General features: G+C 33.0%; 3 protein-coding genes and 1 long non-coding RNA gene across 4 annotated transcripts; 1 reads left to right on the top strand and 3 right to left on the bottom strand.

The window, feature by feature from the left end:
• Positions 1 to 15,797: 15,797 nt before the first annotated feature.
• On the bottom strand, positions 15,798 to 20,265 carry LOC134728081 (uncharacterized). Its single transcript, XR_010108762.1, has 2 exons — positions 16,919 to 20,265; positions 15,798 to 16,223 (listed from the first exon to the last, which is right to left on the bottom strand). It is a non-coding gene; the product is annotated as an uncharacterized LOC134728081 (long non-coding RNA).
• A 2,560-nt stretch (positions 20,266 to 22,825) lies between these two features.
• On the bottom strand, positions 22,826 to 28,966 carry LOC134681506 (uncharacterized). The gene has a single exon (XM_063541144.1). The coding sequence runs from the start codon at positions 28,964 to 28,966 to the stop codon at positions 22,826 to 22,828; it is 6,141 nt and encodes a 2,046-aa protein (XP_063397214.1).
• Positions 28,967 to 32,010: 3,044 nt separating this feature from the next.
• Positions 32,011 to 55,425, bottom strand: LOC134728080 (zinc finger CCHC domain-containing protein 8-like). Its single transcript, XM_063592480.1, has 15 exons — positions 55,041 to 55,425; positions 52,169 to 52,211; positions 51,420 to 51,482; positions 48,282 to 48,372; positions 44,567 to 44,647; positions 43,972 to 44,075; positions 40,965 to 41,033; positions 40,124 to 40,270; positions 39,371 to 39,430; positions 38,113 to 38,261; positions 37,591 to 37,653; positions 36,679 to 36,749; positions 35,262 to 35,339; positions 34,830 to 34,917; positions 32,011 to 34,187 (listed from the first exon to the last, which is right to left on the bottom strand). Exons 1-15 carry the CDS (start codon positions 55,360 to 55,362, stop codon positions 33,334 to 33,336), a joined length of 2,283 nt encoding a protein of 760 aa, XP_063448550.1. The 5' UTR covers positions 55,363 to 55,425; the 3' UTR covers positions 32,011 to 33,333.
• Positions 55,426 to 56,413: 988 nt separating this feature from the next.
• Positions 56,414 to 66,643, top strand: LOC134681575 (uncharacterized). Its single transcript, XM_063541223.1, has 4 exons — positions 56,414 to 56,600; positions 62,986 to 63,112; positions 63,985 to 64,106; positions 64,518 to 66,643. The coding sequence occupies exons 1-4, from the start codon at positions 56,448 to 56,450 to the stop codon at positions 65,796 to 65,798; spliced, it is 1,683 nt and encodes a 560-aa protein (XP_063397293.1). The 5' UTR covers positions 56,414 to 56,447; the 3' UTR covers positions 65,799 to 66,643.
• Positions 66,644 to 72,089: the final 5,446 nt, after the last annotated feature.

The following is a 72,089-nucleotide window of genomic DNA, read 5'->3' as shown; positions in this document are numbered from 1 at the left end:
CAGATGAAAACCCGATTAACGACGTAAGACGTGGTGCTCTCGGCACTGCCTCAAAGTTCAGATAAATTACTTAAATGCCACCACATTTAACCGACCTATACCAACGTTCAATCGACTCATTTTAACCTATTTCATTCAAACCATAAAAATGAAATCGATTAAGGACAATTCCAATAGCATGCTACATATTGATCAAAATTTTGATTTTCACTATTTGTTTTTGTATACTGAGCCATATTTGCAAATGTATGCGTAATAGAAAGAACTGCTTTATTTATATTTTAAAAATTAATTGATAACAAATTCAAGAACATGAAGACCATTTTTAAAGAATCATTACTTTAATTTCCGAAATTATATAGAATTATATAGAATACAGACAATTTTGATATTTATTAAGTTTTTCGCGCCATCTTGAAATTGGCAGCCGTATTTGATTTTTCTTGGTGGTTCATAGCTAAAATCAAAAGATTTACAACCAGAACAACTGTGCAAGGACTTATCATTTCCTCATCAAGTGAGTCATCTTCGCTAGCCAAGGGTTACGATCCACTCCCGCTCTCTTCACCCTTGGCGGATTGAGCCAACATTTGTGATAACAATGTTGCGCCATCTATCGGAAGATAAAAACCACGCCAATTCCGAATACATTAGTCTTGACCAATGGTAGCACTTGAACTCTTCAGCTTGGAGGTAAAAACACGGTAGCGTCTAGATGCTACACACTTGGTAAAGCCGGAAATGAAAGCATACGTCAACATTCATGCATTTGTGCATGAAACATACACAGGAACTTCAATTTGTTGATTAAAAACATTCAAGTTTTCACTAAATATAGTCGTATGTTTAGGGATGTAAAGGCTTGTTGCACAAAAAACACGTGGCAATTGTTTACAAACACTTTCTACATTTACACGTGATCATGTTACAGGCGCATTTTGATTGGATGCAGCGAGTTTTGACTGCAACCAATAAAAATCCTTACCTTGTGTCTCCGAAATTTTATCTCAATCCGCCAAGGGTGAAGAGAGCGGGAGTGGATCGTAACCCTTGGCTAGCGAAGATGCAAGTGAGTAATTCTACTCTATATCTGCACCAATCAACCGTACATATTTTTTGGTATACATACTGTTATACCACGTTTAACCCCGCCACATTATTTATGTATGTGCCAGTCAGGAGCCTGTAATTAAGTGGTTGTCGTTTGTTTATGTGTTACGTATTTGATTTTCGTTCATCTTTTTATATAAATAAGGCCGTTAGTTTTCTCGTTTGAATTGTTTTACATTGTCTTATCGGGGCCTTTTATAGCTGACTATGCAGTATGGGCTTTTTCATTGTTGAAGGCCGTACGGTGACCTGTAGATGTTAATATCTGTGTCATTTTGGTCTCTTGTGGACAGTTGTCTCATTGGCAATCATACCACATCTTCTTTTTTATAGTTAGTTGTCAGATGAATTTTATGCAATGAGAACCTTAATTCTGTTACAAGATTATCCATAAGGCTGCATATCAATGACAGTATCAATGACATCGTCATTGTCAAAGGTAATTTAGTAAACAAAACTTCTGAGGAACAATGGCAAGAAAAAAAATATTGACGTTTTCATTTGTTGGCATATAGAAACTTAAGCCGACTTCAATTGTAGTAAACGAACATAAATAATGTGTGATATTTTAATCACTTGGTGATGCTCGTATATAATTTTTCTTTTGTTAACATTATTTTTCTCCAAAAGACATAATAAATTGAAATCAAAACCTTCTCTCCATCTTTTAAAATTAAGCTTTAAAACTTTATTGGGTATTTCAGATAACGTGTTTTTATAATGAAGAAGAAATAAGGGGAGAATAAAATGACGGTTTTTGACTAGAAAAATATTATCGAAAGGAATCATTCTTAAACAGATACATATTTCGAAAGGAAATTTAACATCAATTCATCTTAGCAAAACGCAAAATGCAATTGTGATTAACCAAATTGATTTGAACTCTCTTACCGGAATCTGATATCAAACTTTCAATTTGTGGTTTTTATAAAATCTTATAAGCTGAAGTATTGTCCTCTAAATTAGCTTCTAGTCGTTTCCATGGAGTTTCATGCGCATTTCATACAAGGAAGAGGTTTAGCTAGCTTTAAAATCAGGTTTAATCCACCATGCGCTACATAAAAAAAATACCTGTATGAAGTCAGGAATATGACAGTTGTTATCCATTCGTTTAAGCTTTTGATTTTGCTAATTGATTAGGGGTTGTATCTACTACCCTTTCGAGGCACTTGTGATTCCTCCGGTTAATGGTGGAGTTCGTTTTTCTCACACTTCAGTTTTGTATTTCGTGTTGTATATAATGTTGTTTGTCTATTGTTCTATTTTGCTTTCTGTAATGGCGTTGTCAGTTTATTTGTCATGTTTGACTGTCCTTTTGATATCTTTCTTATCTTTGTTAATTATGTACGAAGATGTTATCCGGATTAGACATTTTTGTAAATGAAATACGTCAGTAGTTCAATACATAACGTGGTATGAGTGCCAGTGAGATAACCCTCCATCCAATTAACAATTTATCAAAAAAAAAACATTATAGCTCAAGGTACGGTCTTCAACACGGGGCCTAGGCTCACACCGAACAGGAATCTATAAACGGCCCCAAAAATTACTAGCGTAAATCAATTCAAACAAGGAAAACAACGGCCTTATCTATATAAATAAAATCATAATGATTAAGTGTTAGGAGTGTATAAAACGTTACGGATCTCTTGTCTGAATAGTTCGCTTTGGTGAATCTTTCTTTATTCTATATCTTATTCACTTTAAGATTATACTTTCTCTTTGTTCGGGTACATTTTCAGTTCATATGATGAAAAATTATAAAAGTTTGGTATGAATAGGTAATTTTATTTTCTGCTCTTCTTGACGTTTAATATTTGTTAATATTAACTTTAGACATTGCTCTTATAATAAGTATAACATGACAACAGTATCGTGTCAAACAATAAGTTTACGTGTTAATCTTGTGGCAAAGTAATGAACTTGTATATGGTGCAAAGTGGAGAACGATCTTAACATTCATGGTACACCCATACTCTAGCATATTTTCCTTACAACAAAAACACTATCACTCGGCATGTGAAATACCACAATATAAAAGAAGTGTTCGTATCACCGTATTTTGGTATCGTTATCTATATCAACTGTTGATATACAGATTTAAAGCACAAGAACGATTTGACAAAGCTTTCTGGTGTAAATTCTAGAACAGCATACCTGTAATCTACAGAATGAACAAAGCTTTAAATGTGACTTACCGAATTAGACTATTTACCGGATTTGTTATCGTATAAGCAACACGACGGGTGCCACATGTGGAGCAGGATCTGCTTTCCCTTCCGGAGCACGTGAGATCACCCATTTTTTGGTGGGGTTCGTGTTTTTTATTCTTTAGTTTTCTATGTTGTGTCATGTGTACCATTGCTTGTTTGTCCTTTTCATTTTTAGCCATGGCTTTGTCAGTTTATTTTCAATTTATGAGTTGACTGTCCCTCTGGTATCTTTCGTCCCTCTTTTTAAAACGTTTTAGAAGACTTGAAAACTTATCTGTTTAGAATTGTCTAGCATGATGTTTTTAATCTATAAAAAATTCAAGACTTGAAAAATGTTTTCATTCAAGTATAAGTTTATCCTTTTTTTAAATCACATATGAACGGCTTACTGGTTTATTTAATTTTTGAAAAATAAACAGTTTTTACTAAATTTGTGTACGATATTTAAGTTTGATCATTGATATGATTATTTTTTTTTATTGTGTTTAGCGAGTAAAATAGTTTTTTTTATTAAGATTACACGCTATATAAATACTGTATCATGATAGAATAATAAGAAGAAAAGCCAAAAATTGTCATCAATCAACTGTTGACACAGAGATATGTCTCGCCTGTCCACATAACATTTAAAAAAGAATATCTAATGGACAGTAGTATCACTTATTTATTCAAAATCGCTTGACCATGATCGCATGATGAGGACCTAAATAAGTCTCGACATACTGAATGAACTGATAGTAATGCAACTTTATCTAAAATATTATCGATCTGTCACAAGTTGTTCTTCTCAAAACGACTGAACAGGAAACTTATCATGGAATTGCAAATCAATTCAAAGTCACTGTACTATGACCAAAATGTAAATGTACCAATGCAGCAGGGCCTCAAAATAGTCGTCAAACAGATATATTAATGTAACTTTAACATAATATCAATGATCTATCACAAGTAGAAGCTATCAATCTAATTTTTACGCAGAAAACTGAACATTGAAAATAGTTAGTCAATTCAAAGTTGATGGGCCTTTGTTTTAGGCCAGGTACTCGAAAGAGTCGTCAAAATGATATGTACTGATAGTAATGCAACTTTGTAGGAAAATGGCCATTGTTATATTATAGTTCGTTTCTGTGTGTGTTACATTTTGATGTTTTGTTTCTGTTGTGTCGAAGTTCTCCTCTTTTTATTTGATGTGTTTCCCTCAGTTTTTGTTTGTTACCCAGATTTGTTTTATTCTCAATCGATTTATGAATTTCGAACAGCGGCATACTACTGTTGCCTTAACTTAAGACATTGCCTTATAATAATTTTAAATGACAACAGCATTAGGTGACAAATAATAAGTGTACTTGTTAATCTTGTGGCAAAGTATTTAACGTGTATTTGGTGCAAAGTGGAGAACGATCCTGACAAACATGGTAAATCCATACTCTAGTACGTTTTCTTGCAACAAAATCACTATCACTCGGCATGTGAAATACAACCATATAATATGAGTTTTCGTATCACCCTCATTGTTTCTATTGTGTTATCTTTATCCATATAAACTGTTCATGTACAGATGTATAGCCATACCCAAAGACGATTTGACAAAGTATCAACATTCTTGAACAGAATATCAGTAATCTACAGAATGAACAAAGTTTTACACTTTATAGAAGAATGTGAAAAAAAATATCTGTTTAGAATTGTCTAGCATGATTTTTTTAATCTATGAAAAATCTAAGGCTTTAACAACATTTTCATATAAGCATTATTTTATCATTTTTTTTAATCACATATAAGCGGCTTACTGATTTATTTAATTTTTGAAAAATAAACAGCTTTTACAAAATTTTTGTCCAATATTTAAGTTTGTTCATTGATAAGATTGTTTTTTTTATTGTGTTTAGCGAGTAAAATAATTTTATTAGATTACACGCTTTATAAATGCTGTATCATGATTTAATAAGAAGAAAGGCCAAACATTGTCATTAATCATCTGTTGACACAGAGATATGTCACACATGTCCACATAACATTTCGAAAAAGAATATCTAATGGACAGTAGTATCGCTTATTTATTCAAAATCGCTTGACCATGATTGTGTGATGAGGACCTAGATAAGTCTCGACATACTTAAATGAACTGATAGTAATGCAACTTTACTTAAAATATTGTCGATCTGTCACAAGTTGTTCTTCTCAAAACGACTAAAGCAGGAAACTTATCGTGGAATTGCAAATCAATTCAAAGTCAATTTACTATGACCAAGGCAGCAGGGCCTCAAAATAGTCGTAAAACAGATATATTAATGCAACTTCATACATAATATCAATGATCTACCACAAGAAGAAGCTATCAATCTAATTTTTACGCAGAAAACTGAACATTGAAAATTGTTAGTCAATTCAAAGTTGATGGACCTTTGTTTTAGGCCAGGTCCTCGAAGTAGTCGTCAAAATGATATGTACTAATAGTAGTGCAACTTTATAGGAAAATTACCATTGTTATATAATTGTTCGTTTCTGTGTGTGTTACATTTTAATGTTTTGGTTCTGTTGTGTCGAAGTTTTCCTTTCTTTATTTTATGTGTTTCCCTCACTTTTTGTTTGTTACCAAGATTTGTTTTATTCTCAATAGATTTATGAATTTCGAACAGCGGCATACTACTGTTGCCTTTATTTATATCAAATATCAATAATCATAGTATTTCCTATACAACTAGCGTAAACAGAAAACTTAACAATTGTTGACGAAATCGCTGTCGCCATCACTTGAAAAACAATCTCTATGTTTCGCTTTCCGCCTATATAACAAACTTTATTTATTCATATTGTATTTTTACTTGTGTAGTATCCACTTTGTTCAAATACTTATGGAATGACTATAGTATATGTTCTCTCTTAAACGAAAAAGCACCATAAATGTGGTGCACACTGAATAAGCTTCGTTATTTAAAAGTGGGCACGACATGTTTATGGCTACTTCGAATACACAGACAAACTATCAATTCTTCTAATCTTATTTTAAACAAGAATGTGTCCCAAGAGCACGGATGCCCCACTCGCACTATCATTTTCTATTTTCAGTGGACCGTGGAATTGGGATGAAAACTCTAATTTGGTTTTAAAATTGAAAAGATCATATCATAGGAAACATGTGTACTTAGTTTCAAGTTGATTGGACTTCAACTTCATCAAAAACTACCTTGACCAAAAACTTCAACCTGAAGCGGGAGGAACGAACGGACGGACAAACAGACGAACGAATGAAGAGACGGACGAACGGACCCATAGACCAGAAAACATTCTGCCCCTCTACCATCGTAGGTGGGGCATGAAAACAAAAACGTGAAGAACCTCACGGTCACATATCATAAAGATGTCTATGGGCTGGAAGACAAATCGGAGTTAACCCCAGATTTTGGAAATGTACATTTTAGACAGTTGCAGTGCTAATAATACTCTTTTTAAAATCCTGTGTTCAATCCATTCAAGTTGAATTGCAACTGTGTTGTTTGCTGATGAATACATTTCATACTGAACACGACTAGTGGCACTAATTTAAACAAGTTCTATTCGTATAGTGGTAACGTGTTAGTCACACTGCATTGTATTGTTGGTGTACATGTGGGATTTTATGTAACATTTTTTTTATTTGTAATTCGGCTAAACTGTAGAACGGTCAATATAACATATTAAACTTTAGTCATTTGCAGTTTGTCATAAGTAATTATTACGAGTGCGGTTCCTAAACTGCGTTACACATTTCATTCTCATAATAAAGTTCAATGTGGACAGCAATACTGCCAATGATCCGACTCCTTTGTATTCGTCGGTGGTGTCAATGATAATGATATGTGTCTTAAAACAATATCATTTATATTTATGACAAAGAAATTATCACTTAAAATAATCTTGTAAACAGCTTGTAATTATATCAACGAATTACAAACTTGGCTGCGTGACAATAAAGATACCCCGATATAATCTTACAACTGATTACTCACAACGGGTAATAGAAATACATAAGGTCTATTAAATCTTATATTTAAAATAGAAACTATATCGTCATGGCTCATTTGAATTCAATAGATATGATCGGGTATCCAGAATATTAAATAGATTATGACAAAGGAAATTGGCAGGTTTAAATTTAGTTTATTATGACGGCGGTTATAAGTAGCACGACCTTGTCAAGGTCATGTAAGTTTTCAGATAAGTGTTCTATTTAATAACTTAATCATTTGGCTTTGTATATCAGTATACATTACGGAAGTCAATCTGAGAGGATCATAACTGCACTTAACTAAAAGAAAAACAAACAAAATGGCGTCCAAAACAAAGTTAACCCAGTTCAGACGTCGGTATCTTTCTGAATCTGAAATATCTGTGATACAGTCTCCAATACCGTGTCGACTTGGAGAAGTGTACAGAAACATTGCAGATACATATTTCAATGAACCAACCAGGGAAAACTTACCGCACCATAAATCCCTGGAACTTGTGTTTAGTGGAAGTGGACGAAACATAATGAAGATGTTATACATGTTCTATGTACTCAAAGAATACACGTGAAATCACAATAAATTGTAAGTATGGTACAAAATAAATATATAAATAAAATGTCCTTAACTGAAAGTAATGTACGAGTAAAACTGACAACGCATGATACTAGTATCTGCTAACCTAGCAAACGTCTGCAAAACCATCACCCTGAAGTTGGGCAAACTATAAAACATTAATCATGTTAATTCTTTCGGGAATAAAAAGTGATGTTGTAACCCTTTATTTCGTTTGTTTATTTCTTTAATTTTAAGCATGAACTTTGGTCACACTATAACACTATACAGACACCAAGCTTTTGATATATCGGACAATGAGTTGGTCGAATGAACGCGTCTAGTAACACTTTCATACTGAGGTCAAAATATCTGTTCAAACTTTTCCTTTTTATTTTTATATTACATATTTTAAAAAGGTACATTGAACTATACAACAATGATATTTTTATTCTATTTCAGAGTTGCGAATACTAATCCTAAAAGACTCTCTAGGACATCCCTTACAGAAGACGTTCCGAGGAAATGGATATCTCGTGTTAGAAACAAAATTTATTCAGCAGTGAATAGCAATTATTACGAGAGATGTGTTAATTCACCTTGGAGTTCGGTGTTTTAAACTATGACGAAAATTACTAAAATGGTGTGACATTGTCAAGACTCAGTTGGAATACCGTGTGAAGCAATTGACGAATTTATTAACTCTTAATTTAAAAAAAGAAATTTTATAATCTCAAATAAATTAGAATATTGCATTGTGTATTTTCCTTCGTTAATCCATTTCAAAGATATAACATTCAGTCATGACTGAGTGTTTTATATGTCAATTGGGTAATTCCTGAAATTTATGCATCAAACACAGCTGATATAATGTCAAGTTTGTGATAACAGGTTTTATTCCAAGCCTTATTTTAAGCTCGATTGGAAGGTAAGTATCCATAAATAGTTTCTGATATTCAATTTTCTTTATTCAATTTCCCTTTTCGAGTGTATTGTATAAGGACAAACATAATGTCCTGTACCAAGTCAGGGATATGGCAGTTGTTATAAAACAATATATATGTGTATGTTGGCGTTTTTGTTTGTTGCACTGTTGTTTTCCTCATTTAGTTGATGTGTTTCCAGTGGTTTTAAATTGTAACCCGGATTTGTTTTCTCAGTACCAATTTATGATTTTTGAAAAGCGGTATACTAGACGCAAAACGGTAAGCATAGAGCAGCACCTATTCTGTCATATGTAAAAAGTAAAACAACTAAAATACTGACCTGGTATAAAAACTATCCTTTTTATTAAACCTGACCTGGTTTTTTTTCTACTAGGTGGATGGGTAAAAGTATCCTTTTAATTAAACCGGACCTGAAGCCCTTTCTACTAGATGGATGGGTAAAAGTATCCTTTTAATTAAACCGGACCTGGAGCCCTTTCTACTAGGTGGATGGGTAAAAGTATCTTTTTAATTAAACCGGACCTGGAGCCCTTTCTACTAGGTGGATGGGTAAAACTATCCTTTTGTTTAAACCTGACCTGGAGTCTTTTCTACTAGGTGGATGGGTAAAACTATCCTTTTGATTAAACCTTGCCTGGAGCCCTTTTCTACTAGGTTGATGGGAAAAACTACTGTTTTGATTAAACATAACCTGCAGCCTTTTCTACTAGGTGCATGGTTAAACATACGTTTTGATTAAGCATGACCTGGAGCCATTTCTAATGGTTGGATGAAACCCACAAGAAATGGCATTCTACTTTTAATTATCGCGAACAGCTATAAATAGTGGTAGAAATATGAAAGTGTGATATTGATATTAGGAAATTCAATAGCTTCGAGCTACCTAGGTCAAACTGATAATTATGTATAGGTCATTTTTTGTCATCAGGCTTCCCATGTTTCTTTATATAAATAGTGCAGACGATTTGGTGTCCCGATATCTTTGTAACCCGACTTCGAATCCAGGCGAGCGAAGAACAAAAACAATTGCGAAAGCATATTTACATATCTAACATTGTTAGGCTGTTATTTAAACATAGACATATAAATATTTGACTTCAGAATGTTTGGTTGAAGTGTTTCTAAACTAGAGGCTCTAAAGAGCCTGTGTCGCTCACCTTGGTCTATGTGAATATTCAACCAAGGACACGGATGGATTCATGACAAAATGGCGTTTTGATGATGGTGATATGTTTGTAGATCTTACTTTACTGAACATTCTTGCTGCTTACAATTATCTCTATCTTGGACCAGTTTTTTTTCAGTGGAAATATTAGCAAATAAAGAAAATAAAGGCGATAACTCCTTAGAGGGTCAATTGAATATTTTGGTCATGTTGATTTATTTTTAGGACTTACTTTGCTGTAAATTATTGCAGTTTATAGTTTATCTCTATCTAATGATATTAAAGATAATAACAAAAAACCAATTCAGGGGCAGCAACCTAACAACCAGTTGTACAATTCATGTGAAAATATTGGAGCAGATAGATATGGACCTGATTAACCAATTCACCCCCTGTCAGATTTGCTCTAAATGCTTTGGTATTTGAGTTATAAGCCCAAAAACTGCATTTTACCCCTGTTCTATTTTTAGCCATGGCGGCCATCTTGGTTGGTTGGCCGGGTCACTGGACACAATTTTAATCTAGATACCCCAATGATGATTGTGGCCAAGTTTTGTATAATTTGGCCAAGCAGTTTCTGAGAAGAAGATTTTTGTAAAAGATAACTAAGATTTACGAAAAATGGTTAAAAATTGACTATAAAGGGCAATAACCATTTTAGGCCTGTTTCCTTATTGTAAATCTTACTTTGCTGAACATGTTTGCTGTTTATAGCTTATCCCTATCTATAATAATATTCAAGATAATGACCAAAAACGGCAAACTTTCCTTAAAATTACCAATTCAGGGGCAGCAACCTAACAACAGGTTGTCCGATTCATCTTCACCTGATAAACAATTTTACCCCGTCAGATTTGCTCTAAATGCTTTGGTTTTTGAGTTATAAGCCAAAAACCGCATTTACCCCTATGTTCTATTTTAAGCCATGGTGGCCATGTTGGTTGGTTGGCCGGGTCACCGGAAACAATTTTGAAACTAGATACCCCAATGATGATTGTGGCCAAGTTTGGTTAAATTTGGCTCAGTAGTTTCAGAGGAGAAGATTTTTGTAAAAGTTAACGACGACGGACGACGACGGACGACGGACGACGGACGCCAAGTGATGAGAAAAGCTCACTTGGCCCTTCGGGCCAGGTGAGCTAAAAAGGTAAATGAACCAAGACGCTTCGGACGTATATAATCAATCCAACGTTCATTTCTTTGTAAAAGCTTTGTCATCATCATTATTTCACAAATACTGGTTGTTTGGTAATACATAAATATGTACCAAAATCCGATTAAATAAACGTAAGTGCGAGTATTAAAAATGTGTGTTCCTTATTTAAATTTATAATTATATTTCATGCACAATAGTTATGAAGTCATGCATGCTGCATCTATTATTAGTGTACTATAATAGCTGATATTTGTGCACCCATATGAAGCAAATGAACCAACATTTGGTGCATTTAATACAAAGAAACATTGGCACGTCATCAAACTCCATTTAACAGGAAAGGTCTTTGTATATATTATATTTTAGGTAACATTAGAGAATTACCTCATTGTATTAAAAGGACGGAACAACCAACAAGAAACAAGGAGGACAATTTCAAACGACTAAAAAGTTAAAAAGTAAAAAAGCAATGGAAATTATAAAACTGTTAATTTTACGTTTTAAATGTTATCCAAGCACCTTTAACACGTTCAATGAATATTATGTTCATACTTTTCAGAACCTATTGTGGTCACAAGCAGCTAGTTGTTTTGAACTTTTGCCCTTAAAATATGAAAAGAGATATGAAGTGATCGTCAATAATGAAGCAAACACAATCGACAAAAGGTATCTAAATATAATGCAAAGCTCTAATTTGAGTCCAGACACAATCATATGCCTGATATTTTATTTTTCATTTCATAACCGTGTTCAAGAACCAAGAACTTAAACAGTCTGTGGTGGATCCAGAACTTTTCATTAGGAGGCCTGCTCACTGACCTTACGGGGGTCCGCTCCTGTCATGCTTCGGTGATTCCCTTTATAATCAACCAAATTTTTCCCACGAAAAAAGGGCCGAGCCCCCGGGCACACACCCTCTGAATCCGCCTATGATATACTAATTTGCAGGTATTAAACGTATGAAAATAATCAGAATTAAAGAAACCCATAACCTAACAGAAAATCGATAAATATAAACCAAGTAAACTTTTACAATGTGCGTAATGTATCCACGAACTATTTTAACGGATGAAGTTGATTGTATGGTTGCTAAAAGCACTTAGGATCCCGATATACTATAATGATTTTTTGCAAATTGAAATAACATAAGCAGTGTAATAATATAAGACGTATAGGACAGAGTGAGCAGTTAACGCGGTTTAAATGATATATATAGTCTCATAAACTAACTCGCGCAAACAGTGTACAAAATTTAGTATCTATGGTGGTCTTATGACGGATTTACGAATGATATACCACTTTTTTTTATATAGTTTGATTATTCCATGAACATGTAGTCATAAACTAAAAAAGGTTTCTAAATATATGAACCAAAATTTAAATGAAAAAACTTTCATCATATTTATATAAATATTACCTTGATTTATCTATACTTTTAAAGTTTATAAAGGGTCATTGAACTATTCTACATACAGGCAATAATGGCATGATACACTTGATAAGAAGTGCATGTGTATTTAGGTCATGTTTATAAACAAACTCAACGTGACTTTCTACTAACCTGGTGATTTAGTGAACTACGCATTTGTTTACATGTTATGTTATGTTATTAATATCACGTGATTCCCAAGTTGAAAAGTTTTTTGTTATAAATTTAAATGTTGATTGACAAGAATGTTTTAAGAGTTTATGTAAATTTAGGTAGCTGAATGTAATAAACCTTTTAATGAAAGAACACAGGGACGGATCCAGTCATTTTTAAAAGGGGGTCCCAACCAATGACAAAAGGGGGGTCTAACTATATGTCGCATTCAAATGCATTGATCGTCCAAAACAAAAAGGTGATGTTCCAACCCCCGGAACACTCCCCCTGAATCCGCAACTGCTCAACATCCAAGGATAACGAAATAAATAAATCAAATGAGTCATAAAGGAGTCAACAACTCAAAGACAAAAAGGCGTCATTTGGTATATGTGTTTGGAAAATTTTGATATTGTTCAACGAAATATTAATTAATCAATCATTATAACTAATATGATCAATACTAAATATAAAACTGTTCGGTTTTGAAGTCAGGTTATCAAATCACGAAATGTGTTAAAGGGGGCATTAGCTACAATTTACAATAAAAAGAACGAATCTTTTTGATCCAAGTATTGATAATATCCATTATAAGAACTTAGTTTGGCACCAAATTGTTGAATAAAGATGCATGGAAAACGTCTATAGTCCAACGATACAAATGAAGACAAATAAATAAAGGCATCAGAAGTATACTGCTATTCAAAATTAATTAATCGATAGAGAAAAACAAAATCCGGGTTACACACTAAAACTGAGGGAAACGACATAACAGAGACACAAAAACGAAATGTTACACACACAGAAACGAACTATAATGTAACAATTCCCATTTTCCTGACTTGGTGCAGGGCATTTTATGAAATCAAAGCGCGAAAGCGCTGTAAAGGCAGTTAATTACAGGTTGTGTGTATTTCTAGTCCAGTTATATCATTATCTTCCATAGAACAGAGGTGGTTTGTAGAATTTAAGATTTAGAGTTCTTTTGTACCTTAGTTCACCTATACATGTATCTATAGTCTACTGTTTACAGTATATTTTCTGTGCCTCGCCATGAAATGCATTTTTAGCCATGGCCTTGTCAGTTTGCTTTAAATTTATGAGTTTGACTGTCCCTTTAGTGTCTTTCGTCCCTATTCTTTAGACATATAAGAACTTTTCCTTTTCAATATAAATAGACTATTTTTAATTATTGATTGTATACGCATATTCTATGACTCCCATAAAAAAATAGTTCACAAAGATTGACTAGTCTCTGTACTGTCATACTGTGTGTATAGCAAGAACATCAAGTAACATAATGGTAAATGTACATAGTAACATGTCAACTTTTTTGATGACCATACCTGCCAACTGTCAGTATTTGCAGAGTATTTCCCCCATCGAGCTCGAGGCTCGCAAATGGAAATTTTGTAAGAGCAATTTTGTCGACTATTTAAAGAAAACAATTAATTCAACAATGGCTATAAGCTTGTTAATGCAAGAAGAAGCCAAAAACCACATTAGAATATATTTGAAGGGAATCCATGACAATCGCCCCATTAGCAAATAGCCCCACTTTTTCACTAACTCGCCCCACTTTAAAAAAAACCTGCCCCAACCTGGATTACCAAATCGCCTCACTTGTGAACTGTGTTAAATCCCATTAATATTACTCCTGCCAACTCGCCCCACCTCATAGAAAACGATAATATCTAGATAAATAAATTATTAACCAGGAAGAATTTAGTAATGCCAACTCGCCCCACTTATGTAAAAAGATGTTATCCCATTGTATATAAGTTAAATTCTGTTAATATAACTCTTGCCAACTGGTCCCACCTAATGGAAATCGGTGAAATCTAGATAAATATATTATTAACCAGGATGAATTTAGTAATGCCAACTCGCCCCACGTATGGAAAAAGATGTTATCCCATTGAATATAAGTTCAATTCCTTATATTGCATTATGATACAATTAACAGGTTTCTTTTCAATTGTTACGCAAATAACTAAGCTTCAAAACTTATATTCTTCAGTATATATCAATAATAGTAATTAAATTAATTTTCGGTTTGTTTGTATTCTGTGTAGATTAGTTTTCATTAAAGTGGTGCGAGTTTTTATTTTTAATTATATATATATATATATTAATCTAAAAATTACCGTTTTTTTATAAGTAGGGCGAGTTGGCAGGAGTAATATTTAACAGGGTTCTCGCTAAGGCGAGTCCATGAGTCCTGGACTCAACAAAATCTGTCTGGACTCACCATTTTCAAAACTGGTGAGTCCACAAATACATCAATATTGAAATATTTTGTATAAACTGAACACAGTTACCATGACTCACCGTGGCCAAAAATGACGAGTCCCTGGACTCGCCTTCAAAATTCCTTAGTGAGAACCCTGATTTAAAATGATTTAACAAATTTCACATGTGGGGCGAGTTGGCAGGAGTAATATTAAACATGATTTAACCAATTTCACATGTGGGGTGATTTGATAAATCAGTTTGTGGTGTTTTTTTAAAAAGTGGGCCGATTAGCCAGTGGGGCGACTTGTTCTGCTTCCATTTGAAGGCCCCCTTGAAGGTTTTGTATGACTATATGAACCATCTTTCACGTAAAAACCCCATGTGCATTTTGAAAAGTTGGCAGATATGTTTCTTACTCCAGGCAAAATCTACCGGTATGAATGAAAAAGAAGTTTTCAATTAAGGCTCTGTGGCCATAACAGCTGTCTCATTAGCATTTTAACCACTTCCCATATTTGCAATTAAAACAATAGAAGAAAATTATTCAACGCAAAAACAAAACTTACTTGTAAATATGAAATTTTCTTTACGGTATGAATTTTTCTCCTTGTTTGAGATTGTACAGTAGTACCTGTAACTGCTTATACCTATTTCTTATTCACTTTTGCTTGATAAACTCACTAAATATCATATACATTGTACCACATCTCCTTATTTTTATATGCATTCCAATAACATGAACAATTGTAATTCAATTCTATATACCAAAGCAAAATGAACTGCACCACTTTCATTCACTAGTATGCATCTTTTGGCAAAATACAAGACTTTGTTCTTAGATGACACAATTAATATAATATATATTTATTGATAAAAAAATAAAATTTGGTATACAACTCTTTAACGGTATAAAAAAAAGCACAGCTGTGTCATAAATTGTGAAATTTGTGCTGAAAACATAGACATTGATGGTATTTGAGTAATTCCATATGTGAAGCTCAACATTAGCTCGTCAGTTGGTGGTGGACAGTTATAGTTCCTTTCTGCAGGCTAGGATGAATGACTTTTCAGGAAAACCAATTTCACAAATCAAAACTTTCCTCTAGCATGTCTAGATTTCTCCTACAATATTCATCCAGTTTAGTTCTTTTGTTTTAATTGGACACCGTCCTGATTTTTAATTTTGCAAACCATTCAGTCTCTTGCTTGCAAATGGTGCATGAAAATAGGATGGGTATGGCAGTAGACAAGTCTCTTTAAAGTGGGTTTGTGCCCTGAAAAAAAGTTTTATAACTTAAGTTTAATTGAAACTTGTGCAACACATATACCTAAATAACTATATAACATAGAAGAGAGTATCATTCGTGTCAATGTTTTGTTCCTGTTTACATTGTCATTGATATTTTTTCAGAAAGCCTGAGGCATAGCTCATGAATTCCTGTCATTAGACATTACATCCTAAATTAACATAATTACTGCTAGAATGATTATCAGTATGATATACGTACACTTTCATTGTACAGCCCAAGTCTTCAGTATATATAATTGTTGCATTCATTCACTCCTGTGTTCAGTCGTTCAAAAATTTCTAAACATCAACAAATGAACTTTAATAACAACAAGAAAACACTAGAAAAGATACGTACATTTTACATACAACCCGTGTTTAAGTGTATTTGAAAGAGAAATAAATCTGGTTAAACGATGTAAAAAGGAGAAATATATCTCGTTAAACGATGTATAAAGGAGGAAAAAATGTAGATATTGCATTACGATGCGTTCTACCTAATAGCACGTGGATATGTGTTTACATATTTAGACTTGACCCAGTATGACCCGTACCTTGTAGGTCACCGCCGTCGTTTAAATACTTGACTACAGTCGTGTATAAGCTAGACAACAAAAAGCTTAAGCCTGTACTATTTGTGTGAAGTAAATGTGTTTGTTCTGTACATTTAAATTGTTTTACCTGATAGTAAGAACGTGTATCTATCCGTTTCCTTCTCAATTCACTTTGTCAAATTCTTCGAGCTTCTTCAAAACATACGTATTACTGCGCCGGATGTGAAAAAAATATGAGAAATCCTCGTAAAATAATGCTATTTTCAATTTTGTGGAATCCATTTTGTTATATTAATTATACAAAGATAAAAAAAAGTTACGATTAATTATGAATTTGCATATCATTATACGGAAAGTTTATGGACTATTTTTTAAGTCGGTCATTTTGGCGGTAAATCATGTACACATACACACGTAGATTGGCTGGTACCCGATTGTAATGTTACACATCAAATATATCAAATAGCTAATACCCGGAACGTAGTACCGGGAACCAGGATAATACGTAGATAACATACATAACTAATACCGAAATTGAAAACGCTTTACGGTTTCTCGTTCATAAACCGAATTCCGCTTTGAATTATTGAAGATGCAATATTAATCATGTTCAGTCGACTTTTCATTGTTATATCAACGTCTGAACTAATTAAAGAATCTTTAGATGTCAGATAACACTTGAAATTGACCCGACCTCTTTCCACACGGAATATACAACTATTGATAGTTTGTAGTCAGGTTGACTGCTTATAATGCAAAATACACACTTATAACAAGTTCTATAAAACGAACAATACACACTGATCGTTTCTTTAGTCCCCAATGTAAATGAAAGAAACAAAAACCATATCATACCATAACCAGATGCTCCGCAGGGCGTAGCTTTATACGACCGCAGAGGTTGAACCCTGAACAGTTGGGGCAAGTATGGACACAACATTCAAGCTGGATTCAGCTCTAAATTTGGATTGTGATTAAATAGTTGACACAGCATAGGTTTTTGACACAGAATGAATGTGTTCTAATGAACTTAAAATTTTTTGTTTTCTCTTAGAGCAATTCACTATGCTGTTGAATATTAATCCTCTCAAAAAAATGTTTGAAGAAATTTTCTTTTTATTTATAAAATTTCAAATGAGAAAAATTGAACCCAATTTTTTAATCACATCCCCCTTTTCCTTATTACAAAACTAATCTCAATTAAAATATTCTAATGGAGTTTGCAACAATAATAACTACTCATTTAAATACATCATAAAATATTAAGATGTAAAAAAACTGCTTGTTATCACTGAATGGTAAAGATTATTAAAATTTATCAGTTGGTAGTAAAAAGTGAATATACATTGTATAGTGTATATAACAAAGATTTAAGTTGATTCTGGACAAAGAAAGATAACTCCAATTAAAAAAAATTCTTGCTATTGCACAATATTGTGCAATTAGATATTTCTTGCTTACTACTCTGGACAAAGAAAGATAACTCTAATTAAAAAAAAAATTTGCTATTTCACAATATTGTGCAATTAGATATTTCTTGCCATTGCGCAATACTGTGCAATTAAAAAGACTTGCTATTGTACAATACTTAATATAATAATTATAGATCCTGATTTGGACCAACTTAAAAACTGGGCCCATAATAAATAAATAGTTGACACAGCATAGGTTTCTGACACAGAATGAATGTATTCAAATGAACTTAAAATTTTTGTTTTCTCTTAGAGCAATTCACTATGCTGTTGAATATTAATCCTCTCAAAAAAATGTTTGAAGAAATTTTCTTTTTATTTATGAAATTTCAAATGAGAAAAATTGAACCCAATTTTTTAATCACATCCCCTTTTCCCTTATTCCAAAACTAATTTCAATTAAAATATTCTAATGGAGTTTGCAACAATTACTACTCATTTAAATACATCATAAAATATTAAGATGTAAAAAAACTGCTTGTTATCACTGAATGGTAAAGATAATTTAAATTTATCAGTTGGTAATAAAAAGTGAATATACATTGTATATTGTATATAACAAAGATTTAAGTTGATTCTGTACAAAGAAAGATAACTCCAATTAAAAAAAATTCTTGCAGATATTTCTTGCTTACTATACTGGACAAAGAAAGATAACTCTTAATTAAAAAAAAAATTGGCAATTTCACAATATTGTGAAATTTGATATTTCTTGCCATTGCACAATACTGTGCAATTGAAAAGACTTGCTATTGCACAATACTTAATATAATAATTTTAGATCCTGATTTGGACCAACTTGAAAACTGGGCCCATAATCAAAAATCTAAGTACATGTTTAGATTCAGCATATCAAAGAGGCCCAAGAATTTAATTTTTGTTAAAATCAAACTTAGTTTAATTTTGGACCCTTTGCACTTTAATTTAGACCAATTTTAAAACTGGACCAAAAATTAAGAATCTACATACACAGTTAGATTTGGCATATCAAAGAACCCCAATTATTCAATTTTTGATGAAATCAAACAATGTTTAATTTTGGACCTCGATTTGGGCCAACTTGAAAACTGGGCCAATAATCAAAAATCTAAGTACATTTTTAGATTCAGCATATCAAAGAACACCAAGGTTTCAATTTTTGTTAAAATCAAACTAAGTTTAATTTTGGACCCTTTGGACCTTAATGTAGACCAATTTGAAAACGGGACCAAAAATTAAGAACCTACATACAGTTAGATTCGGCATATTAAAGAACCCCAATTATTCAATTTTGATGAAATCAAACAAAGTTTAATTTTGGACCCTTTGGGCCCCTTTTTCCTTAACTGTTGGGACCAAAACTCCCAAAATCGATACCAACCTTCCTTTTGTGGTCATAAACATTGTGTTTAAATTTCATTGATTTCTATTTACTTTAACTAAAGTTATTGTGTGAAAACCAAGAATAATGCTTATTTGGGCCCTTTTTTGGCCCCTAATTCCTAAACTGTTGAAACCAAAACTCCCAAAATCAATCCCAACCTTTCTTTTGTGGTCATAAACCTTGTGTCAAAATTTCATAGATTTCTATTAACTTAAACTAAAGTTATAGTGCGAAAACCAAGAAAATGCTTATTTGGGCCCTTTTTGGCCCCTAATTCCTAAAATGTTGGGACCAAAACTCCCAAAATCAATACCAGCCTTCCTTTTATGGTCATAAACCTTGTGTTAAAATTTCATAGATTTCTATTCACTTTTACTAAAGTTAGAGTGCGAAAACTAAAAGTATTCGGACGACGACGACGACGACGACGACGACGACGACGACGACGACGACGACGACGACGCCAACGTGATAGCAATATACGACGAAAATTTTTTCAAAATTTGCGGTCGTATAAAAAGAAGAGGAGAAATTCGAACATTTCCGGATCTATTTCTGGCCAAAAGACCCCCAGCATGGATTGCGTATGAAAAGATGAACCTCATGACTTAAAAGTCAGGCCTTAAAGCACTGCCTTTAAAAATGGTTGGTTGAACCTGGTTTTGTGGCATGCCAAACATCCCGCTTTAATGGCAGTGTTAATTATAACATTAAAATGACAACATTACACGACAGGATTACAATAAATAAACAGATAAATGGGTGAAAATAAAGGACAGAGAAACAAACGAGTAATAGCCATCAAAAGGTAACAGGTTAAAAAATATTTGTTATACGCCAGACGCGCTACGTCCACACATCTATGTTTAACTAAGCTAACATTATACCTGTTATAGTTGGTATGAGAATGGATGAATTTGAAGATTGCAGACAAGGACAAAAGGATCCCGTAAATTCAGAGTTATTGTGAGATTTGTTTATTGTGAGAGGGTTAGCGCTATAGAAACAAGCTTAATCCACCATTTTCTACATTTGAAAATGCCTGTACCAATTCGGGAATATGACAGTTCTTGTCCATTCGTTTTTGATGCGTTTTCTTATTTGATTTTGCAATGTGATTATGGATTTTCCAAATTCATTTCCCTCTAAGTTCAGTATTTTTGTGATTTTACTTTTTATTGCGAATAATGCGACCGGTTGAGGACCGCAAAAAAGGAATTCGTATTCTATAATTATATACATATGTCGGTTAAATATTTTCTAACAACCGCAATAATCAATCTAGCATTTATTTTCATTCTTCAAAGTTGAAAAAATAAAGCCACGCAATAATTTCTGATATTACAATAGACTGCAACGAGGCCTTCTATTCTTCACTAACAACCTTAAATCTGTTCGGGTTAGAAGACATGGAATTCAAGTGCAACTAGATTAGATAACGAATACGGAAATATATCTTATGGTCAAGTACAGCACCTACAAAACAACATCTCCATGATATAAAGGTGGTTGACTTTATATCATCATGCCTGGTATTTAAAATTAGATCTAAAGGACCTTAAAATATCTCTTATTTACGTCAGATGACAATAAGATGGTATAAAAATAGAACCAAGTCTGGAATATGGCAGTTGTTATAGAAAAGTCGTTACTATATCTGTTAGCGGTTTTTTTTTAATTCAGTGTTCCTGTTGTTCTGGGTTTTTTTTTCTTTTATAGTTGGCGTTCTTTGAGTTTTCTCCAAATCGTTATGCACTTTAAACACCGGTATACTACTGTTGCCTTTACTTATGTATTAAAGTGAACTCACAAAAGACAAATACTAGTAAGGAAAGAAAACAGTTGGGCACACAAAGTACAGTGAGATAGAATGTATCATTCTGTTCTTTCTTTATATGATGCATCACCTGTCAAACCAGTCTTACTTAAGCACAACGCAATAGTAAAGTTTAAGAACATTTAAATTTCAATAATTCGGTCATTCAAGTAGGAAATGGACGACATCAAAAGTTCAATGACTGATCCCCCCCCTTTAAACTTAATTTGGGAAAAATTTATTGACCAATAGACATACAGGTAAAATCGATGTCAATTAAACAAAACTTGCAGCAATTCTAACCCTACCCCTAAACTATTTGATTTAAGTTTTTTGTCCTACGTTGATCTTTTGGTGTCGGCCCTAATCAGATCGTCTTTTTAAATGATTCTAAAAAGTAAGGACACTTGAAACAATTTATTTTTAGATCAAACAATTCATATTGGTGACCTTATGATCATAGTTCAAAGTTTTTAAAGGAAACGGCTTTAGGAATATATAGATGGATACGATATCGATATGTTTGTCAATAAAACATGTTGAATATTAACACAGCGTTAAATCTTATCAGTGTCAATAAGACAGATTCCATCAAAGACCTTATATTGTTAAATAAGGAGTATATAGTAAAATGTATAAAACTAATTTCATTACAAAATGTGTGTCATGTCACACAAAATATGATGTAGGTGATGAAATATTTATAAATACCGTAAATTAATAGATAATACAAGGTCCTTAATTAAATGATGACGTGGACAAAATATTAACAAATATTTAACTTTGTTATGCCTCGTGCATAGATTTGCATTACAGATAACCAAACTTAGTAGATTATTCAAACTTAAATCCATCTACAGGATGATGGTAAAAAACTGAAAATACAAAGATAATCACTTTTACAATTTTGAAAATTACGTACGCTAAATATTTTATGACACAAATGGCTTTCCATACTTTAAATTTTTCATGAGCGAGGTTATTTATAGAAATTACAATAAATCTTTAAAATGACTAATTAATGTTCAATAATGAATGAATTGAATGTCTTAGTGTATATTAAAATGAAACACAACTGTTTGTATAGTTTGTAAGCGTTCTAATAAAAGTTCTTTGTGTTGCACATATTCTTGAAGATACGCATCGAAAAACATAAACACAGGTAAGCAAACAAAGTCACATCTTTTGTGTCGATTCATAACAATAATATAGATGCTTATATACATGTAAAGAGTTCAACTTACGCCGTGGTTGGCTCAGAATATTGTGTCAGTGAATGTCCGTCATGGAACGGATTCCATTACAAAGGGAGATAAATCCAAAAAAGTACATATGGAGCGCCGGTGACATTACACTCCCCGTCTGATATTAAATATATCACTATCAATCAGTTTCTATTAACACAACTAGTTCGGTGATCGGACGGATGTATGAAACTCTTTCACCATCTTTACGTATGATTCGCAACGCTACTTTGCGGACTCTTTTGTCTTGACTTGGAAAGGTGTCAGTTATGATGCCGACAGGCCAGCTACATCTATGAACAGAATTGTCTTTCAATAATACTAGATCTCCAACTGAAATGTCTCGTTTTTCTGTTTGCCATTTGCGACGTTTTTGCAATGTCTGGAGATATTCAACTCTCCATTTTCTCCAAAACATATCAGCCAGTACCTGGACTCTTTTCCACTGAGCTCTATACATATTGGTCATATCAAAGGTGTTTTCAATCGTTATCAAATTAGGTTTTTGAGTCAGAAGCATTGCTGGAGTTAGAGGAATCGGGTCCTCTGGATCTGTTGAAACTTCAACTAGTGGCCTACAATTAACGATGGCCGTCACTTCTGCCAAAAGAGTTATTAGTACCTCGTGTGTAAGTCCACCCTTTACGTTCTCTAGAAGAATTGAATCAAGGACACGTCTTGTGACGCCAATCATCCTCTCCCATATACCGCCCATATGAGAAGAATGCGGTGCATTGAAAACCCATGTAGCTCCCGACTTGTACAAACAGTCCTTAATATTATCATCGTCCACACGAATAGTATCTATTTTTAGTTCATTTGTAGCTCCTACAAAATTTGTTCCACAGTCTGATCTAATTTGTTTCACTTGTCCGCGTATAGACGTGAATCTTCTAAAGGCATTAATGAATGAAGAACTACTCATCTCTTCAAGGACTTCAATATGAATACCCCGGGTGGTGAGACAGGTAAAGAGAGCGGCCCACCTCTTTGAATTGGCAGCGCCACCACGTGTCTTCCGAGTTACTATCTCCCATGGTCCAAAGCAGTCAACACCTACGTAAGTGAAAGGTGGTCCAGGTTCCAGGCGGTCGACAGGAAGATCTGCCATTTTCTGAAATTGCAGCTTGCCTCGCAATTTTCTACAAATTATGCACTTGTGAATCATTGAAGACACAATTCTTTTCGATCCGGTTATCCAATAACCACCAGTTCTAATTGCTCCATTCGTGATCAATCTTCCTTGATGTTTAACTTGATGATGGAATTTTCGTATCAACAAAGTGGCTATATGATGTTTGCCTGGAATGATAATGGGATGTTTTTCGTTGATTTCAATATCAGCATGAGATAAACGTCCTCCTACACGTAATATACCTTCCTGATCAACGAATGGATTAAGAGAGACCAACGGACTGTTCGCTGGTATGTTTTTTCCTTCGACACAACTAAGTAACTCATCAGTATAAGTCTCTTCCTGAACAGCTTTGATGATATTTATTTCTGCCCTTCGGCTATTCACGAGATTTAAAGATTCCCCACAGAGATGCCATCCTCTTCCGTGGTGACAGGAGGCTTTACCTTGGTAAGAATCTACGATATGTTGAAGTCTAGCAATAGTGCCTACTAATTTGTTCCAGTCTGAAAATCTGTCGAACCTTTGTGATCCCATATTAGAGATGTCTGAAATTTTCGTTTTGAGACATGACACATTCCTGACTTCCTTGTCTTCAGACGGGTCCTGTAATTGATACTCCGTTTCACTGATCGAGTTTTCACCTATGGTACGAGTTAGTCCATGAAGCCACATGCTTGTTTGTAAATCATTAACAGCAATCGATCTTGTTGCCTGATCTGCAGGATTGTTTCCTGTATGTACATACGACCATTGGCTTGCCTTCGAAAACTTTCTAATTTTAGCTACCCTATTAGCGACATAAGTGTAAAATCTCCTTGAATCGTTGGAAATATATCCAAGTACAACTTTACTGTCAGTGAAGAATCGAAACTTTTCCGGTGGTATATCAAGATGTTCCGTGACAGATTCTGCAAGTTCAATTGCCAAAACAGCTGCACAAAGTTCTAGTCTAGGTATGGTATGACCATGTGATGGAGCTACCTTAGCTTTTCCAAGGACAAATCCGTACTGTCGATCGTGATCTGACCTTTGAGCACTCAAATACGCAACTGCTCCAATCGCCTTTTCAGAAGCATCTGAAAAGATATGAATTGTTTTCTCTAATGTTGAAGAATAAGGTTCGGCAAAGTACGTGCGTGGAATTTTAACATGTTCAAGATCAACCAACGAAGTTTTCCAATCTTTCCACTCTGAATACTGTTGTGGCGAGAGTGGCGAGTCCCAGTCCTGACTTTCCTGAATTAATGACCTCATTAACAATTTGCCTTTTATAACAACTGGCGCAATAAATCCAAGAGGATCGTATATAGAGTTAATTGTCGACAATACACCTCGTCTTGTGAAAGGTTTAATTCCGGAATCAATTTGGAATGTAAACGAATCGGAATCTAAATCCCAGTTAATACCAAGGCTTCTTTGTGATGGTAGCCTGTCACAATCTAGATCTATTTCCTTCAAGTTTTTTGCTAATTCTTCTTGTGGAAATGCATTCATAACCTCTTTATTATTTGATGCGATTTTATGTAGTTCAATGTTCCCAATTTTTTCTAGAGCATCTTTTGACCTCTTCATTAAGCTGATTGCTTCTGATGCGGACGGTAGAGAAATGAGACCATCGTCAACATAAAAATTGTTCTCAATGTAATCCTTTACATCTGACCCGTACACATTTTCGCCAAGAGCAGCAGTTTTCCTCAGACCATACGTAGCTATTGCAGGAGAGGGCGAGTTGCCGAATGCATGGACGCACATGCGATACTTTGTTAGCTCATTTGACGGATTGTTATCTTTGTACCACAAAAACCTCAAGTAATCTCTGTGATCTTCACTTACTCGAAAGCAGTAGAACATTTGACGAATGTCTCCTATGACAGCGACTTGATCCTTACGAAAGCGCATCAATACACCAATCAAACTGTTCGCTAAATCTGGTCCGGAGAGAAGAACGTCGTTTAATGAAACGCCTCCATATTTAGCAGATGAATCAAATACTGCTCGTAACTGATCTGGCTTTTTGGGGTGGTAGACCCCAAAAATAGGTAAGTACCAACATTCTGAATTATTGTCAAGTTCGGGTGCTAGCTCAGCATGGCCGTTCTCAAATATGTGAGCCATGAAGGTAAGAAAATGTTGCATTTTTGTCTGATCTCTACGTAAACTATGGTCGAGTGATCTAGCTCGTTTCATAGCAAGTTGTTCATTATTCGGTAGCCGTTGTCTGTCCTCTCGAAATGGTAACGGTGCAATCCAATTCTTATCGTCGTCTTGTTTAAACTCTTTACCCATGATCTTGAGAAATTCTTTGTCATCTATTGACATTGCAATTTTGTCGTCATGATTAGTTGTTTGGAACACATTTTTTCCAAATGAATCTTTCTCGTAGACTTCGAAAGCATTTACACACGGTTGAACAAGCGAAGGACGATCGCCTTTCACTAAGAATGTCTTGTTCACGTTTACGACCTCAGGCACGTGAGTTTTGTCAAGACATGTTTCACCTATTATAGTCCAACCAAGGGGAAGTTTCTGGGCATAAGGCGAACCTCGTGGTCCTATTCTCTGATCCATAACGTGATGAGCCTCGATGATATCACGGCCTAATAATAACAGTATTTCACAATTTTCATCAATCTGAGGAATATTTGAAGCAATGTCCCAGAGGTGATTGTAGTATGCAGCTATTTCCGGAGTAGGAATTTCAGATCGAATGTTCGGTATACCATCACACTCAATTAACGGTGGTAGATCTAGAGCAACATTTGCATCTAAAGATTCGACGATTAGATTCGAAATTTTCTTACCGGTAATGTTGACTTTTCCAGAGCAAGATGAAAGTGTATAGCTTATTTCCTCGCCTTGAGCATTGAGTAAGGCTGAAAGTTCCGGCTTCATTAGTGATCTGTTTGATTGATCATCTATCAATGCATATGTCTTAACAGCATTGGCACGCTGGTTCTTCTGATATATTGTTACAAGTACCGTTTTAGCACATGACTTCCCTGAAAAGTAGTCTCCACATACTTGAGAGCACATTGCTTTTACAACTGGTGTTGAAGAATTTGGTTCCGAGTTTTGCGCTGACTCCCCGCCATTCGAGGATAAAGCTATCGGTGGCGTGTTAAAGTTCCTTTGAAAATTGTCAACATGAAGAGCAGTTGCATGATTACTGCTACATATGTCACACTTGACAGTACCACTACTTGGACAGTTTCTTTGTATGTGAGTATTCGATTCACAGCATCGGAAACAAATGTTTTTATCTTTCAATAATTTTCGCCTTTCATCTATTGGTTTGTTCCTAAATGCTCTACATTTATTTAGAGTATGATTGGTATTGTGAATTGGACATTGTTTATCATCTCTTGATTTCTCTGTTGACCTGCTATTGCCTTGTAGTTCCGTTTTCTTAGTTGCAACATTGACATTTCGTGAATTTCCTTTTTCTTTGCGATTGGTGACAACGGAGTCGTACTCATACATGAAGCTAGGGTTGTTCTTGATCTTACTTTGCTCTCTCAAAAACTCAGCGAAGCACTCAAAGGGAGGATATATTACCTTTTTATCCTTCATAAATTTTCCTGCTGTGTTCGTCCACTTTTCTTGAATATTTCTAGGTAGCTTAGAAACAATAGGGATTACTCCTATAGAAGAATCATACATGGCTAACGATGATTTGAATTTAGGTTCTAGTTTCAAAGATTCTATTTCGGAAACTAAGTCTGAGAGTTCATATAGTCGTTTATTTTCTTTGACGTTGATAGTAGGAAATGCGTTGAGTTTTGATCTTATAGCAGCTTCCACCATCTCAGGACAGCCATACCGGTCCTCTAAACGTTCCCATATTCTGGATAGGGCCAAAGTAGGATTACTGGGGTTAGAAGATTTAATGTTTAAAACATGTTGCCTCGATTCTAGACCGGTCCATTTTACTAGCATGTCAATCTCTTCTATAGGTGTAACTTGTAATTCTGTCATGATGTTTGTGAAACTTGACTTCCAAGTACAATAGAATTCTGGCTTATCATTGAAGTTAATTAAGCGAGATAAAAGTAACTCTTTCTTCAGTAGAAATCTTGTGAGGTCACTTGTAACACTGTTGTCTATCTTTTCTATAGTTTTGTTTTGGATTTCTGCTTGTTCCATAATAGGTGTTTCTTCATGAATTTGATCTGTTTGTGAAAGAGGTTCACTTGCCACTGATGGTACCACATATGGGATATCAAATAACTTTTGAGGTTCGTTTCTTGTTGACGGTACCATATATGGAATCTCAAATTCTGGTCCTGGTTGTAAAACAGAGTTTAATTTCAGGGAAGATTGTTCAGCCACATAGGCTTGTGTTCTTTTACTAGCAATAGATTTAATTCCTGAACAGCTTATTTCAGTACGCTCATCTGATCCTTCAGACTGTAACACTTCGACTTCAGCTTCTGCTGCAGCTACTTCCTTTTTGTATGCTAGAACTTCAAGTTCTGCATTTAATTCAGCCTTTTCTTTCTGTGCTGCTGCTTTGAACTTAGCCGTTTCTATTTCAAATTGTTCATCTAAGTTAGCTTGTTTCTTTTTTAATTCTGCTTCTTCCTGAACATATTGCAGGCGTACCTTTGCTGCTTCTGCTTTAGCTTTGGATTTTAGGTACACGGAGCTTGTACTCGTGTTTCGTGAGCTACTTGTTTTAGCTCCAGATCGTCTTGAAGAACTGACTGATCCTCTGTCTGTATCTTTGCGTAGTGCATCTGATATTCGCTGACGAAGACTTCTTAGTGATGCATCTATTAGTATCTTGTAGCCTCGAAAAGTTGTTTCGAAATATGACTTTTCCTGTAGGCTCTCATTGGTGTTATACTTCGTTAGAAATTCTAAGTAGAGAGTGCAGAGTGCTGAGAATTGGTCTACATGCAGTGTCAATTCTCTTTGAACCTCCTGCAGTTCTTGTAAGTTATTATCTTTAAGCGAATTAGCTGTATCAATAACTGCGTCAACTGTACTCCAGAATTTTTTTATCTGTCGAGTATGCCAATCTCTTGATTCTTCATAAAGAGCTTGCCCTCTAATTGTAAGAGTTCTTATTCTCTGTGTCGCATCGTCGTCCACAGCACCAGATTGCTCCTCAGAAGATCCATCTCTTGAAATTGTTGACATAATGGCACAAGTTCTTCTAACCAGTTACGGGCTTTTTTACTGTTATGCCTCGTGCCTAGATTTGCATTACAGATAACCAAACTTAGTAGATTATTCAAACTTTAATACATCTACAGGATGATGGTAAAAAACTGAAAATACAAAGATAATCACTTTTACAATTTTGAAAATTACGTACGCTAAATATTTTATGACACAAATGGCTTTCCATACTTTAAATTTTTCATGAGCGAGGTTATTTATAGAAATTACAATAAATCTTTAAAATGACTAATTAATGTTCAATAATGAATGAATTGAATGTCTTAGTGTATATTAAAATGAAACACAACTGTTTGTATAGTTTGTAAGCGTTCTAATAAAAGTTCTTTGTGTTGCACATATTCTTGAAGATACGCATCGAAAAACATAAACACAGGTAAGCAAACAAAGTCACATCTTTTGTGTCGATTCATAACAATAATATAGATGCTTATATACATGTAAAGAGTTCAACTTACGCCGTGCATGGTTGGCTCAGAATATTGTGTCAGTGAATGTCCGTCATGGAACGGATTCCATTACAAAGGGAGATAAATCCAAAAAAGTACATATGGAGCGCCGGTGACATTACATTAATGGCGGAATCTCGAGTACATACATACATTAATGAAAAAAGGGAGATGTCCATAAACCCTGACAAAGTCAAATGTTGACTTAATCAATCAACGAAAATATAGCAAATTAAAGATAATGATTAATAGTGTTATACAGTTCAATTTACTTCATCACAGGTCTTGTCCTTTTAAATTTAGATGATTTCTATTGTTTTTTTAATGTAATATATAAAAGAAACATAATAGACAGAGGCGAGTTTAGGGGGAGGGAAAAAAGGAAAATATTTGGTTGTTTATATAGGAAATCACTAAAGCGTGACTGGAGTGACCCCCTCTTAGGTCAGTCAGAGGGCCCCCACTTATAAAAAATCCTGGATCCGCCACTGCTAGAAAAATAAATTAACTTTTTATAAACTGAATATATACCTCATGTGAAATTTGAAAGAAGTGTTACTTGAAAGAGGACACAAAGTTTGTAGAAATTATCAAAGACAGAAATGAAAAATAATATATAGTGTATATCAGTCTTGAATCTATAAAACTCAAAACATTAATCAAACAGAAAGTTTTGTAATGGGTTACATGATGCCCAATCGTGTAGTAAATGTGTAATGTTTTTTTCTGTGTCGTCCTATGTGCATTTGAATATCATTTGGGTTCATATTATTGGAGCACTATAAATACATTCCTATGTACGGTGAACTATAGATTCAGGGCCAATACTATAATTTAGATGAGTGAATTCTCTCTATATATAGCTCTGGCAAAAAGCAAAATCACAAAAATACTGAAAATCAAACGAATGGAGTAAACTGTATATTCCTAACTCGGTACAGGCAGTTTCTTATGAAGAAAATGATGAATTGATACTGGTTTAATAGCGCTAAACATCTCATTTGTAGTATGACAGTAACATCAAATTCCATTATATTGACAACGATGCATGAACAAAACAAAACTAATACGTCAAATTGTCAAAATAGGGGTACAGCAGTCATAAGCGTGTCATAATCTCAATCAGAACAAAATATCCAACCAAGAAGCACAAAAAAGAATATATATGCAATTGCTTACTTCTTTTTGTATTTTATTTATGCATGTTAATACAACCCATAATAGATTGAAATATTTTAAGTCCGGTGATGCTACAGATCCATACATAAAATTGCCATGCTTTCATCTAAAGATGTTACTTCGCCATGTAAAACTTACTATGGAAACAAAAATAGTTCTATTAAGTCCACTTCATGCTACCAAATAATTTGTGTAAGGCTTCTAAAACATTTGTCCTTCAGCATACTTGAAGGTCAGTCATGACATTTGTGTCATATGTTGGAAATTGACAACGTACTTTCTTATGGTAGTTGCTCAAAACTCATTTCATGAACTTTTACCACACTACCGTATATTGGACTAACACATACAATGGCCATAATATATTTCCCTTCCATAAAATTCTGGAATTGACCTTAATAACGGACAATATAAGATAAAGGATAACACTGTTCATGTTATGATCATGTACATTCACACCAAAACACTCCCTAAATAGGCATGTGCTCCTCATCAAAAACTGTTCCAATAAAGTACCAGGAAAAAGTTAATCACAAAATTACTGAAACTCTGAGGAAAATCCAAAACAGATAGTACCTAAACAAATGGCACAATCAAAAGCTCAAACACATCAAACGAATGGATAACAATTGAAAAAGAAGTTTTATGGTAACCATCACCAAATGGTTGATTTATACGATGATGATTTGTCTCAGCTCACTGTCTTTCGCTGTCCAAGATCTTTAAATACCAGAAAAGATGTCTGATCTGTAGATTTGTGACCCTTGATCGTTTTGATTCACATAGCTCTTAGTGCATGCATTGTAGAAAATACTTAGCTGGTCAAGGCACAAAGTCTTGATACTTTTGGAGTTTGTTATTTCCAGAGTTCTTTTTGTTTTGCCGTTAATCACTTGTAACTTTTAACAAATTTATGATATTTGAACATAGCTAAAATGCTCTAATTTATCATCACCAGAATATTAAATTCGTCTGTGTGTGTTACATTGTCGTTTGGTTTTTTGTTGCACTTTAGTTTCTGATGTTTCGCTGTTTTTCCCTTATAGATGATGTTTTTCCCTCGATTTTAGTTTGTAACTGGGATTTGTTTTCTCTCAATTGAGTTTATATGACTTTCAAACAGCAGTATACTATTGTTGCCTTTATTTCTGCTTTATTTGAAATGTTTGAATTGTTTTCTTTATTTCTGCTTCATTTGAAATGTTTGATTTTTTTTATATAAATCTTCTTGATGCACTATTTTTTTATAGGTTCTGACTGCATGTAAATTCTAAGTAGAAGAACAGCAATCAAGATATTGTCAAATATGTGAATTTATCCATCAGCTATTGCCTTTTCAAATATATACATGAAAGTACACAACTAACACATGTAACAGTTAAAAATACTTTTATTTCTTTATTTTTCTTTTATTTCTGTCCCTGTCAAACAGAATGAATTCAACTGCTTCTTCCACAGCAGCATTTTTAAGATGGATTTAGAGCATTAAATCCTAAAATTATATTTATTTAAAAACAGATAGAAAAAAATCTGTACAAACTCATGAATAATGTATACTTGTACCACAACTTCATGAATAATATATATTTGAAGCACAACATATAGCTGCCATCAAATGTGCCATAGTGTCGTATTGGAACATTTCTCTAACATTATATAATATGTAGAATGAATGATTGTAGATCTGTCTATCCAATAGTGTAAGTATAGAAGCATACAATATAAGTTTTTTCTTATAGTAATAAAATCAAAGTGCAAATTTAATCATCAGTCATCTAACTGTGACAATTATCAAACAAAATTGAGAAAATTTCATGTCTAGAAAATTTCAGTGTTATATGCATTTACTATACAATGTGATGAATTCAAAATGAGCTATGAATGTTACACAATGATGTGTTGAACATATAAACATGATAAAGTTGTATAATACTGTGTAGTTTGGTTGCTGTCTAATGAATGTATACGTTACATCTCATTGTTTTTATAACTCATCTCATATTTGATTTCTATTTTAATCAATTATTCTTTTAAAAAAAGTTGAATTTATAAGACTATTAACTGAAAAAAATTTCATATATTAAATGTAAGATTTTCATCAAGGTCCTTTTTATGTTATTGTAGATTATATTCAAAAGACCTTTCACAAACACAATAAAAGTTTAAAAATGCTTTTAAGGTATTTACATTTTTTTAGCACAAATAAAAAGTGAAATTCATGAAGATGTGTTTTCATCAAACTTAAATTTAAACATAAGCTTATTTTTACATAGTGTGCACACTATGTATGCTTGAATGGTTCAGGACCTATCTATCTGCACAAAAATGAAGGTTCTTCTTATTTTTTTCTTCAACGTTACTCTCAAGCACTTTCAACTTTATTTTTTCCAGTTATCAAATATAACTGTTTTATGCATTGAACAACAAGGCCGTGACATATTCAAAGAAATTAGAACATATGATCTTTTCAACAAATTAGAGATGTTCTGTGACCTGATATGAGAAAACTATCATTTAAATACAAAGAATAGCTGCTCTCTTTTTTACCTTCACATTTTTTTCTGAAAAATTTTCACTCATCTATGCATCCAGTTTTTACAAGGATAAATCTATCAAAACAAAATAAGTTTCTCTGATTTTGCCTATTCTTGTACAATTAGTAGACACAAGTTAGATACCACTATAACTGTGTATCCATCATCTTTTCTTCCGTTTGATATTACTCCTAATTTTGTCTATCAATTTGGACATTTTACCATAACTTCCTGTCGAATCAGGCAAGTTTTCAAACGGCATATGATCTTCTATACCTTGCCCAAAACTTGAAGCAGTGGGCAGCTTTTCTTTACTGACAGTTCTCATATAAATGGGAGTACCATAGTCTTTAGAGATAGAATTACTCTTTGATAATTCGGATGAGCTGAGATTAATAAATGAGTCGTCCATGTTTACCCCTGGCGTACCGGGAAGTGAATTAGATGGACTTCCTGTCCCTAATTCACCAAACGTCTGTATAGATGTCGTCGATCCTTGACGTGTTAACTGAGCACCTGATATATCTTGAAGACTTCCCTCCTCTTCCTCCTCCTCCTCTATACTGTCAACCACCTGTAATTCTATGTCATCTACATTCTCATCTTGACAAAGTTTCTCCTGTATTAACTGGTATTGTTTTTCTAAATCATCTAATGTAGGTGACTTTGATCTTCCTGATTTAGCACTGAGTGCTGACAGCTGACGATGAATTGGACTGGGCATATCTGGTGTTGGAGGAGGTGTTCCTAATGGTAATGGAGGCTTACCAGGAGGTGTAGCCATAGGTAAAGGAGGTTGACCTGATAATGGGGTATGTCCTCTCCTACGTAGGATTTCCTCAGGTGTGGGTGGAGGTGTTCCCATTGGTAGAGGAGGTTGACCAGGAGGTGTGTCACATGGTAAAGGAGGATTACCAGGTAGAGGAACACGTCTTTTATGTCTTCCTTCTGTAGCCACAGGGGAGCTGCTGTATGGAGATAAAAATTCACCATTTCTGTCAGCATGAGTCTCATCATCTGTAAAGGAAACAGAAATCATAATATATGAATAAATATCAGGGGGAAAATGTACCATAAACGAGAAAACATCACAAGTGATTTTAACTTTATTCTACTAGTTCAAGTGTGTAAACAAAGCATATATACTAAATATTTTACCAATGAAAATGTTAAACAAGATTGCTACAGATTAGCCAAAACCCTAAAAGATATACTGAAATTTTACATATCACTTACACCAAAGGGCAATTACTCCTGTAAAAAATATTGATTAGTACTGATAATCCAATTTGTCTGTCAGAGATATTAGTACTGAATAAACCTTTGACATAAATTATCCAATGAAAAATGTAGGTGCAAGAGTGTTTATAGTGTTTGTTTTCCTTTTATTTACACTAAGAAGATGCAGGAGTGATAGCACTTTAAACGCATTTTGTTTTTAGATCTGTGCTGCTTTTCAAACTTAACCAAGATAAAACTGATGTTAACTGTTGACATGGCTTCAAACAGAAATATTGTTGATTTTCAATGTCATTTACATTCTTAGAAGCAAAGATATTAGTGCATCATAAGAAGGTAGATCAAACTATTACATACAATGCTGGCAAAAAAAATAATTCTGATGGTCATAGTGGTCTTTACTTAATGCATCCCTCTCACCTTCTATTTCCATTTCAGCTTCTTCAACTTTCATCTTCTTTTTTATAACTTGTTCATCCTGTTCCAATTTTCTTTTCTTCATCTCATCCTGTAAGTATCAAACAGATATTGTGATCTTACTACAGTACAGTGATTATGCCAGGAACATACAAATATATGTCAGAAATCTAATTATATGGATGTTATTATAAGAAATTAGCAACACCTTTGGATCTTACCTATGGCAAATATTTTTCTGGCAAATATTTTTCCAACAATTTAGTTAATCTATAAATGGTAGGATGACATAGTGTGCTCAAGCTGGTCATTCTTCAAATGATGATTACTGTATTTATTTGTCATGGGATAAAATGTTATAATTGACCTTTTGTAACATACTACTATTGTTTCAGAACATAATATAAGTTTTTCAATCATTGAAATAAATAATACCATCATTTCTTGTCTTTGAAATAAAGCTGATTTAAGTTGATGAGGCTGTAATGGAGGGAACCCTAACTCTGCATGCTCCTAAATAAAATAAAAATATCAGTTAATATATGACTGAAAAAATAGAAGATATAATGATAATGATTATTACTACATAACAAAAGTTGAACTATGCAAAACAGTGAGGAATTCATTATATCAAAGTGCATTGAGCATAGTGTGAGAGTTATGATAAACAAAATTTAAATAATTATAAATAGAAGGAGATGCTTGGTGAACAGGAAGAAAAAAGCAACACATCTGAAAACATGTCATAAAACATACATGTATTTGCTGAGAAATAAGTAGCTCAAATATAAAAGATACACAAAACTTCAGAAACTAACAGTAGTTCAGGGGTGAACTACAAGCATGTCATATAGTATAATATATCCAGATGAACCTTGGTACTAAACAACATAGAGCTAAGTTCATGTTGCTGAGAAAAACTTTATTGAAATATAATGAAACTACATTTCAACTTCAGGATTTATTTTCACACAGAAGGTAAAAGAGCAACAGGATGAAAGTGAGTGACAAGAATTAACCTTCAATACTATCATCAAAACCAAAATGTGTTGCTTAGCTCCCCCGTTTAGTAAATATATAAAGCTTTTTAATATAAGAACCTTAGAGTAAAATCTAAAAGACCTGGGAACTATAGTCACAGATAGCTGAATAAACAATACTTACGTCCACTAAGTCTTCAGATAACTCTACAGTAAAATCTAAAAGACCTGGGAACTATAGTCACAGATAGCTGAATAAACAATACTTACGTCCACTAAGTCTTCAGATAACTCTACAGTAAAATCTAAAAGACCTGGGAACTATAGTCACAGATAGCTGAATAAACAATACTTACGTCCACTAAGTCTTCAGATAACTCTACAGTAAAATCAAAAAGACCTGGGAACTATAGTCACAGATAGCTGAATAAACAATACTTACATCCACTAAGTCTTCAGATAACTCTACAGTAAAATCTAAAAGACCTGGGAACTATAGTCACAGATAGCTGAATAAACAATACTTACATCCACTAAGTCTTCAGATAACTCTACAGTAAAATCTAAAAGACCTGGGAACTATAGTCACAGATAGCTGAATAAACAATACTTACGTCCACTAAGTCTTCAGATAACTCTACAGTAAAATCTAAAAGACCTGGGAACTATAGTCACAGATAGCTGAATAAACAATACTTACGTCCACTAAGTCTTCAGATAACTCTACAGTAAAATCTAAAAGACCTGGGAACTATAGTCACAGATAGCTGAATAAACAATACTTACATCCACTAAGTCTTCAGATAACTCTACAGTAAAATCTAAAAGACCTGGGAACTATAGTCACATATAGCTGAATAAACAATACTTACATCCACTAAGTCTTCAGATAACTCAACAGTAAAACCAGGATAGTCCATTATTTTGTTAGGATCTATTTGGGCTGTAATATAAAACATGATTTAATTCAGGCTGTAATATAAAACATGATTTAATTCAGGCTGTAATATAAAACATAATTTAATTCAGAGTACAGCCCGGGTAGTCTTTTAATTCTGTTTAATTTAACTAGGCTGTAATAAAAAAAAAACATTTCATCATCTTTGATTCAAACTGTTCTTTTTTCTTCCTGGACTTGGACATTGTTACTACTGCAGAAACATTAACCGTAAATTATGTTTAAAACCTGAAAAAATTTAACTTGTCAAGTTTCTATAGAATCAATTCAAGCATGGACCTTTTAACTGTATAAATCTCAGTTCTATAAATAAATCCAGAAATGAGGTTTAAAAATATCAAAGTCAAGAAACCCTACAAATCCTATGCAGGAATGGCTTTGAAAGAGGCAATGTCTACAGAATGAGAAAACAATATTTCATATAAAATATGCCATAAATGAGAAGGGGGTATTGAGACTCATTTTAGGCCCAATAATGCATTAATACCATTGTTTTGTCTCCTTGAATTTGAAATCAAAAAGCAAAATTAATCTACTAGATAACAACTATATTAAAATTGGCTACACATGTATCAAAATCAAAATAATTCAGAAAATTAAAAAGGAGACAAATTATTACTGATCAAGGGGACACAACTCTGAAATAATTAGAGATGGAATTTTCAATCTATTAATACGGATGACTGCAGTAGTATAAAAATAAACAAACATTTTCTAGGCAGTTTTGCAGACTTTGAAATGGACATAAATGACCTACAAGCCATGTTAAGATACTAAACTTCCCTTCCCATGGTCTCCCCATTAGTTTTATTAAAATAGCCCTTACGTTCTTGAACTCTTTCTTCATTGACTTCTCCATCTTCCATACTTTGTCCCGTTATATCCACCTCTATAATGTATAAGTCATATATGTCATGTGATCTCATATGAAAACAAAACAACAAAATAACCCTTACAATGTTGAATGAGGTTGACTGTCCAAATTTTAGCTGATATGTTCTAAACCCATAAAATTAATTGAGAAGTTGTTAAAAATTAAAGTGGAGAGAGATGTCTAACCAATGAACATTTGTATGATCAGTTTTTTACATTTCAATGTCACCAAACACATGAATGACTGATTGGTGACTGTTGTCCAATGGCAGTATGACATTCATATTCAGGACCACACATATAAAAGCTACTGCTTAAGTATGCAGCAATAAAAAAAAACTTGTATTCCAATATCTGATGCATATACATGCAGATAATAAATCTTGCATTTTTAATCAATTCCTTCAAACCCAATAATAAATACATGCATGCAATAATTTCAGAATTTACAATTAATTTTTAAATTTTTTATTACCTTTTCCATGTTTATCAAACAACATGAGACCAGAGCCTTGTTTCTTTGCCTCCTCTAACCACCCAGGAGGATAACCTAACAGCCTCATTCTATATACATACTGAGGAATCTGTTGAGGGGATAGACCTAATGCCTCTCTAAGTTTATCACTGTAAAATAACATATAAACATGTATAGGAACAATAGTTTTTTATTCAGAATAAATACTCGCAATCTATTAAGTTATGTCTTTCATTGAATCAAAACTTATCCAAGATGCACCTAACACATGATTCTTAATTAACAATTGGTTTGTGAAAAGTATCATTAGTTCAGAAATTTGCTAACACAGGTATACCATAACAATTTGTAGGCCTTACAGTGTGTAGCAGATCTGCTAAAGAACTGATTACTGAATCACTCACTGAATAAAGCAAACAATCTTAAAACTAAGAAAATAGCTGGCAAATGAGTAGCAAACCAGCATTTCTGTATTTTGAACATGACAATTGTTGAACTTAAAGAGGACAACTTGTATGAATGAATTTGATGTATTCTAATATACATGTAAGGTTCTTTCAGGCTTGTTTGACCTGCAGCTGCCACATTATGTTGCCAAGCTATCAAGAAACATATCATTTTTATTTTTAAATACAATCATGGAGTACATATTGATTATAGTTCTATTTTTAAAAAGAAAATGGTCTGAATGTAACAAATCTAGAATAGGCTAATACATGAACTATTGATAGTCATTTGTATGGATACCAATTTTCCTTGATTAAGGAAAACTTGTATGTGTGGATATAGATTTTGTTCAAGTGCATTCCTATAAAACATTTTCAATTTGTACCATGTGTACCACAAAATCCTAGAAAATTGGTACAAGTAATAAAAAATCCACAGTTTAACTTGAGTCAGATGTTAATATTGTTTTATGTACTGTACACTTTTTTCTTTGTAGGCGATCCATCAAGAATCACAAGAATTCTTGATCAGTAGTTCAATGCAATCATACTGTAATGATACCTACAATGGTTCACTTTTAAAAATTGTGACTTGGATGGAGAGTTGTCTTATTGGCACTCATATCACATCTTCTTATATCTATGTACATATTGATTATAAGTCTATTTATTCAAAGCAAAAGGTTTGAATGTGTTAAATGTTAGATCAGAAGGTTATTTGGACCATGTTTTGTGTCTTTTTGAGTTGAGTCTGTTGTTATTTCCATTATTTTTTATGATCCCTATTATCCTTTGTATAACTTTATAAATACCTGATTTGTCCCGGTTTGAACGTAGCAAATCTTGGATCATCATCTCTGTGATATCTAGACCTGAAAATCAAAATCAACAAAATATAAATAATAGCAAATGAAAATACTGTAAATTCAGAAATTATTGCAATCTGGTCTTTTAAGATTAAAATTCGATTTTATCTATGCAATATTCAGAAAAATCCTGATTTATTCATATAATTTTTTTTAAATGTGATTATAACCGTTACATTATTCGCAATAATAAAAACATCATAATAATTTCTAAATTAACAGTAATCATGCTGAAGAACTACAACTCAAATTGGTGTGGCCCCTCAAAATTTTAAGATAAAGAGTTCAAAAGTCCAATCCTGTTCCCTCCTGAAAATACATACATCCAACACAATGTTTACATTTTACAAGCTAAGGACAATAAAAATGCAAAATATTTAACCTCACAAATAGCTTGCTGTTCCTTGTGAGCCAGGGCTCCATGTTGGACACCATACTTTCACCTATAATGGTTTACTTTTATGAATTGTGACTTGAATGGAAAGTTGTCTCATTCGCACTAATATCACATCTTCTTATATCTATTGACTCTAGAAATTAAAAATTTAATCTCTGCAAAAATAAACCATCATAAATTGTTATTTCGATGGAGAGTTGTCTCATTGGCACTCACACACATCTTCCTATATCCATCTTACAGAAGTCTATAGAACAAATTTAACTTGAAGATAAAAAGATAAAATCTGATTTTTGGCTTACCCTGTGAGCTTCTGACTTGGACCATGTGGACCACCACTCTTGTCTAAAAACTCTGATTTATTTTTCTTTATTCTTTGGAAATCTTTGGGAACTGGACATTCTGAGATCATGTGATCTGCACCACAATTAAAACAGGTGGCTTTGGGTCTGAAAAATAAAATAAATATTCTTGTACTGTTACAGTCAAGATCACCTCCCATAATCAGGATAAGTAAAACAGTTTAAAATTTAACTAAAATGCTAGAATTGTGAAGATTTTAGTAATTTAGCATGACTTAATGGTGCTAGTACCAGATATATGTACATTGTATTGTCAAAAAGAGCCCATATTTATGTAGCAGAAGCATTCTACTGTCCAATAAACCACTAAAAGTTTACATTTTAACAATTTTGTAAAACTGCTATATTTTGGGGCCGAAAAGGGGTCTTACTGGACCTTCTCCTTTAAATTATCAACAAAGTAAAAAAAAAATTACAAGCTTAAATGTACAATTTGACAAAAACCACCATCAAATATCAATGAAAATACAATTTTCTTTTTCTTAACAAAAATGTGCACCCACCTAAATAAATCTACAGTAATACAGCAACCAATGACAATTATGTAAATAGAAATAGCTTGTTCACATTTTGGACTAAATTGTCTTTTTGGTTTATTTTATGGTCTTTATTATTTACTTTGTGTTATGTCTTAGACTGATAGATATATAGATTAATATTGGATGATAGGAATTTGGCTTATTGACCATTAAGTGCTTATTAGTTCCATATTTTTTATTTTTGTTTTTGTGTCATTGGTAACCATACTACATTTTATATTTATAAATAGTTACAATCTTACCTTCCTGGCTTGACTCTGACAGATTCATCTTCATCAAATGGTATTGGATCTAAGAAACATTGTTCAAATCTGATGGTTCAGGAAAACTTACTAATAATACAGAAATACTGTTAATTAAGAATTCATTGCAATATTTTTAAAATTGCGAAAAATGCAACAGGGTTATAATCATGATAATTGCAATAATTCAAACTCCCATTTTGATTTTTTAAAAGAAATAAATAGGATTTTTTTTCAACTTCGCAAAATTTAAAATCCAATTTTATTCTAAAATAGCAATAATTTTTTAATTTACAGTACTACATTTAAAATAAAAATAAACAAAAAATATTATTTGTTTTAATTATTTTTCAACTGGATATATATCATATAAACATGCTAAATGTTAGATTTGTTATTTAAATATTTAGCTAGAAATCATTTATGAGTAACCGAAAAAAAAACTGAAATGGAAAGAAAAGACTGACCAGACCATACTTTGTCTATGTTTAGTCAAATGGTTTTCAAATATTATCTGGGTAACAGTCAAACTTTCGGTTCATCTGACTAAAGATTTTGACCACTTTTTAAACACTTAAGTGTCTATTTCTTTTGAATCAATTAGTTTCTTTATTTACTTTTCTACATTGGCTAGAGGTATAGGGGGAGGGTTGAGATCTCATAAACATGTTTAACCCTGCCACATTTTGCGCCTGTCCCAAGTCAGGAGCCTCTGGCCTTTGTTAGTCTTGTATTTTTTTAATTTTAGTTTCTTGTGTACAATTTGGAAACTAATATGGCGTTCATTATCACTGAACTAGTATATATTTGTCAAGGGGCCAGCTGAAGGACGACTCCGGTTGCGAGAATTTCTCGCTACATTGAAGACCTGTTGGTGACCTTCTGCTGTTGTTTTTTTCTATATGGTCGGTTGTTGTCTCTTTGACACATTCCCCATTTCCATTCTCAATTTTATTTCAAATTTTCAAATCATGAAAGACTTTCAAAACTAAAAAAGTAAAAAAAGAGAAGGAGCAATAAAAGGAGATACTTGTATTGTGTTTTATGCTTGGCCTATGTAAACAAGGAGATACTTGTATTGTGTTTTATGCTTGGCCTATGTAAACAAGGAGATACTTGTATTGTGTTTTATGCTTGGCCTATGTAAACAAGGAGATACTTGTATTGTGTTTTATGCTTGGCCTATGTAAACAAGGAGATACTTGTATTGTGTTTTATGCTTGGCCTATGTAAACAAGGAGATACTTGTAATGTGTTTTATGCTTGGCCTATGTAAAAGGAGATACTTGTATTGTGTTTTATGCTTGGCCTATGTAAACAAGGAGATACTTGTAATGTGTTTTATGCTTGGCCTATGTAAACAAGGAGATACTTGTAATGTGTTTTATGCTTGGCCTATGTAAACAAGGAGATACTTGTATTGTGTTTTATGCTTGGCCTATGTAAACAAGGAGATACTTGTATTGTGTTTTATGCTTGGCCTATGTAAACAAGGAGATACTTGTATTGTGTTTTATGCTTGGTCTATGTAAACAAGGAGATACTTGTATTGTGTTTTATGCTTGGCCTATGTAAACAAGGAGATACTTGTATTGTGTTTTATGCTTGGCCTATGTAAACAAGGAGATACTTGTATTGTGTTTTATACTTGGCCTATGTAAACAAGGAGATACTTGTAATGTGTTTTATACTTGGCCTATGTAAACAAGGAGATACTTGTATTGTGTTTTATGCTTGGCCTATGTAAACAAGGAGATACTTGTATTGTGTTTTATGCTTGGCCTATGTAAACAAGGAGATACTTGTATTGTGTTTTATGCTTGGCCTATGTAAACAAGGAGATACTTGTATTGTGTTTTATGCTTGGCCTATGTAAACAAGGAGATACTTGTATTGTGTTTTATGCTTGGCCTATGTAAACAAGGAGATACTTGTATTGTGTTTTATGCTTGGCCTATGTAAACAAGGAGACACTTGTATTGTGTTTTATGCTTGGCCTATGTAAACAAGGAGACACTTGTAATGTGTTTTATGCTTGGCCTATGTAAACAAGGAGACACTTGTATTGTGTTTTATGCTTGGCCTATGTAAACAAGGAGACACTTGTAATGTGTTTTATGCTTGGCCTATGTAAACAAGGAGACACTTGTATTGTGTTTTATGCTTGGCCTATGTAAACAAGGAGACACTTGTATTGTGTTTTATGCTTGGCCTATGTAAACAAGGAGACACTTGTATTGTGTTTTATGCTTGGCCTATGTAAACAAGGAGATACTTGTAATGTAAACAAGGAGATACTTGTATTGTGTTTTATGCTTGGCCTATGTAAACAAGGAGATACTTGTATTGTGTTTTATGCTTGGCCTATGTAAACAAGGAGATACTTGTATTGTGTTTTATGCTTGGCCTATGTAAACAAGGAGATACTTGTATTGTGTTTTATGCTTGGCCTATGTAAACAAGGAGATACTTGTATTGTGTTTTATACTTGGCCTATGTAAACAAGGAGATACTTGTAATGTGTTTTATGCTTGGCCTATGTAAACAAGGAGATACTTGTAATGTGTTTTATGCTTGGCCTATGTAAACAAGGAGATACTTGTAATGTGTTTTATACTTGGCCTATGTAAACAAGGAGATACTTGTATTGTGTTTTATGCTTGGCCTATGTAAACAAGGAGATACTTGTAATGTGTTTTATGCTTGGCCTATGTAAAACGTTGATTTACTGTTGCTTTAAATTTTAACTGCAACTATTATCTTTTTGCTGTTGTTGTTATTGGTTTTGGTAGGCGGCTTACTTATGTAGTAATTGTGCCTTAAATTCATATAACATAAAAATTATGTATATATACTGTCAGTCCTTAATTTATTTATAGTATTACGTTTTGGCGAGTAATTATATGAAACTATTATCTTCTGTTGTTAATATAAACAACTACATTTCATACTTTACCTTTGAAGTTACCAATAACTACATATAATGTAGCAATAAATAGAAGGATACTTTGGTATTTCCCAGCTGTCTGTTAATGATGGATTGAAGTTAACAAGAGGCCACCCTAGGGTATCTATCAAGAAATACTGATAGATATGTGAACATCCAATTATCTGAAATTATAAATTACATTAACCAATACAATATGACTTGAATTGTATCTAAAATAAATATAATAATCATTGCAATCTAATTGGACCAAAGATCCTGTGTTCACCTTTAGTTCCAAAGTAGTGGCACAGTTCTGCTTGATTAGAAGAATCTTCTAGTAAAATTATTAAAGTGTCTTTATTATCTATATATATATTCTACTAGGACCATATCAAATGGTAAAGCTATTTAAATAGCAAAATGTGAAACAATCAATAACCTGATTTAAGTTAATAATATGAAACAAACCCAAGTCAGGAGATTGTACGTTATTTGGGGTTCTACATTTGTTGTGAACTTGTTTTTCATTCATTTTCATTGTTTCGTACACAAAACGTTAGTTTTCAAGTAGGAATTGTTTTACATTTTGTTCAGTTTGACATAGCATTCTTTTTGGTGTGTTTTTGTTTACCATTTTTTTGTTCATTTTTAAAAAGTCTTCTACCATACTTACTGCATGCGATGACCACATAGACTTATTTCTTTGAGGAGCTGTTAGTTTTTCATTGATATCTACACAGGTCAAGGTTGAAGGCTGCAAAGAAAAAAACTAGAGGCTCTAAAGAGCCTGTGTCGCTCACCTTGGTCTATGTGCATATTAAACAAAGGACACAAATGGATTCATGACAAAATTGTATTTTGGTGATGGTGATGTGTTTGAAGTTCTTACTTTACTGAACGATTTTGCTTCTTACAATTATATCTATCATGAACTTTGCCCATTAGTAACAGAGAACTATATTTGGTAAAAATTTACATAAATTTACCAAATTAATGAAAATTGTTAAAAATTGACTATAAAGGGCAATAACTCCTTAAGGGGTCAATTGACCATTTAGGTCATGTTGACTTATTTGTAGATCTTACTTTGCTGAACATTATTGCTGTTTACAGTTTATCGCTATCTATAATAGTATTCAAGATAACCAAAAACGGCAAAATTTCTTTAAAAATTACCAATTGGAGGGCAGAAACCCAACAACCAGTTGTCCAATTCATCTGAAAAATTCAGGGCAGATAGATATTGACTTGATTAAAAATTTAACGTCTTGTCAGATTTGCTCTAGATGCTTTGGTTTTATAGTTATAAGCAAAAAACTGCATTTTACCCCTATGTTCTTTTTTTAGCCGTGGCGGCCATCTTGGTTGAATGGCCAGGTCATCGGACACATTTTTCAAACTAGATACCCCAAAGATGATTGTGGCCTAGTAGTTTCAGTGGAGATTTTGTAAAAGATTACTTAGATTTACGAAAAATGGTTAAAGATTGACTATAAAGGGCAATAACTCCTAAAGGGGTCAACTGACCATTTTGGTCGTTGACTTATTTGTAGATCTTACTTTGCTGAACATTATTGCTGTTTACAATTTATCTCTATCTATAATAATATTCAAGATAATAACCAAAAACAGCAAAATTTCCTCAAAATTACCAATTCAGGGGCAGCAACCCAACAACCGATTGACCGATTCATCTGAAAATTTCAGGGCAGATAGTTCTTGACCTGATAAACATTTTTATCCCATGTCAGATTTGCTCTAAATGCTTTGGTTTTTGAGTTATAAGCCAAAAACTGCATTTTACCCCTATGTTCTATTTTTAGCGGTGGCGGCCATCTTGGTTGGTTGACCAGGTCACGCCACACATTTTTTAAACTAGATACCCCAAAGATGATTGTGGCCAAGTTTGGATTAATTTGGCCAAGTAGTTTCAGAGGAGAAGATTTTTGTAAAAGATTACTTTAATTTACGAAAAATGGTTAAAAATTGACTATAAAGGGCAATAACTCCTAAACGGGTCAACTGACCATTTTGGTCATGTTGACTTATTTGTAGATCTTACTTTGCTGAACATTATTGCTGTTTACAGTTTATCTCTATCTATAATAATATTCAAGATAATAACCAAAAACAGCAAATTTCCTCAAAATTACCAATTCAGGGGCAGCAACCCAACAACCGATTGACCGATTCATCTGAAAATTTTAAGGCAGATAGATCTTGACCTGATAAACATTTTTATCCCATGTCAGATTTCCTCAAAATGCTTTGGTTTTTGAGTTATAAGCCAAAAACTGCATTTTACCCCTTTGTTCTATTTTTAGCCGTGGCGGCCATCTTGGTTGGTTGACCAGGTCACGCCACACATTTTTTAAACTAGATACCCCAAAGATGATTGTGGCCAAGTTTGGATTAATTTGGCCAAGTAGTTTCAGAGGAGAAGATTTTTGTAAAAGATTACTTTAATTAACGAAAAATGGTTAAAAATTGACTATAAAGGGCAATAACTCCTAAACGGGTCAACTGACCATTTTGGTCATGTTGACTTATTTGTAGATCTTACTTTGCTGAACATTATTGCTGTTTACAGTTTATCTCTAACTATAATAATATTCAAGATAATAACCAAAAACAGCAAAATTTCTCCAAAATTACCAATTCAGGGGCAGCAACCCAACAACCGATTGACCGATTCATCTGAAAATTTCAGGGCAGATAGATCTTGACCTGATAAACATTTTTACCCCATGTCAGATTTGCTCTAAATGCTTTGGTTTCTGAGTTATAAGCCAAAAACTGCATTTTACCCCTATGTTCTATTTTTAGCCGTGGCGGCCATCTTGGTTGGTTGACCGGGTCACGCCACACATTTTTTAAACTAGATACCCCAATGATGATTGTGGCCAAGTTTGGTTTGATTTGGCCCAGTAGTTTCAGAGGAGAAGATTTTTGTAAAAGTTAACGACGACGGACGACGACGACGACGGACGACGGACGACGACGGACGACGACGGACGACGGACGCCGGACGCCAAGTGATGAGAAAAGCTCACTTGGCCCTTCGGGCCAGGTGAGCTAATAAAGTTGCATTAAACAAACAGTTGCAGTAGTATATTCTAAGGTCAAAGGGGCATAACTCTAAGAAAAATTGAATTATTTCCTATGGTTAACAATAAGATGTGGTATTTTTGCCAATAAAACAGCTCTCCACAAGAGACCAAATGACCAAAAAATTAACAACAATTGTAAATTCTATATGGCCTTCAACAATTAGCTAATTGCATACCGCATAGTCAGCTATGAAAGCCACCAAAATGACAAATGTAACACAATTAATAAGAGAAAATTCATATCCTTATATTCTACAAAGTTTCATTAAGTTCTGTTGTGTGGTTTAAAAGCTGTGATGACAAGAAATGGACTGACAGACCAGTCAAAAATAACCCTACTTAACTTTGTTCTAGGCATAATAGAAAAAAAGGCAGCGAAGTCAAATGAAAAGATTAAAATGAAATAAGGTTTCCACATGAATAATTTAGTTTACAATAAACCAACATTTCTTTGCTCAAAAGAAAAAGATGCTGGGATGCCATTTTCAGGTCATTTCTATATTTAATAATTATAAGCTGGCTCTCAATAAAATACACCCCTCTTTTATTTCTCTTGATACTATACCTTTTAATTGATCTTTTTCCTGACATGTCGTAGATGCCAACCCCCTTTTGACACAATCAGTAGCAAACTATCAAATTTTCCGTATTTTGGAAAAGTTTTCAGTAATCATTCATAAACGTGCATTTACCAATAAAAATTACTGACAAATGGTTGCAAAGTGATGTGCACTAAAATTTGTCGTTTAACATGATGACTGTAGTATGGATTCCATTCATTAATTGTTCAGATGATCTCTACTCGTATGTTTTTGTTTTATCAAGGAGAAGTAGAGAAAGGGGAAAAGCTACTTCATATAATGCAAGTTTGCCTCTTCCGAAGTCAGTTAGTTACCCAACAATAGGTTGATAACTCCTGAGAAACCGGAAGCATTACATTGGCGTTTTCTAAATACCGGACCAGGACGGAAAAGTAAGGATAAAAATTCGCGTTTTATAAAATTGAATGGCGATGATTGGGAGTTTGTAACTTTTCGACTTTGACCGTAATAGCGTAGTTTTAATCGCAAAATCGGAAAAACTATGGAAAATTCGTAATGGTTGGCATCTATGACATGTTAAAAATTTTTATGTCATTTTATTTGTATTGATGGTTTTAATATTAAACACCTCTATTAACTGCATTGATTGTTTTATGTTAAGCACTTAAAGTAGTTTTAATTAGATAATGTACAATATAAATATTGTATAAAAAAAAAATATTGTAAATAATAATACCTCAAGGTCAAGTTCTGGAAGGACAGAGCTATCAAACATTTCTTTATACAACAAACCAGTGATGAAGTTCTCTATATTAGTCCTGTATTTCCTGGAGAAGAAAGCAATACTTGAATGTGTTTTTATCTTTATATTTATACTACAGAACTAGAAACATGAGAAATGTATTTTGTTATATATATATGGACCATAATTTGGTATTCGGCCTTTGGTTTCTTTTTGTATTCTTTTTTATAAGTTCTAAAATTTTAACTTTTATTTTGTGGGTTGTGTTGGTGTTAGAATAGTATGAATGGAACAATTGAGTTTTTCGAGAAAAAATTAATACATTTTGATTCACCATTTACGTGACATGAAACCAAACAGGAAACCAATCTTTATTTTCTTTATTTTGCACAATATAATTCAAAAGGCATAAATAAACACCATTACTAGTGTTACTTGCTTCATGTTAATATTTAAAATCTATTTTCAATGTTATATTAAAGTTTTTTTTAAACCTGACAGGAAACCATAAGAAACCGAAAGCATTTTTTTAGTTTTATTTTATTGCAAAATCTGCTTAAAATAATCTGAACAGTATACTTTTTCTTAAAATCCATCTTAAATGTAACAGTATTATAAAACTCCTAAATATGTGCTTGTTTTGAAAACAATTAGTACAATTTATTCAGAATTTTCCATATTTTCTCCATTGATACAGGATACCATAATCGTTGTATCTTGATGTTTAAACCAAAAAAATGTATTTATATTTGGTTTTGATATTCCAGTTATATACAATTTATTCCAAATCATTGGCAATGTAACATTCTTTAAATCCAGTAAAGAAAAAAACTTTTAACTTGGAATTAAAATCTTTAAAATAGGCACAATGTGATACTTGTGACCTGTACACCATCTACATGGTTTCCACATTTTAACCTACTTTAGTGGGCTAAAATCAATAAAGTACTTCCTTTCAAGTCATGCATGGTAAAAGTTTACTTCTCCTTTGACAAGTTTATTGCGTTTCTGATAAGTGTTTGCAGAACATGAATAAAAAATATTAATTAAAAACTGTGACAGGATTCGAACTTTGTACATTCTAAGTGTAACGGTATATAAACATTTATCGGTCGTCCCACTGTCTATATCACTCTGTTCAGCTCTTAATATTATTCCGTATCATGTCTTTGTGACGTCAAATACGTTGACCCGGCCTTAATAACTTTGACCCAGACATATCAGCGACGTCATAATGTTTGAACCGACGTTAATAACTTTGACCCGAACTTATCAAGTCATCTTTTATGTACTGGTAAAACAAAGAAAACACTTCTGAAACACGCAAATATAGCCCGATAAATCGATTATCAGATTATCTGCATATTGATATTGTAAAATATCAGCTGCTTGACATCATATGAAGGCTTTTTGATCTCGTTCGCTACGCTCACTCGACAAAAAGCTTCATATCATGTCTCGCAGCTGATATTTTACGATATCAACATGCAGATAACCTGATAATCGGTACGTATTTGTTATCAAATTATATTTATTCACCTAAAATATCCAGTAATATTTACTGCTGAAGTTAAATCAATCCAACGAGCATTGGTACAATGATAAGAGACGTAATTTCGATTGATTTTTCCAAGGACTCTTCACGTCATTATTGGGAAACAAAGTGTGTTCTAACGTCTGTCAAATATGAAATTGATTTTGTCAAGTCATTGGGCATTTATTTTCACACAGGATCGTATGTAACATTATGCACATAGGAAAAATAACAGACCACCGGCGCAATCTCTTTGACAATTGTATTTTCCTCTTTTAAACAAGACGAAACAAGTCTACAGATTATGTTTGCTAACATCCCGTTGGAAACAAAAACAATGTTTAGACCTAGTATTTCGTACATCCGGCCGTAATGGCGTTATCACATGTTAGTCACGTGTTTCAGGTATGACCGGAAATGGTTAGAACTTGAGGACAAAAACAATTTTAATAAATAACTGGACTTCTGTTTCGTGTGTAATGTAACACATAACGACAATGTAATTTTCTTACTTAATTATTATGAAGATCAAAACAAGAATGTAAATCATCTCGGATTTACCTGTTTGAACATCTCGCGAGAGTTCATATTTGCATATTGTTTTAAGAATTCTATTACAACAAAGCAGATTACATCATCTAAAAATTGAGTTACGAAATCGGACTCAAAAATCACGCCACTGTTCTTACATCTGCTACATAAATACTTATAGTTCTCGGCATTTTCTTCTCACTATTCTTATTGGTCCATGTTCTTTGTTATTTGAAAGCAAAAGTTACGAATTTGCCGGTGACGACTATCTATAAATCAGTCAGAGTTATGCTCTTCGGAAGCAATAAGTAACGCGAGAAACGACACAAAAATACGGTTGTAGAATCTTTGAAATTCGTATATTTTAATTTTTTTTCAAGGGAAGAGTAGCATACACTTGTATATTGATAAAAATAATGGCATCTTTAGATGTAGTTGGAACTTTTCTTACAGTAATTCATATTTTATCACTTTTCTATAGTTATAGGAAACGGAGCCCAATAGCAAATTATGGTCCATATATAGAATCAATATACTTTTATTTGTAACAGTTATTGAAATTATTGACATGTTTTGAACTGGTATCAATAACTGAGACTCTAATTAGATAAATCAAAGCTTGGAAGAGATGAAAAGGCAGAGTTTTTATTATATGCAAAGAATTTCTTGTCTGCAACTGATGCTGTCAGTGTACATGTGAAATGCAATGTTGACTACCAAAGTCTATTTATTTGGTAAATACAGAAGACATCTATTTCTTCATTATGAAAAAGCTTCTATCCAATCATTGTAAATATCAATTGAGGTTCAGCAAAGTTATTTGATAAAATCTTAGTGCAAAGAAAAACAATCACAAATAAAGTTCATTTATCAGTTTGATAAACATGATATACATTGAAGACAAAATTATAGAAGGTTAAAAGAAAGTTTACCCAGACTGAACCTAATTGCATGCAATAATGAAAATGGACTGTATGATGGCTATTTCTTCTGTTTATGTCCTTCATTGCATGCGAGTAAAAAGGAATTTACTATATATATTCATTATCTGCATCAATAAAACTTACCTTGAAAATTTATTATTATGAAAAAGGATTTGACATGCAGGGCTATCAGTGTCTTGAACTTTCCTGAAAATATAAAAGTCACTACATTATAGAAAGGTTGCATATAATGTTATGAAGGGACACAACCCAAAAACTGTAAACATGTTGCTACCCAAGTTTGTACTTAACACAAATGTAACTAAGAGTTTTGAGGTAATAAGCATTGTGAATAAGTTCCATTATATTTGGTTGATAAAATTTAAATTAGAGAACAGAAACAAAAAAATCAGCAATTTTTCCATTTGTATTGAGGCATAACTCCAGACCTGTAAAATTAACGCCAACAAAGTTCAACTTGTTCCTATGTTTAGTGGTAATAAACATTGTGTATAAGTTTCATTACATTTGGTAGAGAAAACTAAAGTTAGACACAGGAAACAAACAATTCAGCAAATTTTCCATTTGTAAAGGGACATAACTCTAGAAAGGTAAAAGAAACACGAACAAAATCTGAACTTGATCTGTGTTTTGTGGTAAAAACATGTAGCATTGTGTTTTAGTTTCATAACATTTAAATAAGTTGAAGCCAACTAAAGTTACAGAACATAAACCAATTTTAGGACAAACACACAGACCTAGTCCTACATTTTTGAAAACTTTTATACAAGGGTGAAAATTATTGGCCCACCAATACAATATAAAAAAATAAAATAGTTCATTGTAGTTCAAAATAATCTAATGAAAGTTACAGAAATTTGTCCAACACTTACCTTGTAGAGTCTATTAAATCAGCAAATCTCTTGTACTTGTTGCCTGCTCAGTGTTAAGGTCAAAACATTCCTCATTCTATTTATCAAGTAAACTGCACAATGAGGCATGAAGGCTACACAACAGAACTTTATCTTTCGATTAAAACTTAATATAACAGGTATCCAAAATTTGTATCAGATTGGAAAAAATATTTGTGAAGATACTGTACCACTTCATCATGTTATCATGATATGTCATAATTAAAATGATTAAAGATACAACCTAAAATATGAAATATGGTTCATTTGTTTATGTTATTCTGTACTATAGTCTTTAAAATTTATATAGCATCTCTGGAAAAATGTATGGATTTTGGACAGATATGTTTAAAACATCTGAGGATCAAGAACAAAGAAAATTTAAGAAAATCAGATTATGTTTTGTTACTTGGCATAGCAAATTGTAAATTAAGTCATTGTGATAGGCACTATCAATTAGGTTATTCGGCTAGGCCAAAATGTAGAAATTATTCTAGACCCCAACCACCTTATTGTTATATGGGAAATTGTACAGATTTGTTTAGGGGCAAGATGAGGTACCCCTCCAGATGCGAGAGTTTATTTCTGTATTGGAGACCTGTTAGTGGCCTTCAGGTGTTGTTTGCTCTTCCGTAGGGTTGTTGCCTCTTTGACACATTCCCAATTTCCTTTCTCAATTTTTTCATGTATTGTGTCTGTGAGCAAGGTGAAGCAACAACAAATAAATTTCTGATGTCAAATGAGTACGGGTAAAATAGCACACTTTTCTTAACTGTAGGCTTATCATAATATTTGATTGTTACAGTTCTGTATGATGGGTGATTTCACTAAATTCTAGAGGACATTTGCCAGATTTAGTAGATTTAGCAAATTGAGTTCTGGTATTAGATCTATCTGCTCCCAAAACACATTCAGATACGCACCCTCATGGATAAAATTTAGGACTTTGGCAAAGGTAGCCCACCTATGTAGTCCAATACAAGAAAGGCAGAAATTTAAGTGTCCCACACAAAAAGTTAGAGGCCATCGACCTGTGGGCCCCTGCTAATTTCATACCCTGACCCTACACCTTGGCCACCTGAGTCTGTTCACACCCTATCTTTATTCAAATACCGGGGTACCAGTACCAGCTGAATTGTTAGATTGATTTTTTTTTTTATTTCTATATCAAATTGATTTTATATTTTTATGAATGAAAATTCATGATATATATATATTTCTAAAAATGTGTGATTATAAATGTGAATTTTTAGCCTTTTGGAATCTTTTGTCTCTTTTACAAGTCATGGAGGCGAATAACTTAGTATGTGATCATCATGCAATAATCATTTTGCCATACTTCTTATTTTTCTTCATTGTAGCAGCCACCATCAACTGGTTGACTATTCTGCCACATTGTGGGGTGAGCGCATGCAATATTTTTTATATTTATTTTAACAACAAAAAGAACAGGTGCAATTTAATATATAATATACAGGTGCAATTTCATATGGGGACGAAGTCCCCAATTACAGTAGAAAATTCAATAAAAAAATAAATAAAAAATCCTGAATTTTTCATTGTACTAATGAACTCAAAATCGTTCAATTTTTTTTTGTCGTGTTTTTGAATTTCTGGATCGGCGCAGAAATCTACTTCCGTTTCCACTCTTGTTTACATGAAACTTTGAATACAATGTATATTTATCAGTCTAAGAAAGGAACTAATACTAATTTATTTTTAAAAAAAATGTTTGTTATTTAAAAAACGTTGCCTGATGACAGCGTTTCTTTGTTTACATTGAATATGACGTCATAACTTAAATAACGTCACAACTAAAATCCCTAACAACAGAACAAAAATCGGAAACATAACGGTATTTTTGTTTCTCTTTTTAACATGTTAAACGCAGGACCTTGGGAATGTCCAGACAACCTTGCTTCGGAAGTTGAAGTAATTCCTGCCTCATATTATGGGGACATAGTTCCCAATAACAGTAGAAAATTCAATAAAAAAAAAATCAGGAAAATTTCCCGAATTTTTCATTGTACTAATGAACTAAAAATCGTTCAATTTTTTTATGTCATGTTTTGAAATCCCGGACCTTCGCAGAAATCTACAATGTCCTTCCTTTTTCCGGTCTCGTTTGTATGAAACTTTGAGTAAAATATATTTATCAGTCTAGTTTAAAATAGGAAGGAATGCAATACAATGTACCAATTTCATCTTTTAATAATGAAAAATTGTTACCTGATGAAAGCGTTTCTTTGTTTACATTGCATATGAACCAAAATCGGAAACGTTACGGTATTTCCGTTTCTTTTTTTTTTTAAATATTTAAGCTACAAAAAATAATTCATACAGACTTCGTCCCCATTTACAGGTAATGCCTGCCTCATATTATATAATATGCAGGTGCAATAAAATTAAAAACATGTCATTTCATTCTAATGATGAAACTGAGCAATGCTGAGCCTTGAGAGATTCAGGACTCTTAAAATAATCATTGATAATTGACAAAAGAAAACTAGTCATGCCAAATTACGTTTTTAAATACTGGGGCAATTGAGAACGAAAGTTAAAGTGATTTAGAGCCAACGGACCCAGATTTTTTAGAATCAGTAAATTATATGCGAAAATATATTTCCCGCCTTTATCATATTCAAATACAACTGTACTACATGAAATCATTTGAAGATCCTACAACTTGAATTTTGATTCAATTACTGTTGTCCTGAATATGCACTAAATGAAAATAAATTGAACAAACAAAATCAATTTTATAAACAAAGAAGGTTATCATATATATCAAATAAATTTGGGTAATTCACTATTTGGTCCAACCTATTTATGCAACATTTTTATAAAAGGATACGCTCATGTTGTAGTTTAAATGAGGTAGTGTTTTTAGATTCCACTTTTTCATTTGTAGTGTTTATTTGCTCGACATTCTCAGAGTCAGTTTTATTTACATTGTCGACATCTCTATTTTCGGTTTCAGTTTCACTTTCTGATTCAGATTCACTGTTGGAATCTGATGAAGATTCATCATCGGACGTTCCAATTTTAAACAATATTTTACTCTTGTCTTCTTGTCCTTCATTTGTGACATCATATTTTATAAATGACGCGCTAGAATTTCTGTCCTTTTCAAATTCGTCAAAAAGAGATAGGTCACCGAACACGTCGGTAGCCATTTTAGCAAATTATTAATCAGGAGTGAATAAATCAATGTCATAGATTAGTCGATAAACATCATGATCATTGTTTCCAGTTTAAGGAAAATTTGTTGCTTGTTTAAATATCCTTTTTATCTATTTTCATCATTTGTTTGTAGATTAAACATGTTAAAAACATTTTTTTAAATAAAAAGCAATTACCTATAACCTACTTGACTGTTCCGATCTAGTACCGAAATTGGTGAACTTTATAGAATCAATTTTTCAAGTGCAGATATTTCCTCCAATTTAGATATGAAGGTGCATAACAAGGATATAGGGAAAAGAAAAAGCTGCCTGACATACCAGAGGGGATCAAAACATAACATAACATAACATAACATACCAAAACAAAACAAAATTAAACAAAACAAAACAAAACAAAACAAAACAAAACAAAACAAAACAAAACAAAACATAACATAACATAACATAACATAACATAACATAACATAACATAACATAACATAACATAACATAACATAACATAACATAACATAACATAACATAACATAACATAACATTAGCTCTTAAGAGCTTTTAATCAACAGTATGTAAAATTTGTGGAAATCAAATGTCTGTCAATTGGAAAATGTAAGATAGATTTTCCACAACAATGTGACTCGTGGTAGCATCCATATATATATATATATATGAGATGGCAGAGCACTGAATTTATAATACACTGACATGACTTTGACATGTCATTAGCAAGAGATAACATAACATAGCATAACATAACATAAAATAACATGACATGACATGACTTGAAATATCATAACATAACATAACAAACAAAACACATCATAACCTAAAAAAACATAACATAACATAACATAACATAACATAACATAACATAACAATTCTTTCAATATTCAACCTTCCAAAGATTCGTATAGTGATACTTTGAAAAATGCTTGCTTCAACATTTCAATGACTATGAAGTTTGTTTTTGTCACGTGTGTGTGTTTGTCGTTTGGTTTTGGATACCAAGTTTTCAAAACGAAGTCGGGATCATAAACGGGGTTTTAGTTACAATCTTGAGGCGCTAAATATAAACAATAATGGAGACCGGTGAAACGCCGAAAGTGTTTGACCGCAATTTATGCCCAATATCCTGCTGTTTAAAGAGTATTTCACTCTCAGGCAATAGGATAAGATACTTAAATGTGTCCAAATTGATGTGTGCAGATCTTTCCTCCAGTTTAGATATGAAGGTATAACATATGCAATGAAACAAAAGTCAGAAAAAATAAAATGTAAAAAGAAATATTTCAGTGCATCAGTGAGCTCCATTAGTTGGGGGTAGTAATGGAGATGCCTACATGACGAAAAATAGTAAAAATTCTTCTCAAATGACGTGAATGGTAATTTTTGGTTCACATGTATGTGTGAGTGTGAACATAGATCTCTCCGTTTATGGAGCACCCCTTGAGAGCTGCGAGGGTACAGTAGAATCTGTGTACACTCCCTATAGTGATTAATGGAGATGTGTCACTAACGTATTTACAAGGGCAATCCCCACTCAACACCAGGGAGTGTTAGGACACCGGCCGGAGTCTGTTATCATGGTGGAGGAAGTCGATCTTGGAGAGAACCACTGTGCTGCTCGGTGGGAACAGACAAACCAAAGAGATATCAGCAGATTGATCTCCAGGTCAAAGTCTTGAGCACCTTTGATCAACCGAGGCCCCCATATTACCCATTCTAGTTTAAACTCTGCTCTGGGTACCAGAGATGTGTGTGAGAGGGTGAAAAACGCCCTTCTGATGTACTGATATTTTTAGCATCCCGAGTTAGAATAGAACATGAGACCTTCAGCACTGTAGCCATCAGTCTTAACCACTACACCACGAACTCGCACATAATGTTAAAATGTACACTTTCTTATAGATGATAAAAAAATCAACAGATTTTGACATACATGACATATCACTTTTTAATTTTCCCCTAAAATGACGCTTACGATAACTATTTGAGACCTCTAACTAATCACGATTTGGATATTTTGACAAATCGTTGTAAAATTTTAACCAATTTGAAGCTAATCATCTAATGTTAGTCGATAATGACTGTTTAACGCCTTAAGTTCAAGGGCATAACTTTCCTCTTTAGTTGGTTGATTTTCTGTCTCCAAATACAAAACTACTTTTGGGTTATCGGTAGTCCAACAACAACAATTTTTATTTGTCAATCAAGACGCCCCGAGGAGCAGTACAATTACAGTTTAAATTAAAGTGAACAAATAATAGTGATGATTTTTTTCATTGGAATTACAATACATGACAATAAAACTAAAACTATATTATACATTGTATAAGAGAAGAGAGACAACAAACACAGTAAATATATTCTCAAAGATAATGAGCGAGTGAACACAATCAGTACCGTTTTATAATTAAAAGAAGAGCTGTGGACTACTCATGTGTTAATACTTAATTTTACTCTTCTAGTCTTTATTAAACTATCTATTAATTTAATCATTATGTTATTAACAAATGAATCTTCATTTGACATCAACCATACAAATTTAGATTGGACATTTAAAGTTTTAAAATTAGTAAATTTAGAGGATAAATTTAAAATAAAACTGGACCTTTCAGTTTTAAGTGAGGCTTAAATTAAAATATTGATTGTTTGCCCTTTACCGACCGACCCTATGAATTCGTTGCGCCTGAAAATCTTTTATTTATATTTACCAGCAAGATTTTATTTTATTTTATTTTTTCGTTCCTACCAAAATTCTTATATTTGTATTTCCCGCTCAAAACTATTTTATCCGGAATTCTCGGGTTTTATCTTTAACGTATAAGGTCAAGTCCGCTTGGTATCACCTGAGCGTTTGACATGAACACTTGCATTTGAAGTTTCAAAGCATTTGTTTGAAATCGATGTTCAGCATGTGAATGCTTCCTGAAATCATGATATGACGTACGCTACTCTGTACCTTTATACTTAAAGAGCAGGGTTCATTTACAAATAAGTTCGTTTGTAACAAAATTATCAACGTGTCACTGTGTACAAACTAATTTGTAAACAGACGTTGTATTCTATGTAGGGATGGCCTTTTGTGGTCTGCAGATCAGAATGATTATGTTAAAGATGCCGCTATATTATTTATATCTGACATGAACCAAAAGTGACAAAACCCTGTAAAGTGGAGAATATCTGGCAGTAAAATCGCCAAGTTGTCCATACATATCATTTATAAATGCGATGTAAAATATGTGACAATTGTCAAGAGTTTTAAGTCTTGTAGCATTTTTATTGCCGAAAAAAGGCACACACGATGTTTTTAACACTCTAGGGACCTTTTCTACTAGTAATGTGTGTCTGCCCCGACATATTTTATCAGTACAAAGTTATCTTTTACAGAAAATCTTAAGGTATTAAAGCATACAAGGTACGTAGTACAGAATATAAGTGCAAGTTCAAACTTCAAAGTTCCAGGCATTTAAACGTTGAAAATATGCGGCACAGCTCTATATTTTGATATTTGAAAACAAAAAAGTACTGTGCATATGAATTAGCTTCACATTCTACGTGATATAACGTGACTAATAGTCCCAGAAAACGTATTTGCAAAAACAAAACGGACACAAATGACATTATGCAGAGTTTGTATCTATAAAATAAAATATTATACCTACCTGCCTACCCATGACAAATAATATACCGAGCCAAGTTATTTTTTTGGGGAAAAAAATAAAATATTTTACCTACCTACCTACCCTGTTTCAAAACATAGGGTCGGAAAAGGGCAAACAAACAATATTTTAATTTAGGCCTGATGGACATTGAAGAAGAAAATGAATTTCATCCTCAATGTCCAAGAATGCTCTGCCCTCCTAACAATTGTTTTGCCAGACAGTTTTGTCAGAGCTGGTCCCACATCTAGTCCAAACAATTATGATGTCCTGAAAGGCTGTTTCAATTTGCATGGGCATAATGTCTGTGCATCAATTCGTCTGTCCTGCCGTCTGTCTTGCTTCAGGTTAAAGTTTTTGGTGGAGGTAGTTTTTGATGATGTTGAATTCCTATCAACTTGAGTTTTTACCTCTTTTTCACGGTCTCATATATATAACATACAAATAGTGCGGATGTGGCATCTGTATACTATAGGAAAAGCTCTGATGTCCTACAGCCACACCCTTTTCTATCAAAAACAGCTGTTGGATGCAGAGCAAACTCAAACTACATGGCTCGGGGGGGGGGGGGGGGGGGGGGGGTAGGGATGAGCCGCTGGAATAGGTCACTTTTTCATGCTGTATGATATATGAAAAGGGTGAGAAATTAAGATTAAATATATCAATAGGTTGATATTATCACTTGCTTGATTATATCATAAGTATCTGAAACTAATCAGATGTCCGTATTTATTCTTGATGGGGTAAAACCACAGTCGTAAATGCATCAGCTATTTGTCAAACCAATTAAACTCTATTTATTCTGATGTGGTATTTGATACAATCGGATACAATGTTGCCAGTGATAGATGCAATAAATCCAACTATTTTGACATTTGCACCTAATTAAGGTAACACGATACCGAATGACGTTACGCCACGAGTTATCGTTCCTGACGTTATCACCACACAGTGTACGCTATACTTATGTATGTAGCAAATTAAGAATATGATCGAGTTCTGAAATATCCTTTGAGTTTTATTATTTTATTTTATCAGGATCATAATTTTCAATTATAATTTTCACAACTAACAGAATGTTCAACCTTTTTTTGACTGGTGCATAAAATGTGTCTTTTATTAACAACTGTTTTCAAAATTGTATTGTATCGTCCCGAACATGCATGAACTATTTGCCACTGAACATTAAACAACCATCAAAAACCGAGCAATTATAAAACTGTTAACTGGATCAAATTTTTAAAGTTCTCTTTTTCTGCATGGATGAAGCGATGACACCACCCTGATTTTAATTAAATTTTAGAATTAAGATATTATTTGAATAATCTTATTTAAAAACATTACGCGAATTTAACGTGTACCTACTTTCGGTGATTCATGAACTAGTCTATTATAAGATTCACGTGGAACCAACCAGCTCAAGCAAGTTTCAAGTATATATAAAAAAAGAAGATGATGTATGACTGCCAATGAGACAACAATCCACAAGAGACCTAAATGACACAGAAATTAACAACTATAGGTCATCGTACGGCCTTTAATAATGAGAAAAGCCTATATCGCATAGCCAGCTATAAAAGGTCCCAGAATGACAATGTCAAACAATTCAAACGAGAAAACTAACGGCCTTATTTATATAAAACAATAAACTAGGTTGGTCCCCTCCGTAAAACATTCAGTATGCCTTCGGAATATACAAATGTCAACCAAGAATTTCAATAACGGCCGGGAAACAGACTACACATAAACAAACCACAACCACCGAATTACAATATGCTCGTTTGGTGTGAAAATCAGACAACATTATTGTTAATTCATTTGAGTGAAATTGCTATGAGCGGGACAAAATATTTCTTATTGCATTACTAGGAAATTTACGACAACCGACAAGGGAAATGTAAATAAAATAAACACCATTTAGATTCCGACACATATTTTATTTTCCATTTCTCTAAGTAAGAATAACGTTACATTCTGTATTCAATAACGTCACACATTTTCAGCCAAATTCTAAGGGTAACAATCAACTTTGAAGCCATTTATCTCAAAAACAAGGATGGTGACATATAAGTTTCTGTACGTGTATGGATTCAGTATACAATCCTGGATATTATGTTAGTTTTTTGTTTTTCTCCGTATATCAGAACATAGCCATCCATTGGAAAATCTTAAAAAGTAAGCCGAAAAATAGGCATTTCCCCTATATACCTAAGTAAATTTGTCGCCAAAATTGACGTTTTCTCATGAAAATACTAAGAAAACTAATATGGTGACCCCCCTTTTTTATTACATATTCCAATGTAACTCGATTCAAAGAACACGTGTGCCAAAAAGTTTTAAAATCGGGAGATATGCCATTCGGTATCGTGTTACCTTAACATTCAAGGGTTTGTATACATAAAACATGAAAACAATTATTTAAAGAAATTCCATTGTGACAGCGTCCTTTACGAGGGAACGGCAATGAAACTTTTTATCGGTTTTTAATTCATATTTAAACATGTTAAAATTAGTGAAGGCGTTACACTCTGGGGTAATATTACATTTATCTGACCATAAGATGTAATGTACAATCTATGATCTGACCAAACGTCTTTTAAATGTATTGTATTTTGGAATTGAAATATCTTCATAATGAAAGATGTAAAATGGTCAGTAAGAAAAAAGTGTTTAAATTGAGGAATTTATTGGAAAAGAAGGTGTTATTATTGCGACTATTTTGCTTCTTAACAAGAACGTGATGATTAGCGGGAAAAATATTGAAATATATCTATAGGTCTGTTTTTTGATAATTGATATATGACAAGGTATATATTTTTGATTAACAAAATATATGAAAAGGGTGGGGTACTTGATGTCTCAGCTGCTCACCCCTACCAAAAAAAAATTGAAGTGCCCCCGTGCCCCCCCCCCCCCCCCCCCCGAGCTACATGGACTATGGTTTCAGTATCTGTATATATGTAATTAATCATAAATCTTCACCTCCAGTAATTATAGGAGAAGGAAAAAATCATCTTAAACCATAACCCCAAAAAATCACACATTACCAACTTTGACCCAGAAATCAATTTTTCAGCAGTTGTTTTCTCAGACTGCTTCGGCTTTCTCCATCAGAATAACAGTTAATCACTCAGTCACACTGCCTTGGTGTGCTTTGGATTATAATAAGTTGGCACATCTACACATCCATATTAATTATAATACACAAATCTGGTTATTTTTATGAATAAGTTATACACTTTAATCTGAGATTAACTGGTGTAAATGAAGTCTTACTGCATGATTTAATAGCCCAAGCATTGTTTCATAGGAAATTTATGGAAAAGTGCACAAATTCGAAAGGAGGATAAAGGGTAAACCTTGGATTCTCTGTACCCTTGTCATGCTTGTAGATCTTGCTTTGAAAGATAGAGGAATTTGTGGTCTAGCGGGACGGCGGCAGTGCAGGCGATTTGGTGTTACGATATCTCAGTAACATGGGTAAAAGCAAATTTACAAATCTAACATTGTTGGGTTGATGTTTAGACGAGTTGTAGTATACATACATATATACCTATTACGACAATGAGATCACAGCACAAGAACACAAATAAATTAATTTCATTTGGAGGTGACCATACAGTCTTTAAAATAGGCAGGTTTTTATCCAATATGTCTAGCTCAACATTCCAAGTCAACATAAAGTGAAAAGAGCAAGCAATTTTCACATCTGTTTGCAACCATTTCCTGTTTGCCAATAGTTTGACAGTTCAAAACAATTTTCTTGGCTTCAGTGATTATGGAGAAAGATCAGTTAAGCTTCAGTATACATGTTACTTCAATCCATTTCATGCAGTGATGCAGGTCTATACATGCTATTGGTCTATCTCATTCTGTTAAATATATTGTGACAGATTTCTTTTATTTATTCTGTGATAATTATAGTATTTTGCATTCATGTTTTTCTGTTTTGAAGTCTGGTGGATTTCCATTATTCCTTGGTAAAGACGTGTTTGCCAGATGTAACTTGACAAAGAACAATGTCCAAAGAATCCATGCCCGGTACAGTAAAGAAGGACTTGCTACCAAAGTTACTTTTGATGGTAATCATTTAATTTTGTTTTTTTTATTTTTGAAAACAACCAAACTATTTTACTGGTTTTAGTGTGCACTTGAAGCATGGAAATTTTGCTTGTTCATTGAACCATGAATCAGCTAGATCTTTATTAACATGATAAAACAGAAAGAAATTGGTCAAATCTATTTTTTAGTGATCCTTTTATTTTCCATTCTTTGACTTGGTTATTTTATGTTATTATTATTACATTGGTTGCAATGAATTACGTTGGTTTCTCTAATTTTTGTGCTATTTTCACATTTCCGGACTGGTGTGAGAAACTATTTCTCCTCACTAGCATGACTAGTGAAAAATCTGTTCTCTGCAAGGCCTCAAACTAAATATTGTTTGTTCCCCCAATCCCAACCGACCCTGCTAAAATGGTCCTACTCATAAAATTTTATTGTTAAAACTTAAGTCAAATATATTATTTTATTCATTTCTGATTTTCAGGCTTCATGGATCATCCTGTAATATTCAGGCTATTTGGAAAAAATAAAATTATTTCCCTACCTACCTACCCACACCTAGCTTGGCAGGGTCGGGATTGGGGAAACAAAACAAAATGTTAATTTAGGCTCAAATGATTGGTTAAAATTTAATTGGTACGTAATTTTCTTGTTTTCTTCTGAATTTTCTTATCGTGACGTCATGAAAAAAGGTGACCATGCCTGTTGACGTCACATCAAAAGTACACAACTTTCCTCAAATTGTTGAAAAGGAAAGATAAAAATCATTAGAGAAACAGATTCCACCACTGTTACTCCATGTACTCGTGTATTACAATATTTCTTTTATCATAAGAAATATTTATTAACATTAAAGTACACATTAGATGTAAAATAAAAACAAATTTAGATTTCAGAATTGATGGAATGACACAAAACAAGGTCTGGTTTTACAGCATCCAAGGTCTGTTCCACATCATTTTCTATTACTTCAAGAAAGATGTCCAGAAAGATTGCCTGAAGATTTTAACAGTAAGTATATGTAGGACCAGACATAGAAAATTGTCCTAGTGGAAAAATACTTCAAATTGATCAGCTGTTAATCAAATCTAAGTGTGAATTCAAATACATTTTGTAATATAATGAAAAGGACCATTGAGGAAGTTTTATTTAGTTTTCAGTTGTCAATAACAAATTATCAGTTGATGGAACTATAAATCTAAGCTTGGCAATATAATTTTAAATTTAAAATTAGAACAGTACATTTGTAATTGCTCCTTCCTCTTGATTGTTTTTAAATCTGAACCAGATGGTCATTATTTCTGTTAATAGAAATAATTTCAAAGAAAGTAACAAATTTAAGATAATATGCCCCAAAAAAATATTTGTTTTATTTTCTAGTACATTTGAATACCGAGGTATACAAAATATTTTATTTTGTAGGACATTTGGTTACAACACAGTGATGATTCTATATTGTCAGAGGCAATAACATTGAGGTTGGACGAGGAATCAGCCAGAATTAACTTATCATCTCTAGGACCAGCATGGAGAGATATAGAATTAGTAAATAAACAGTCCTCTGACAGGAATAAACATTGTACATCAAATACACATTTAAATCATAAATCCTTAAGTCAGCATAGCAGTGGAAATAAAGTTGGATCACAAGAACATCTGAATTCCAAGAGTGTCCAAGTCATACCAGAGCCGGAACATTTAAATGAAAGAAAACATCCCTCAATCAAAAAGAAAGAGATTTATTTAAATATGTCAACACAAACTGACAACCTGAATTCAAACATGTCAACACAGACCGAAGAGTTTTATTCAGGCACTGTGGCTAGTCAAGCAGACAATGTGAGGCAAACTAACAATACAGCAGTACAAACAGATGAAATATTTGTAATTTTAGAAAATGATAGCAACTATAACATAAACGAAGAAAATATCTCAAAGCATCCTCATGTTATCACAAATAATAGAGAACAAAAAACTAGAATGGATATGAAAAAGACTGAAAATCACTGTGAGCAGACTCATGAATTAGTAAATGGCCACCAACAATCAGAAAATAAACCTCCTGCTGTGAAATGTCCGTATTGTGTTTATTTAAATCAGGAAAATAGAAGACTGCATCCTGATTTAGCAAATTGTTTAATTAAATTAAATCAGTTCCTTATGTTTATGTATTCCGAGACAGATGAAGACTTTTTAACATTATTCTGTGATGTAATTTGTCTCTTTCTTGATCATTATCCAAACATTATTTTACCCGTTACTTTCTCGACAGAATTATTAGAGGAGTTCAGAGGTTGTGACCCAGATTGTAGTAAAAATGAAATTCATGATAAATTTTTAAATTTTATTTGTAAATATGTTGGTAAAGAATTAAATAAGTTTGAGTCTCTGATTTCTGATAATGTTGTTAAGTTTAAAGAAAATCATATTAAGTGTATTGATAACTTGCCTCCACCTGAACAAATCATTGATGATATATTCCCATTTTGTATGAAGGAACTTATTTATCACTGGATGAATTCACAGAAAGAATTTGACAATCTTGATATGTATACACCACAGCAAAAACGTTTAAGAGCTTCTTCCTCAGGGAATACACCAGATTTTCAAATAATACAATTAATTTTGGAGTTTGTTAATAATGCCTTAATATCTGGTGTTGCACATGTTGTTTATTCCAGAATAAGAGCAGTTACATACTAATGAATTGCACGATCAACTTATACAATCATAGATATTAAATAAATATTATATAATCTGACATGGATGAAGTTTTGTGATATATTTTTTGTTGAAAGATCAAGAAAGAGAGAGAGATTTTACATTGTCTATGTATATGGGTTATGCTAACTTTTACGTTGTTTGGTCTCTGGTGGAAAGTTGTCTCATTGGCTATCATACCACCAGAGACATATCATACAAGTCTCTGATACCACATCCTAAAATTTTTACGTCTGAAAACCTTTATTACCACTACCTTGAAGAGTTAACAATTATTTAAATCAATGAACTTTTTTTATGAAACATGCATAGAACTAAGCTTTAAGCTAACAAAACTGACTCCTTGTCTAAAAAATCCTATCAGAGTTAAAAGTAAAGTGTTTACGTATATTTGGAAAACTATATCAATTAGAGAAAATTGACATAGTAAAAAATTGTTAGCACATCAACTATGGGTAAAAACTTAAAAGTGTATAATGCAAAAATTATCAGCATCATCCTACCTGTAACTAACTTTCCACCCTGAATATATGAGAACAATCTAATTACTTGTTTTAGAGATATTGACACGGAATATCAGTATTGATTTGTATTTTAAGCAGTTGTTGGATGTTTTTTGTGAAAATTATATCAGCTAGATTGTATGTACATGTAAAAAATATCATCCTGACCATCTGTTGACCCTTAAAAGTGAAGCAGAACATCTGTCAAGTAGTCATTGACACTAAAATATCAATTTATTGTTTGCAGTGTCTGCTGTTTGTTGTGTAATTTCTAGAAGTTAAATAGTATAAACTCAAAATTATCAGCATGATAAATTCATCTGCTGAGAAAGATTAACAGCTGTTTTGGGGTTATTGCACCTGAAATGATGATTTATATGTTTTATATTGAGTTTTGATTGTTACATAATATATATAGATATATTGGAGCTTAGAATTACAAATATGTAGAAAGCAAAAAATTATTATAAACACAAAAGCAACTATTTATTCGTTCATTGTGTATTAATTTGTGTTACAATTTTTTTGGATTGAGTTTAGCCATTCCAATTGATATTTTATAGTGTGTCTTTCTATGTTGTGATGTTATACTATTGTTTCAGGAAAGGGAGAAGGTTTGGCACCATTAAAACGTTTAATCCCGCTGTCCTAAGTCAGGGATCTGATGTTCTGTGGTTGTTGTCTGTTTATGTGGTTCAGAAGTGTTTCTCGTTTTTGTTGAGTCTTCAACTTTTGTCAATAATGCGATGCAGAGCCATCCTACAATCCGTCGTCGTCCACAAATATTCACTCTGTGGTTAAGTTTTTGAAATTTTAATAACTTTCTTAAACTATACTGGATTTCTACCAAACTTGGACAGAAGCTTGTTTATGATCTTAAGATAGTTTCTAAAATGAAATTTTGCAAGATTTTGATCCTGTTTATCTGTATTTTACTTATAAATTGACTTAGTTTTTCTTCTAGTTAACATTACATACAGTCTGCAGCTAAATTTTATAATTATTTTTATACGACCGCAAAAATTGAAAATTTTTCGTCGTCTATTGATATCATGTTTACGTCCTTGTTGTCTGTGGCGTCCGAATACTTTTAGTTTTCGCACTCTAACTTTAGTTTTAGTCAATAGAAATCTATGAAATTTGAACACAAGGTTTATGACCACAAAAGGAAGGTTGGGATTGATTTTGGGAGTTTTAATCCCAACAGTTTAGGAATTAGGAGCCAAAAAGGGTCCAATTTGGCATTTTCTTGGTTTTCGCACTATAACTTTAGTTTAAATAAATAGAAATCTATGAAATTTTAACACAAGGTTTATTGTTTGATTTCATTAAAAATTAAATAATTGGGGTTCTTTGATATGCTGAATCTAACTGTGTATATAGATTCTTAATTTTTGGTCCTGTTTTCGAATTGGTCTACATTAAGGTCCAAAGGGTCTAAAATAAAAGTTAGTTTGATTTTAACAAAAATTGAATCCTTGGGGTTCTTTGATATGCTGAATCTAAAAATGTACTTTGATTTTTGATTATTGGCCCAGTTTTCAAGTTGGTCCAAATCGGGGTCCAAAAATTAAACTTTGTTTGATTTCATCAAAAATTGAATAATTTGGGTTCTTTGATATGCTGAATCTATTAAACTGTGTATGTAGAATCTTAAAATTTGGTCCTGTTTTTAAATTGGTCTACATTAAGGTCCAAAGGGTCCAAAATTAAACATAGTTTGATTTTAACAAAAGTTGAATTATTGGAGTTCTTTGATATGCTGAATATTAACATGTACTTAGATTTTTGATTATGGGCCCAGTTTTCAAGTTGGTCCAAATCAGGGCCCAAAATTGAACTCTGTTTGATTTCAACAAATTTTGAATATATGGGGTTCTTCAATATGCTGAATCTTACCATGTATTTAGATTTTTAATATTTGGGCCCGGTTATCAATTTGGTCCACATTGAGGTCTTAAGGGTCTAAAATTGAACATTATTTGATTTCATCAAAAATTGTATTCTTGGTGTTTTATGATATGCTGATCCAACCATGTATTTAGATTTTGGATATTCGACCATAATAGGTAAATGTCTAGACTTGCTACATGTCCCTTCCTAATTATGTTTTTCTTTTTTTTTTTCAATTTTGCCCCTTAAATAATTTTACTGCTATAACTAGGAGATTACAATTATATTGACATCTGCAGGAGGAAGGGACTTATAAAGTTTGTCTGAGGCTTGACCAAACTGTTAATCTTGGAGTAATTAAGATTGACATTTATTGGAAAGAATTTCAGATAACAGTTGTGAAGTGAAACTTGATATTCCAGTGTTGTGCAAATACTGTTTATTTATTTTCATTTTATTACTTACTAGAAAGATAAGGTCACTGAACTTATACATATGATCAAACATCAAATCATTGTCAGAGTTTATGTTGTTTCAAATGGCAGACAGTTCTACTCCAAATTTTTTTTTTAGATTTATAAAATTTACTCCCAACAACTTTCCCCAAGAGCAATCAGTAGGCTGGCACTTATCAGTAAACATATAAATTAGTAAGAGAAAAATAATAAAAAGGGAATTGTAGCAAGTCTAGTAAATGTCCAATTTAAAATGTTTAAGTTTTTAAGTTTAATTTCGTAGACCATGTTCATTCTGTGTCAGAAACCTATGTTGTGTCAACTATTTAATCACAATTCAAATTGAGAGCTATATCAAGCTTAAATGTTGTGTCCATACTTGCCCCAACCGTTCAAGGTTCAACCTCTGCGGTCGTATAAAGCTGTGCCCTGTGGAGCATCTGGTATAAGATTCATAAACTATACTGGATTTTTACCAAATTTGGATAGAAGCTTCTTGCAATTAAAAGATAGTATCGAGAGGAATATTTTAATTGATTTTTTCATCATTTTTGTTGAGCCTGCGATTAACAGCAAAAGAGGGCACTTACTGGGTTATGCAAAACCCTTTCAATTTTTTTTAAATACATCAGACAGTTGGTTTCCTCGTTTGAATAGTTTTACCCTAGTACTTTTGGGGCCCTTTTTAGGTTTCTGTTAGGTGTGAGCCAACCTCCGTGTTGAAGACCGTACCTTCATCTCTTTTATAAATTGTAAAATTGAGAATGGAAATGGGGAATGTATTAAAGAGACAACAATCCGACCATAGAAAAAACAACAGCAGAAGGTCACCAACAGGTCTTCAATGTAATGAGAAAATCACGAAACCGGAGGCGTCCTTCAGCTGGCCCCTAAACAAATATATAATAGTTCAGTGTGACTTGGATGGAGAGTTGTCTCATTGACACTCATACCACATCTTCCTATATCTATACAGTATGTGCAAGTACTTTTAAAGTCCTAATTACAAAATCTGGTGATTCTTTTCAAAAGTTAGAAATTCAGGTACACGAGTACCTCTTGACTAATTTTTAGCTCACATGGTCCAAAGGGCCAAGTGAGCTTTTCTCATCACTTGGCGTCCAACGTCTTCCAGCATGGTTAACTATTAGAAAAATCTTCTCCTCTGAAACTACTGGGCCACAGTTAACCAAACTTGGCCACAATCATCTTTGGGGTATCTTGTTTAAAAAATGTGTCCGGTGACCCTGTCATCTAATCCTGATGCCTGCCACGGCTAAAAATAGAACAAACGGTGTAAAATACAGTTTTTGGCTTATAACTCAAAAACCAAAGCATTTAGGCAGCAACCATTTGATTTTCTGGTGGGGGCTATGGGGTTTTTTTTCTGGACAAATTTTTTGTTTCGCCTGTGGCGAAAAACAATCTATTTTTTTCACAAGTGGAAAACGATTTTTTTTCTTTCAATGTTAGCATTACACATAGTGGCAGCTGAGGGTGAAACAAACAATTTTTTTTTCTCAGAATCAAAAACAAATTATTTTTTTCTCCAAAAACTGGAAACAAACTTTTTTTTCCAAAAAAAAACAAAGCCCCCCTCCCCTCCCCCAGAAAATCAAATGGTTGCTGCCTTAGGGCAAATCTGACATGGGGGGTAAAATTGTTTATTAGGTCAAGATATATCTGCCCTGAAATTTTCAGATGAATCTGACAACCTGTTGTTGGGTTGCTGCCCCTGAATAGGTTATTTTAAGGAAATTTTGCTCTTTTTAGTTATTTTCTTGAATATTATTATAGATAGAGATAAACTGTAAACAGCAATAATGTTCAGCAAAGTAAGAATTACAAATAAGTCAACATTACCGAAATGGTCAATTGACTCCCTTATTGTCCTTTATAGTCAATTTTTAACAATTTTCATAAAATTTGTAAATTTTTCTAACATTTTCCACTGAAAATACTGGGCCAAGTTCATTATAGATGGAGATAATTGTAAGCAGCAAGAATGTTCAGTAAAGTTAGATGTACAAACACATCACCATTACCAAAACACAATTTCGTCATGAATCCATCTGATTAATATTCAGATAGACCAAGGTGAGCGACACAGGCTCTTTAGAGCCTCTAGTTTATACATACATTAATTTCTGTAGAACATTGCACGTTCGAAAATGAGACAACAAATTTGTTATCAAACAAACTTGATTTTCGACTGAAGCTACATCCGGTTTTGGAGTACTTTGAAACGTGAAACGAGGACCCTAAAAATACATGAAAACCTATAGTCTATGGAGCAAAAAAAATATTATAAGATAAATATTCAAATATTGTACACAAGACTCGGATGCATATAAATCTAGCTATTGATAGCATGTATACTATAAAGTCCTTGCACGGTCGGTGTATCCCTTTGGTATCTTTTCTCTCTTTTTTAATAACAAACTTTGGTTGATGAAATATTGCTGCTATTCGATTTATACAAGAGAAAAGTGAAGTTGTAACATAAATTAGATTTTTTTATGAAATAATTTGCTTAAAAAGTGTGGTGAGGCAAAACCATGGTATATTATATGCAAATTAATGTTGTACCATACTTTGCTAATTAAATATGCAACTCAACTAGAATTCAAAGGAAAAAGGCGGAGCTTCAGCCATGGTATAACATATTCATGTTCATGTTATTCCATGGCTGAAGCTCCACCTTTTTTTTTTTAAATGTATCCGCCTCTTAAATATTTAGGAAACTGTTAAACGTACTAAAAGGTCAAGATCTTCATTTGTTTTCATTTCATAACAAAAAGCAATAAATTATGTGTACCCAAATCTTAAGAAACCTTTTTCAAACTATATAGGATTGTTACGAATTCCCCTAGTTTTGGAAACAATTACTAAATGTTTCTTCTTTAAATTGTGAAAAAAATGAAATGTGAAACTATCATTTCCTTTGCGAAGATCCGATTAAATTTCGATTTTAAAAAGGGGGTACCTATAGAAAAGGGAATAAATATCGGCTACAAATATCTGTGAAAAAACATGATTTCTTTTGCGATCAATTAGGGGAACGTACACTTTCTACGCTCCTTGGATCCGCTACTGTTTGAGTACAGTGTTTTATCATTAAAATTGCGTTTAATAAATAATTTAATAATCGAATTAATAAAATAACGGAAGAAAGCAGTTTGTACGAAAACTAGAAATCTATAAATATGCATTTTTCAATGAGATGAAAATTCTGTAAAATATGATTAATTTGTATGATACTTGAAAAAAAAAACCATTCTTACCGTCATTAGAAAAATTATTTAATCCTTGTTCGACGCTGGAATCCGATATTTTTGTTTACCTCAGTCTGATGACATTATGAAGTTACTTGCGCAACCATACACTGGGCGCAAAACTATATAAAAATCGGGAAAATCTGA

This window comes from Mytilus trossulus, chromosome 8, assembly GCF_036588685.1.
Source record: "Mytilus trossulus isolate FHL-02 chromosome 8, PNRI_Mtr1.1.1.hap1, whole genome shotgun sequence".
In the NCBI taxonomy this organism is placed as follows: Eukaryota; Metazoa; Mollusca; class Bivalvia; order Mytilida; family Mytilidae; genus Mytilus; species Mytilus trossulus.
This window is presented reverse-complemented; position numbering and strand designations above follow the sequence as displayed.

Coding starts and splice junctions, on each gene's coding strand:
- LOC134681506 (XM_063541144.1), bottom strand. CDS start 28,966: ATGTCAACAATTTCAAGAGATGGATCTTCTGAGGAGCAATCTGGTGCT.
- LOC134728080 (XM_063592480.1), bottom strand. CDS start 55,362: ATGGCTACCGACGTGTTCGGTGACCTATCTCTTTTTGACGAATTTGAA. Junction 44,648..48,281: donor TTCCAGAACTTGACCTTGAG/GTATTATTATTT, acceptor TTTTCTTTGCAG/CCTTCAACCTTGACCTGTGT. Junction 37,654..38,112: donor GTTTGATAAACATGGAAAAG/GTAATAAAAAAT, acceptor TATACATTATAG/AGGTGGATATAACGGGACAA.
- LOC134681575 (XM_063541223.1), top strand. CDS start 56,448: ATGGAGACCGGTGAAACGCCGAAAGTGTTTGACCGCAATTTATGCCCA. Junction 63,113..63,984: donor TACCAAAGTTACTTTTGATG/GTAATCATTTAA, acceptor AAACAAATTTAG/ATTTCAGAATTGATGGAATG. Junction 64,107..64,517: donor ATTGCCTGAAGATTTTAACA/GTAAGTATATGT, acceptor TTTATTTTGTAG/GACATTTGGTTACAACACAG.